We start from the raw sequence: 72,089 nt of genomic DNA, 5'->3' as shown, positions 1-72,089 counted from the left end.
GTCATGATCCAACCATGGATTAGTATTAGTGTCAAAGTAGCTGGAATAGTGAAGATAAAAGCTCCTTGTAGGAAAGTCTTCATGACATACTGAACATCTTCGTTTAGACATGACAACCTTAAAAAATCAAAATATTGTACTGTCACATTACAAAAAAAAAATCCTGAACACTGGTTGGGTAAACGTTTTAATGACTTTTTTCTGTTGTGTTGTCTTCTTTGCCAAATAACTGTTGGTGAACTTTTTTTTTATAATCACTTATACATGTTTTTGATGTGTAATTGAAATGTGATTTCTATAAGCTTGCCAAAAAAAAAATCAAAAGCTTCTTCGATCAGTTTATTTTATACTCTATGGATTCTGTATGGATTGTTGTTTTATACTTAGGTGACTGTTAAGCCCTTGTTAAAGCTTATTTAGTCCAGTGGTTTCCACATCTAAAAAAAAAATAAATATATACAAGGTGAATCTTTGAAAGCACTGGAATCCAGGTTCTCTGACAGGTGGAGGGATGCTTTCTTTATCTGTTGATTGAATTAAAAGAACATCCTGTATTATAGGGAGTCTCCTCCCTGATCTCAACAGCTCCTGTTTTTATGCCCCTGGATCAAAAGATCCCGGGGATACATTGTTTTTGTCCTGTCTGTCTGTCGTCAAATTTAACCTAGCCCATACGCTGTCAAGGGTAAGGCTTTCATATTTGACATGAGTGTTCATTATGACAAGACCTATCCATTGGTACAGAAATATTTAATCATGTGACCTCAACTGTGACGTTTGACCTACATTTGAAAAACTTTAACTTTGGCCATAACTATTGCACCGTAGTCTACGTCCCATTCCAGAATTAAGTTACCATCGGGGGCATAGTGTTTCACAAACACATCTTGTTTGAAGTATTCCATAAGAAATAAACCATCAGTAGTATTATAAAATTTTAGAAATGCTAATAATATAAACTCTATATTTAAATGAAAGAGTTACTTTTTTGGATTTCTTGATTAGTCTCTTTCTTTGCAATTTCAATTATGTTGCGGCGGTCCTTTGCCTTAGTCTTGTGTAATCTCTCATCTTTGCGAGTTTGTCTGTATTGTGACCTGACCAGATGAAAGTCCAAGATGACGGTTATCCTGTGTAAAGAATCACAAAAATCTAAAAATATCATTACTCATTTTTTTTTAAATGAATACCATTAATATTTAAATCTAAATTTTATTATTTCAATTTTTTCTTCTTTTTAATAAATTGTGCCTATAAATTAGTACCTTTATCATATCTATTATGATGGTTAAGAAATCTTACATTAACCAGATATTTGTTCCCTCCATTTTCTGGGCTACACAAGCAGCTACACGATATGCGAGATTCCCAGAAGCACTAAAATGATTTTTTTAGCCTTTGTTGCAACCATCCGACTGAAGCTCTAATTTGCTTGAGTACTTTTGAGGAGGGCAACCTTGTTGCTGTGTTCTTGATAGGTTGAGAAGACTCTTTGTAAAGATTCCCGAAGTCTGGGATTATTCAAGCATTTTCCCCGAAGAAATGGCATATAAATGCATATAAATGTATATAAATGACATAAAAATGCACAAGAGTTGGCAAGAGACTTACACTATTTTACTATATTATGACACAATAATCAATCACTTACGCAGTCATCCCCATTGAGGTAAACTGTCTTCAAGGTTGATCCTGCCTTTAACCCATTTCTAAGAAAGGAATCGCAATTGTAGTTTGTGTTGTCAATTTGCACGAAATGAACTATCGTAAATGTTAGATCAAGTATCGATCCCCTTTGAAATCTCCGGAAATGAACTTCAGTGATTTCATCATTACATCCTCCGTAATGACCATCTCCGCGCCAGTAACAAATGTTTTCGTAAGTTTCACACACTTGTGATAAAAGGAAAATTTCACTGGAACCAAAACTCACAAATACCGCCAATATTATTCATAGAATTGTTCGCACCATCTTTGTTTACTTTCTCAAGAAACCGCGGGAAAATTTGTTAAAGTGCCAAGATTAGTCGAGATTTGTGAAGTCATACCAAAGAAATTCGCATAATGTGCACAAATATTGACTGTTACTATATTCTTCTGTAACCAGATATTAAAAAAGAAATAAATAAAAACAATCATACGTTAAAACATTTAATTTACAAGCAATAAACTTTTTTTCTATTTCAAACAATTTGAAAGCATTTCGTTATCTTATCTTTAAATTGAAAACTTCTTGTTTAGCATATTGTATAATAGTAACTCAGTGATATGAAGAATTGTACACAATATGTAAGATAATTTTCATCATGTACTTTATAAGTTGTAAACAACATTAATTTTTGCTTCTATTGTATGCATTAAAAAAATATTTCTTTGATAATTTTTTTATCCCCCCCAAAAAAATCTGAAAAAATAGATGAATCACCACTGTTTACAAAATCATCAGCTTTTTCCTATATCAAGATTACTTCTTTTGTAGACATGAATGAATAGTGAATGTATTATTTGAAATGAATGAATCAGATTCATTTTATTTATTTTTTGCCCAGTCATTCATCCATTTTCTCATTTCGTTTTACTCATTCAGTATAGTATAAAGGAAAGTTACATCACAATTTGTTTTGTGAGAAAAAAACCATATCGTGGGAAACAGAATATATATACATTTAAATATTATTTAAAAAAAAAAGGGAGGAAAATCAAAGATTTTAACGTTGATATTAACTATAATTAAAATTTAATAACAGATAAAAACATTTATAAAAAATATTTTAGTTGATTTATAAAAAAGTAAAAATATATTGATAATCAAATAATAATTATAAATTGTTATAGCATATGTCTTCTGTAAATTGTTCACCCATTAGGTACTAATTATCTATTTTAATTCTCTCTTCAGATTGTACCAGTGTTCAATAGTTACTTCTTTATTCATAAACCAACAATCATCAACCTTCAAAAATTCTCGAAGCAGCACACTCATCATGGATGTAACTGATACGTATGAGACTCGCCTTGTAAAAGGCGAGACAACTGCGAGTGGCCTTTTTATTATTAAAAGGAAATAAAAGCGTAACAGTCAACCAATTCATTGGAGACTTCTTTTTTCACATACAAGGTAATTAATTTAAATAATTGATTTATTTTTCATTTTTTAAAAAAAAACATTTCACTTTTTTAAACCTTTCTGTAAAAACTTAGACAAATTCAAAAATGAACCATTCTTTCGGACGCTGAATAAATTTGTCATTTATATATTTTGTTTTTGCAGACAATCGCAAGGGAAAGTCTGTCTCCTTGTCGAAAAAAAGAATTTTTTTTATTCTTACGTCGCCACCGGCAGTTAAGGCCTTATCACGCCTGGTACGGGAAGTGGATGACTTCAACAACTCGATGCGCCCCTAACCCCTCCACCCCCAGCAATTCTGGTAAGAACATATCTAAAATGTATCATTTTAATAGCTTTTATCGTGAAATAATTCATTAATAAAATTTTCCTAAAATGATCTTTTCAGAAAAAATGTATTATAATCGAATGTTAATTATGAATTCTTTTGTTTTTCTCTTTTAGCCGGCAAAGGTGAGAGGAAAGAAAAGAGCAGTGGAGAGCCGGGAGAGCAGTGGAAGTAAGATTACATGTACCACTGAGGATGATGACATAGTCATCAATACCAGCGATGATGACGAGGAGGGATTTCCACCTCTCAAAAAAATCGCCCAAGCGAATGGAGCGCGCACACATATATATATATATATATGGTTTACGATTAGAGGAAATTGGTAGTTATGGTGGCATTTTGGGATGGAATTATTTTCTTTCGGAATTAAGGAGGCTGGGGGGTCAACAAATTAGCCATCAGTTATAACTTAATTTTTTAGATATGATATCTTAAGCTGTCAACTTTCATTTGGCAAAGAAAAATTTCATACATTTTAGTTTTAAAATTTGATCATTTTTGTATATCTTTATATGGAGCTCTTCTTCTAAAGGAGATCAATATAGTCTGAAAATGGCCACAACGCCCCAGCCTTCTTAATGTTATTCGTAGATTTATGTGTAATTGAAAAAAATTAACAGTTTGAAAATTTATAAACGTCATCCCAAAGTGCTTCCTTGATTTGATGTATACCTCAATATAACTATATATAATTATTATAAATGCATACTGTCTGGAAACAAAAAGAGTGAGGAAAGAGAATTCGGGAGAGCAGAGGAAGTAAGATTACCACTGAGGATGATGACACTGACATAGTCAACAACACGAGTGATGATGACGAGGAGGAATTACCACCTCTCAAGAAAAAGTCCACCGCCTAATTACATTGGGTGGAAAAGAGGAACTCAAAACTTAATATCCAACCCCAACCCCCCACCCCCACCCCCACAAACTTGCCATAAAGTATCCTTAGGTGAAGGGGATTCAGGTTTGTTCAAATGAAGGGCCATGCCCTCTTTCAAGGGGAGATAATTTAGGAATTAGTGAAAAAGTAATGGCGTCTTTTTAAAAATCTTCTTCTCAAGAACCACTTGGCCAGGAAAGATGAAACTCATAGTGAAGTATGCTCAGGTGGTGTAGATTCAAGTTTGTTCAAATCATGACCCCCAGGGGTAGAGTGGGGCCACAATGGGGGAACAAATTTTAACATAGAAATACATAGGAAAAATCTTTAAAAATCTTCTTCTCTATAACAGCGAGGCAAGTATTGGTCATAGTTATTTGGGAGCATCCTCAGGTAGTGTAGATTCAAGATTGTTCAAATCATGACCCCTGGGGCAAGGGTGGGGCCATAATGGGTGAGTAAAGCTTTACATAGGAGTACATCAGAAAACCTTTAAAAATCTTCTTCAGATCCCATAAGCAACAGAGCTGTGATAAGTTATATTAATATGCAAGCAGCTTATGTAGTGCGCATTCAATTTTGTCTAGTTTGTGGCCGTAAGAAATAATATCAACAGAGTAACTGAACCTTTGTTTAATTTTTTTTTTCTCGATTGGGCGCGGTGTACCAAGTTAATGAAAACGAGGCTCAGCCATTTTTGATGTGGACGGTGAAGAAGTTTACACGGATCTGAAACAAAAATATTATTCATTGCTGATTGTTGGTTTCATTCTTTAAGGTTTGAAGAGTAAAGGGTTTATCTGAATAATTACAACCTTGCGTATATTTGTTCATGCAGCATTAATTTGTTATTATGCAGTGATTAGGCACAGCAATCATACTGCGCAGTTGAAGTCTCTCGGAGAAAAGTCACACGGAGAAGAACAAGTCCATTTAGATACTGCTACATTTTACTAATGTTAAAGAAGATTGATAAGATGATCTATTTTTAAAATTTACTTAGTGGAAGGAAACGTAATAGTTTGACATTACCTAATATAAATTAGACGAATTTCACATTCCTAAGAGTTATCTCTCGTTGTCGGCGTAACGCTCATTTTCCCACTGTCTTTGTCCTATGTAAGTTACCTGTTAATATTTTTAATCTTCAAGCTTTATCGGACAATTTCGATCTGTACCTGTATTGCCAGAGTATGGGGTAACATGTAAATTATGAACATATTCATACAGATTTTATTACTAAGATACTGACCTATAAAGTTGGTGAGGTTATAGAGAAACAGTGCCTTACGTCGGTTGATCCCAGATAGACCCCGCTAAGGGGAATAACTTTTGTAAATGTGAAAGTCATCTATAGGGACAACTCCTGCATATAGTTACACCTGTCGTCAGGACATGTTAATAAAGGATAACTCTTATAGATAGTTTTCGATAGGCCAGAATTTAGCAAGAGTTATTTCCCGTTGGTCGCCATACTGAACTCATTTCAGCTTCTACCTAACAAGTTGCTCAGGTGAGCGATGTGGCCCCTGGGCCTCTTGTTCAGAGAAAGCAATTTGCTTAAACATTTAGAGTGAAATTTAATTACTCAATATATTTTTTAATGAATGAAACTAAGGTGCAGCCTAATAAAATATCAATACTAATAATTACAGTGTTTTTATTACATTGAAAAAATAGTTTGCAATATCTGGCATCTTTGTGAGACATGACACTCTGCAAATTGATTGTTGAAAAAAAAAACATAATTAATTATACAAAATCAAATTGATCTTAATATCATTTTAAAAATAAAAGCCTGGTTCCAGTAACTATGTATTTTGACAGACATAAATTACAATTAAGAGACTTAGACAACAGAGATCTTTATTTCTTTCTGCCCAATTCCCAGGAGATGTAGATAAGACCTGCTTGATCAGAGATGCCCTAACAGCTTCCCACACTGAACTCATTAATTAATCTTTAACTGGATGCATGTCCACTCATTACTCTGAAGGGACAAATGGATTTACACTATCTGCTGAGTAATGTGAAAACTGTTTTTAATACGTTGTGATTTTTTTTAGTTCTAATGAGAAGATTTAAGCTGTAGTTCACATTTTTGTACAGATGTTCTAGATTCTATGTCTCAAATCTTAGACATGAACCCGAAATGACTAAGTCAATAAAAATAAAAAAAAAACACCTGTAAAATGCAGAAAAATTATCAGATAATGTTGAAAATACCAGGTGCACATCTTCATATGGTAAATAATGTGTGCAAATTTATATACAAATCTATGCAATAGTCTCTGGGAACAGATACGGATAAAACCATATAATAAAAATGAAAAAAAAAACACCTATAAAATGCAAAAAAAAATTATCCAATCATGATGAAAATGCAAGGTGCACACTTTCGTATGGCGAACAATAAAAATACAAATTTTCAGACAAATCCTTGCAACAGTTTCCAAGAAATGATCCGGACAAAATCTCGTCTACAGACAGACGGACATGCTGATTCCAATATATCCCACTAAACTTCGTTTGCGGGGGTATAAAAATAGGTCTGCTAACACTATTACCTGCTATTCATCTTCCGTTTGTAAGCATCTGTTAAAAAAAAAAAAAAACACATATTAATTGTACACTGTGCACATGAAGTAACAGATTACATCTGAGTATGATAGATATTGGTATATAAATATAACTTACAGAAAGATATATATATATATATATATATATATATATATATATATATATATATATATATATATATATATATATATATACAACTTTGCATCATTTCCCAAGTAATTCTGTAACAATTTTTGCACACATTTTGACAGAATCTTACCAAATTCTCCCACTTTACTTGACAAACATTATTTAGGTTATCTACTCAGTATTTGAACATAAATCTATGATAAATATTATTGATTTCTGTAAAAAAAAAAGTTTGTATAATTTATCCTTTATTTAACTTTTTCTGGTTTTCCCCTGCATTTTCAGTCTTTCTTTGTACCTCTTCTGGCGGATCCTTTGAAGCTCTTTATTTCTTTGTTTCACTTCTTCACTTTAATGTTTAATTCGTAACGTTTCTGCTGGTTTGTGTTATTTGTAGAGTTCAGGATTGGATTTAAGTCTTTCTCTGTATTCCCTTCAATAATCCTTTACTTTTTTCGCCGTCATTTTTTGACTCTGACATATCTTTTTCCAATAGACTCCTATATTTAAAACATATCACATGACATATTTAAAGATGTAATTTAGCCTTGTGATAATGTACAAGTCAAGTAAGCTGGTCATGTAAGGGCCACCTTATAGACCCTCTTTGGGTCCTGGGCTGGGATTCAATTTCAGAATCATTTCTTTATTTAAGAAATAATGTATCATTGTAAAAGTTTTATCGGGATGTAAATACGGGTTGGTCATGTGATCAAAGGGATTTATGGTAGATTTGATCACATGCCAACCCGTATTTACATCCCGATAAAACTATTAAAATGATACCTTATTACTTCTATTTACATTTGTGACTGATTTATTACAAATAGTAGGGTACTAAAGTTTGAAACCCATAAATGGTTTATTTTTTTCAAAACTCAACAGTATAAATTGAATGTGTTGAACACGTCGATTATTTATGATTATTTATGATTATTTATGAAATATCGTAGATCGTTTATGACTAAACAATTATTTAAAGGTGCTTAGACACAGATTTGAACTTAATATGTTCTCAAATTTTCTGTATAATATCACGGCTTATATATTGCAATAGCATTTCACACGAAAATATAATTAAAAAAATATTTTATCTGGAAAGTATTGGAACAACGAATTCCGGGACGAGTTTGATTAACACTTCTTTGTACTTGCACAAATTTTAACTTTATCCTTAATTTTAAAGAAAAAAGCGATTTTGTTATGTATTAATGAAAAAAATTACATCTATAATCCAGAAAATTCAGAGTAGAAATGTTCGAAAGCTACCAACTCACCAGTATTGTCAGTCCGTGCTCTATGATGTGTACAGAGTTTAAGAAATTGAACAGACTCGTGAAACGTAAACTGTTTTTGTAAACAGGGCACGAGCTCTGTTATTGTTAATGTTTACGATTGACCGGGTGTGTTCAATTGTTAAACTCTGCACACACCACTGAGCACGGACTTACAATACTGTGAGTGGGTTTTGCTTTCGAACATTTCTACTCTGAATTTTTCTGGGTTATAGTTTTAATATTTTTCATTAATACACAACAAAAGTGCAACTTTTCTAAATTATTAAGAATAAAATATGTGAAAACGCAAGGATGTGTCAATCCAACGCGTCCAGAAATTCGAAGTTTTAATAACTTCGAGATGAAATAAGATTTTTATTATATTTTAGTATGAAATGCTATAGCAACATATAAGTCGTAAAATTATACAGAAAATCTGAGAAAATATTAACTTCAAATCTGTGTCCAAGCACCTTTAATGGTTACATGACTAAATTATTTTACACAGGTGTAAAAACGCCCTGTTCATATAGTGTTATATAAGGGAAAACATTTTCAAATGTAAATATTTCAAATTAGAGATATATTAATAGGTCCTTCAAAAACATTGTAATCAGGCCTGTTTTTCGCAAGTACACAACAAAATAATTGGATAAATGTGTGAGTCATATAAATGGAAAAGTAGGTCACGGTGACCTACTTTTCAGTCGACTTACTCCGAAGACCCAAGATGCATCAACTGACAAAATTTGATGATTCTAAGCCAATTAGTACCCGAAATATTTAATTATAGTCGTATAAATTGAAAAGTAGGTCAAGGCGACCTACTTTCGGTTGACGTTTTTCAAAGACCAAAGATGCATCAACTTACAAAGTTTTATGATGATATGCCTTAAAATGTCCAAATTATCCCTCTTTAACGCTTTGAAATCAAATGCCTGCAAAGTTCAAAAAGTAGGTCACTGTGACCTACTTTTTAATAAATATGTTTTACGGCCCAAAGATGCATCGTCATACAAGATTTAATGATTCTAAACCTCTCAGTATTCGAATTGATGACCTTAATTGTTTTGAAAAAGATTAGCCATAAAATTTAAGAAGTAGGTCAAGGTGACCTACTTTTTAGTCGACGTACTTCGAGGACCCAAGATACATCAACTGACAAAGTTTGATAATCGTAGGCCTTAAATTTTCCAAAATATGCCTCTAAATCATTTTGAAAAAGAATGGCCGCAAAATTTAAAAAGTACGTCACCGTGACCTACTTTTGAGTCAACATGATATGACGTCCTTAGATGCATCAACTGACAAGAATTGATGATCCTTGTCCTTATAGGAAGCAAAATATCAACATTTTGATAAAGTGTAATTTTTGGTCAACTTTGAAGTGACCTTGAGACCACGCTCTTCGCCCCAGGGTAAATCCCCGTGCAAATTTTAATCTACAACATATCCTCAACCATTTACATAAGTTTGGTGATAATCTGCCCAGTGGTTCCTGATTAGAAGATTTTTTAGCAACCAGTACTTTTGGTTTTATTTATCTAATTATCTCCATTGTTCAAGGGTCACTACCCTAGTTTTAGTACAAACGGGAGCCCTTGGGCCAAGGATACTCTGTGACAAATTTAAAAATTGGCCAAGGGGTTCTTGAGTTATGGCCCATATTCTAAAAAGTTTACGCACACCGCACAAATGGCCATAGCATTAGCTCTTTGAGCCTTTGGCTCAGAAGAGCTAACTATCCGGACAAAAATGGGCATGGATCGATGCAAAATTAGAAAAGACCAAAAACATCGTAAAACACTTGTTCCTATCAGATTTTTGGATTCAAGTTAGCGAAATTCCGCTAAATATCGGAACAGAATCATCACTGCCGGATACTGTTTTCAGCGAGTACCTTTCGGGATAACGTCAGCCTCTGATATTTCAGCGCAGGGTTGGCCGGGAAATCCCAGTGGTAAATAAAGGTATTCCCGTCCCTGGAAATACTACAAATTTTCTCAAAACTTGAAAATACAAAGTTAAAGTTTTTTTTATCTCTTTAATTCAATCAATCTTGTACAAAATTCAAAAATAAACTAAACATAGAAACAAAAGATGAATAATATGGGATATGTCTCAAATTGCGACTTAATATATTCAGAAAGTATCACTACTCCAGGTCCCATACCCATAAGCATTCTGAAACATTTCCTTAACTGTATAAAACTGAAGTTTTCCAATTCAAGTTTCTTTTCAGTTTTGTAAAAGTATTAAGTTTATCAATTACAAATACAAGAACAAAAAAGCTTGTTTTAATCCTTCTATAAACACTGTAGTTATTAAAACAATCATGTTGTTTTAACAAATGGCTCCGGACAGTTTTGTGCTCCTGTTTTGAGAGATAATTACCTTGAGTAGAACTGAAAGGCTTCTTTTTAGGTTTGATATTTATACCATACTCTATATTTAAGAATTGTTTCTTGTTTAACGTCCCTCTGAAGAATTTTCACTCATAAGGAGACGCCACCACTTGCCGGTGGAGAGCTGCAAATTTTGACCTATACTCGGCACTCAGGGCCATTGAGCAGTGAGGGGTCTTTTCCGTGCCAGCATCTACTGCGACACGGGACGTCGGTTTATAGTCTCATCCGAAGGACCGGTCTCCACGTCCCAAAGTGGGACTCGAACCCGCGACGTAAGGACCCACTACATACTCGGCGACTCTAGAGCAGACGCTCTAACCACTGCGCCACGTGGGCGACTGGTTTTGAGGTGACAAATTTTTCAATACGTTTCCTGACAAACTGTACACATGCTAAAAAGCTTTCCACTATGATCATCTTGGGAAAGTTGATTATATCAAGTTCAAAAGTCACTAGATTGGTCATTTAGTAATTGACATGAGCCATAGTACTAATCAATATATAAGCAAAATAACAGATCCATTCTTTAACTGTTCTTGAGATATAAGGTGTGACAGACGGACAGACAAACACCGGGAAGAGGGATCTCTAAGTGTCAGCAGGTAACACAAAAAAAAAAGAAAATGACAATAAAAAGAGGCCCATGGGCCTTATAGGTCACCTGAGTATCATGCACCAACTTTCAAACAACTGAATTTGGTTCGTAATTGTAAATTAACTTGTCTTGAAGATGAATCTTGATTTAGCTTGAATATTCTGCAAAACATTCAGTTTCTTAATCAAACATGGTGTTTTGATTAGGTCGAAAGCATTCCCACTTCGCCAGAACCACCCTCAACCTTTGAAGGCACTACTGCAGCAAAAGGAACACACGCCAAAAAGGCTTGGCAAGTTGGATCACATATAGAGGTGACACATGGGAAAGAAATTTTGAAAGCTGTTGCAGGTACATTTGAACACTTTTTCTTTAAGTTGTTCTAATTTTCACATAAATGTACTTAATTTCTATTTTTATTAATCATGATAATTATTTGTTCTAATGTATTTATTTAATACAGGTCTCAACATGCTCAAAGTGAAATACATTTAACAATTTGTTTTGATTTTTACCATGCTAAGGATATTTTTTTTTTCCTTTCAGATTGTTCGTCTGTCTACAAACCCAATGGGTTATTTGGATCTTTTTTTCGTAAGGCTTCAAAGGGGGTTTATGGACTTGAGGGGAAAGAATTCTTCATTGTGCAAGAAGACATTTCTAACAGTATTCATGACCCTACTCTAGAGGTCTTACGGTCACGACTATTTTATAAGTTTTAGTAGAGTTAAAGTTTTCATAGTTTATCTTGTTTTTTTTTTCATCTGTATGTATATACACAAACATGCATGTTGATAAACATAATAATAGCTTTTCTTTAGGTAAACAATATATTTTCATTGATTTTCAGCTGTACTGGTCAGAGACCAGAAGAGCTTATGCAAAAGTAAGATTCAGTCGTCCGTATGTCTAGCTGTTTATTTGCCTTTGCCTTTAAACAATTTCTCAAAATACTACTCGAAATACTACTCGTCGCCCGTGTGGCACAGTGGTCAGAGCGTCTGCTCTAGAGTCGCGAAGCAAGGAGTTGATCCTTGCGTCGCGGGTTCGAATCCCACTGCCGGACGTGGAGACAGGTCCTTCGGATGAGACCGTATAAACCGAGGTCCCGTGTCGCAGTAGGTGCTGGCACGAAAAAGATCCCTCACTGCTCAATGGCCCTAAGTGCCGAGTATAGGTCAAAATTTGAAGCCCCCCGACGGCAAGTGGTGGCGTCTCCATATGAGTGAAAAATTCTCGAGAGGGACGTTAAACAACAAACAAACAAAATACTACTCTTCCTACAGTTTTGCACTGGTTTCGTTATATCTTGACAAACAAGTAAACTACACTAAAATACATAATTCTGTATCTCTGTTTTTGAATTCCATGAGCAGTTTTGGTCTGATTTCTATATAACTTGGCACACAAGTGATACTTTTCTCATCCTTTTGTTAAAAGTACAAACCAATAGAGCTAGAGTCTCTTCAGAGAATTCTGGTAAATATTTTTACAGATGTAGATCTATACTTCTGTGTATCCATCATGTCCATTTTCACTTGTTTTAACTGTAACAATAACCATGATAAAAATAGAGGGATACCATTATCATGATTATGTTCCATGCATAATAATTAACACAGAACTTCTTTTAGTTTGAATGTTCATAACAAATGACTGGGTGAAACTGAAATTCATCATTTTTAAAAATAATTGATTTTAGTAATGACTAAAATTCATCATTTTCTAGAATAATGATGAAAAACATTCGTAAAAATTTGGAGTTTAGAGTTACTTCTGAAAATAAATATGACCATATTTCATCATTTTTTTTTTTTATCAAATAAGTAGGTCTGGGTATACTGCATTATCTAATTTGTTTTACAGGGGGTGCACTTTTCACTGTCATGATTTTTCTCTGCACATGGTTCTATGGCAGGATAATGTACTATATCTTATAATTGTAGTAAATAGATGGAAGAAATAACTTTGGAATGGAAATATGATGAAAACAAGTCATATTACCAAAAATAATAAAAATATGTGCCTTATATAGTTAGTAGAAATGACAATAACCAATTATTTTTTAATATGGTGGATTTCAGTCTCACCCCTGACATGAAGTTATGATGATTTTTTATATGTTATGATGATGTTATGACATGTTAACATTGTGAACATTACGAGATTCTCAATATGAGACATGATTCACAATTGACCATATTGACCAATCATACATCATTTATTTTAGTTATACAGCTGTTAAAACCTGATAAAGGTTTGCATTCATTCATGTAAGCATGAACAACACATTTGTTTTTAATATTAAAGGTATTGTTTTAAACTTAGTTTGTATTTATTCTTGTCAAACATTAAAAAAAATCATTTTGTGTTGAGAAACACTATAATCATGGCCGTAGGAACTGGGATATATAGAATACTAATCTGTAGAAAACTTAGCTACTAGATGCTTGTGCCCAATTTTTTTTCTTGTCAAGGAATTTTGGTAGTTGAACTTCCCCTCCCCCAAACTGAAATTGCTTCCTACGGTCCTGATAATGATTATCAATATTATATATAATCAGCAAATGATCATCAGTATTTATGGTAGTCTCTTACTTTGGGTGATAAATAATTTGGTAAGGATGAAACTTGATAAAGAGAGACAACTCTTATAAACTCTGAATTTTTATGACTGTTTCATTTTCTCTTTGTTTCTTTAAAAATGATGGATTTTAGTCATAATAAAACTTTAAATAAAACTTTTCAAATTTGACTGAAACTCATCATTTTCAAAAATGACTGATTTCAGTACCACCCCTGACTGTATATTATTACAGGTCGAGACCCTGAGTAGCCCATTTCATGCCAAACGTCTCACGAGTAAGTTAATGGATGACTTTACTTGAACGAGATGAGTACGTTTTGATAAACTGCTTACATTTTACTCGGACAACTAATTGGACAATAGTCTAATTCACATGTCTCAAAAACTGTATCCCTGAGAGATCATAGTCGAAAGAAAAGACTTTTCTCCACTTTATGATATTATGCTTTTAAACATTTTGGCGGGTTCCGGTAAACCACTGAATTTAGTTGTGTTTTTTCTCAATGTATGGTATCGCCCTGTCTACCTATTCGTAGAGACTATAGTGTTTCTCTATAAATTACATTGTAAAGCTGTGATGGCGGTCAATATGGTATATTCCGCACTTTATTAGCTTACCGTCGCCTATATATATATAACAATCTCAAGACTTAAAGTTACAGCGTGTCTGGTCTGGACAACAGCCAAACTAGAAAAGAGAGAAGGAATGCGGATACACGTCACACAATGTGTGCAGTGCACCACGTGACGAGGCAGCAGGGCAATTCGTGCCCGGTACCTACAAGTCCACTACATTCCTCCCCGTTTTGAACAAAGGGCGTCCTAGCCCGTATATGTAGTACAATGGGAGAATCTACAATGTACAAATAATCAAGTAAATTAACTCCTAGCAGGGCCTAGAACACATGCATACATACAAGCACAATAGGAATATCAATTAAGTAGGAGGAGTAGCGTTTTAGAGAAATTTCACAGAAATTTCTATTTTTAATAACCATGGCAACACCGTTCATCGAAATCAAAATCCTATGCACTTAGTTATGTATCTTAGTGTAATCTGCTTGTGTGCCAAGTTATATTGAAATCAGACCAAAACTGTAGGAGGAGTAGCGTTTTGAAAAATTGTTTACTGACAGACAGACGGACATCTTACTATCGCATAAGCTCTTCTGGTCTCTGACCAGTAGAGCTAAAAATGATATTAGCCGTTAAGGTTGAATGCTCCTGTTTGTTTTGGGTGTGTAGCATGTTTCCATTAGTCCTCATGCTCTCCAATTGATAGTTAGGTACCGGAGCACGCCAAAAGTTTTAGAAGCATAAAGTCGAGAAATGTCATTTCTTTCCAATTATGACCTTTCAGGTTAACCCCACAAAAGGGATACAGCTTTTGCGAAGTGTGGAGACGACTATTGAAGTCCAATTAGTTATTCGAATAAAATGAATATGTTCTGATAAACTGCTTATATCTCGTTTAAATCAACTCGTTCTTTCACTGACTCGTGAGACGTTTGGTGGAAAATGCTGGTTTATGCTCTCCATCGGCTTGAACGGGGTAATACACTGTACGGAGATTTTGAAGCGTATAAACCGTATTTTTATGTTGCAGTAGGTGTTGGCACGAAAAAGACCCCCCCCCACTGCTCAATGACCCTAAGTACCGAACAGAGGTCAAAATTTACAGCTCTCCACCGGCAAGTGGTGGCCTCTCCATATATAAGTGAAAAATGTTCTCTCGAGGGACGTTAAATAACAAACATACAAACAAACAAGCAAAACAAATAAGTTACATGAACTTTCTTTATAACACGTTATGTAGATTGTTATTATTAAATGAGATGTTTTCATATTCTTTGTTAAATCTATTTCTTATACTGAATTTTATTCGACTCAAATGAAATATTTTGATAACGAAGAATTCAAGCTCTATGTCCAATTAAACAATACAGATCGGGAGCAGATCAAACACTGACCTTCAAAAACATCAGAGGAGGGATCAGGTGCCAAGGAGGAGCGAGCATTCCCAACAATATTCCCCCGAGTCCATAGGATTACTTCAAAATGACGTACATCATAACAACTTATCCTTTTTAATGTTGCCTATCTCTCGCTAGATCTATTATTTGTTTCTGTAACATATCCACATAATTATTATCAAGACTATGACATTGCCTTTTTAAGCCTAGTTAAATTATGTAAAAATAATAATGGACTGAGAAGAATCATTAAAAAAGGTCAATCACACAAAAACAATAGCTGTATCAAATATGTCAAATGAAATTGCCTTATTAAGCCTAGTGACACCAAAAAGAGTTAAATAATGTAAAAATAATAATTCACTAATAAGAATCATTAAGAAAGGACAATCACACAAAAACAATAGCCATAGCATGAAATATGTCAAATTATTGCTCTTTTATAACGCAATAAATGGGGTTTTTTTGCAATATTTGTAGCTACACGGGAAATGAAAGGCGTGAGCATTTTATAACGTTAATTATTTATAACCTGCCTTGAAAATACTTTGACCTTAAAAAATAATCATTGTTATAAACTGGAGGTTGAAAACAGAGGTTAAATACATTTTGCTCGTAGAATATGAAATATGGAGATAACGAACATTATTCGAGCTCAAAGTCCATTTAAACAATACTAATCGGGAGCAGAGCAAACACGGACCTCCAAAAACATCAGCGATATGACATGATATGAGATGAAATTAAAATTGTCATAGCCCTTTTTATACTCTAAGCATGACATTTTTTTTTCTAATTTTCTTCTCCTTATTTTCCTTCTTTCTCTCCTATCTCTTTCACTTTCTTTTTATTGATAATCACGCATGTGACCTATTACCTACCCAGGGTTCCAGTAGCAGGCCCTCAAGGAAAAAAGTCATCATTTATAGAAAACTATGGATAACGTTCATACAACAAAGTGCCAACTGGTTGTGTAAGAGACGTAGAGGGACAAGTTTCTTCCCTTGGTTAACTAGTAAATGACGTCTTTTCCCTCAATACATTATTGTAAGAGTGTAAAAAGTAAGTGATATTGTAAATAAAATCATACAAAATTAACAAGATATTAATTGCAAAAAAGTGTTATTTTAAAATAAATCCCATTTTTTATGCTTAAAATATTAACAGATGTAAATAAGCATTTCCCAATCCAGTAAGAGTCATTAGGGGATCCAACACCAATTTGTTATCCACCTACAATTTGTCAAAACTCACGAATCCACTCACCCGTTTCTGGATTGTCTGCAAGAAAAATAATCAAAGTCTGACGATCTTCTGTTTATCTTTCTGTTTTGCTTTAATTGTAATTTCAATAAATAGAGAGATAATGGTTTGCAATGTTCTATTATTTAGAAGTTCTTAAATTTCTGCTCAGTTTCTTGAATCTTGTTTTCCAAATTCATTGCAATCTTTTTGTTTTCTCTATTCTGTTCCCGACTCAAAGAATTAACCTATGTTTTCAATGTTTCTACACTTTGCTGTAAAGCGTTATCCTTAATTATTTAAGGACAGACGATACGTTCCTCAATAATATATAATTTTTCTAAGATTTTGTCATTGAAGTATTGCTACTTTAACATGTTTACTCGCAAAAAATTGAGGTACCTTACCAGGCATTTGTGCAAGATACCGAAGGATGTTGTTTCCTATAAAATCCTTTTGGAAAAAACTTAATTTGCCAATATCACATTTGTTAGTGTTTCAATTTTTTTAAAGACAATTAGAAACCAGCTTAGAAATAAGAAAGTATTTAACATTTTGAATATTTTTCATACAATACGAAGATATACAAAACAGATGTTTGAGGAACGTATCATCTGACCTTAAACCCATTTTTATAAATTTTCTATCCCCTGTCCTGATTTATCTGAATATCTCCCCGTCTTTATAATGATTCCACCGTCTGTGCTAAAGTATTGTCACGCCAGAGAGAATCAACCTGTCTTTTCAATGTATTTTATAGCGCTTGCTGTAGAGAGGAGACCACTGTTTCTATAGACGCTATGCTTTGCTTCACAGAACAAAAATGACAACATACAATTACCATCAAAGTACAGAGTGTTTTAGCAAACATGTCCCGAATTTTTGGTTTGCAAACAATTTAAAGAAGGTCATTATATGTACATAATTTCTTGTTTGTTAAGTTTCTCTGTCAACAGCCGCATTTTGTTTTTTGAAGTTCGATGTTCCTTAAATTTGAACACACTTCAAAATATCTGTTTTGTAGATTTTTTTCCTCTGGGTATTTCTTTTTCAAAAACATATTCACTAGAAATGTCAGTATCGAGTATCGTTATTTAAAAAAACAGCTGGTTACTTGTCTTTAGATTATGTTACCATTACCCTCCCCCCCCCCCCTCCCAAAAAAGAGAAAATAAATTTGGCGTTACAGGATAAAGCTGATGGTTTGTAAATATTTTATCAATGTGCAAAATATAGGCTACCAAATCTGTACGGAAGAAGGCTGCATCTGATGAGGGGGAAATATTCTTTTCTCAAAGAGAGTTAACTCTACAAATCCTCAGATATCTACGCATCTCTGATATACTGGAAACAACTTCACCTACGAGTTCACTGATTTTGTCACTGTCTCTGACTTATGACAGGGGATTCGAGATGAAAGAAACAAATGCAGCAAAACGAGATTAAAGCTGAAGACGATTCATTAAAGCAATTTGACCGCCATATTCTTTCATTCAGTCTCTATTTCTGTCGTTCATGTAATCACTGTTCAGTAGAATGAGTTGTCCCCTTTGTAGACGGACGTATTCTACATAACTAGTGTAAAAAAAAACTCCTTAGCTATATAAGTAATTGTTTACTTCTTCCACAGCAGGAAAGAAAGATATCAAAGAAACTAACGACAATTGAACGAGTTAGTGTAGTACACAAACACAAATGCACGTAAACTGCAATAAGAGATGTTAGTGAAACACTTATGCCCCCCCCTTTCCCCAAAAACAAATAACTGAAATTTTTCTAAGTCCAAGGGGCAAGAACAAGGGCATTATTCTGTAAATAGTTGCTCGAGCGTACCCAATACAGAAATTGACCTAGATATTCCTGTGATAAATCTGTATATCAAATTTTATTCAGTATGTACAGCCTCTGCGAATAAATTGAACGGAAACTGTCGGTCGACCGACCGACCGACAGCAGCAAAGCACCCCCCCCCCCGCGTCTTCGAAATGATGTGATTAAAAGAAACAACGGGTGTAACGAATGCGAGGGGAATACCCCACTGCTGATATAAGCATAATAACATGTTGAAGCAAAAAACTTATATGGAATGTAGAAAATGTTCGCTAGCTTACTTGCTGCCTGCATGCTTGATTTCGAAATAAGCCAATCCCTCCTTTTCACATTACAAAGTGCTGCATCTTGTCTTTGGGGACGAGGAACAGCAGAGGATGTCGAGGAGTGTCAGTCATTTTCCTTAAAGCTACTCACTTCTTCAGATTCCTCAAGTGGTACTTCATCCTGGACCATAATGGATTAAAGAATATAGCTATGTAAATGTTTGATTTGGTCATAGAGAGCATTAATTTACAACACGCAGAAAAATTCATAAACCTTTAACGTTAGAATACTTTAATTACCTTGCTAAGCCACGTGACTTGCAACTCTGAACCTGAGACAAGACCAAAATCCCTCAAACACACGTAATGTAAATGAGAATACAAAGGCTTTTCCATTTAAGGAATAGTTATTTAAAATATTGTAAGGAAGATGGCATACTGCCAACGAAATTCATCAAAATCTGCATTAAAAGAAGAAAATTTAATATTATAATGTTACATCTCGCCAATTAGTTTTACCATGTGACCCGAAGAGATCTGGTTATTCGAAAATATTTTTTTGAACTTTTAAAACATCTTTTGTTCATATGATAAAAAAAAAATTCAAATTTGTTTCATTCCAATGCTATTTTTTCCCAACTGATTCGGTATTGGAACCATCTATATATTTATTGCACTTAATCTTATTTGCAGGGGTAGAATAAAGTTATCTTACCTCGGTAAGTATTGTCTGTAAAAATCTTGTTACAGTCCAGTGCTGACTTCTAATTGTGAAGGATATACCCTCTTCTGGTTCAGTTGGTATTTTTGATCTTCTTTCATCCCTCAGTTAAAAAAAAGCTTATTTATTTACCAAGGGTAACATACATACGTAATGCTATACTATGAGGTTATTTATCTTAATGAACATAAATGATTGTTATAGTAGAATGTAACTTCATTAGATATTGAGTAAACTGCTCATTATTCAATCATAATATTAATATAAGGGTTTTTTTTTTAATTTTTTTTTTTACACAAGATGTTTCTAAAAAGTGTTCACTTTCTGCAATTCAATATCTCTCCGTTCTTACCCTTTGATATGTTGATCCTAAAAAATCTGTAAATAAAACTCAACATTTTGTAAGTCTTACATTTAAGGAACTTTGGGATGATGATTTTGACTTTTCCTTGGCACTTAGGGCCATTGAGCAGTGAGGGATGTTTATCTTGCCAACGCCTGCCGTGACTCGGGGCCTCGGTTTTTTAGGTCTCATCTGAAGGACACGCAACTTCCGCTTTCAAGTGCCGAGCGCATGGCGAAGGAACAGTTGCTACCCATTTTTCATCGACTTGGTTCAGTCGCGGCCGAGATTCGAACCCACGACCTCCCGATCACGAAGTGAGCGCTCCACCGACTGAGCTACCTTGAATGGTTTTCTAGTTATGAGCCGGACAGAATTTTTCCATATTTGACCATAGCATCTTAATGAAAGGTCAGAGCGACCTACTTTTAATGCGCGACACACCTTCTACCCAACAAGTATCAGCTGACAAAGTTTGATTATCCTTGTAGTATTAAAGTTATGAGCCGGACACGAAAAAAGCTAACAGACAGACAGACTGGCAGACTTGAACGTCATAATATAATACGTCCCGTCTAAAGACGGGCATACAAAAATGGAAAAAAGTATGAAAGTTCGAAATATTAGTGTGTGCAATTTCCTGATTTCTGTATTGTAAAAGATTTAAGTAGCTTTCTTTGCGAGTACAAGATTTTCGTCGGTTTGGGGTGGGGGTCGGGGGTTAACTTATCAGTAACTTTGATTAAAATCCTTGTTGCACAAACCATTTATTGATTTCTGCATTATAGTTTATATATTCATTTATTTATTATATGTACATACATTAATGTGTCTAGATTTTTAGATACGGTACTTGGTAGAAGACATCACATTACAAATCTACTGATGGTTTTTAAGACTTAGAGATATCTAATTCGAATTTACACACAAAGTAAAATATTACGGATTACAATATGTAAAAGTTATGATTGTCACACACAATTTATACAGTTTCACATGAAAAATATTAGACACATCTCGTCTGTAGTCGTTTCAATATTTCTGGTGTTTGAAGGGATTACACATCGCACATCCCTAGCTTATTTTGATGATCGTCTTGCAGGAAACGTGGTGCGGTGTTTTTGGGAACCTTTTTTTCAATGCTACTCGTATGTGATTTTAGATTTAAGTATTCCAGAGAAATCCCCTTCTTGTAAGGTACGAGTTTTTCTTCATTCTCTGGTTTTTATACGCCCGTCTTTAGACGGGACGTATTATGTTATGGCGTTCATGTCCGTCCGTCTGTCTGTTAGCTTTTCTCGTGTCCGGCTCATATTTTTAATACTATTAGGCCTAGGATTATCAAACTTTGTCAGCTGATACTTGTTGGGTAGAAGGTGTGTCGCGCACTAAAAGTAGGTCGCTCTGACCTTTAATTAAGATGCTATGGTCAAATATGGAAAAATCCTGTCCGGCTCATAACTAGAAAACTATTGGACTCAGAATCATCAAACTTGGCCAATTTATGCACCTTAGGTAGAAGGTGTGTCGTGACCAATTTCAAGGTCACTGTGACCTTTAATTTAAGTGAAATTTAAAATAACTGTCTTTTTACTATTAGATTACACAATCCCGAAAAATGCAAGAGTGTTGCAGTATCCTTATTTAAAAAATGTTAAATCAAGAAAATACTTATTTTTTTCATTATATACTTTACGGCAATCTATAACAAATGTAATGTTACAAGAGAAATTCCACCTCTCCCAGGGGTGTAATTATCAAGCACTGGTCAGGGAGAATTTGATAACAGAAAATTGCATGTCAAATTAGAGAGAAATTAATGAGTTTCATGTGAGGAGCTAACTGGTAGAGCATCTCTGATCAAGTAGGTGTTATCTATATCTCCTGGGAACTGGGCAAAAAGAATCAGCCGTGTTGGATTAAATAGTTGTCTAGCCTAACTTTTGAAATGATTTTGGTGAAAAGTAATTAAAACTTATTTGATATTGTATAATAAATTAATTTGATATTGTATAATAAACTAATTTGATATTGTATAGTGTAATTAAAACTAATTATACTTGGAGGGGGGATATTGGAATCAGCATGCCTGTAGTCTGTATGAATTGCAGCTAAAAACCAGTCTGACATTAAATCTAAAAAAATAAAGTATTTAAAATAAATGTTTTAATTATGGTAGATAGTCCCTACAAATCTAAGAGTAATGCAGGAACCTTAATAAAATGTTGCATCAAGATTGCACAATTTTTTTTCTTTTTATAAATCTGTGTAGCAAATTAAAAAAAAAATCTTTGTTTTCAAATTTAATTTCAGAATGACATAAATATGTATTTTTATTGCACTACAAAGCAGATAGTATGTATAGATCCATTCATCCATTGGGAGTAATGAGTGGACATGCACCCAGTTAAAGATTAATAAATGAGTTCAGTGTAGGAAGGCTAGCTGTCTCAATCATTTCTGTTAGAGGATCTCTGATCAGGCAGCTCTTATCTTTATCCTTTGGGAATTAGACAGAAGAACTGCTCGTCAGTTAATAGCATATGTCATTTGATGGCCAGCCTTTTATTTTTAATATCAATTTGATATAGATTAAGTTGTTTAGACTAAATTGATATTGTTTAATATGATATTTTTATTTAAGTTTTGGAAAATATCAACTAATTCAGAGCATCATGTCTCACAAATCTGAAAGCTGGGGGGGGGGGGGGGGGCTGCAGATGGGCATTTGTCAAGCTCTAACACAACCAGTTGGGGATCTATAATGTGATACTTGTTATAATTAATGCCTACACCACAGGAGATGTATAAACACATATTATAAGGAATGGAAAAATCATTGAAATCCTTGTATCAAGGTTGTCATGATTTTCTTGCACTCTAAACTGTTTATGACATTTGAACAATATTTGACGGGCGTATTATGCTGTGGCGGGGCACTTTTTTAGTATTTCTTGCCATCACTACTGAGAGAAAAAAGAAGCCTGTAGTAAATTTATCTTTAAAAAGTGTGATGCCTACTGTCTAAATATTGACAGCTCTAATAGTTTAATTTTTTTTTAATTGGGCAACTTGACTAGAAAAGTGCTAAACATAAACTACTTTATATATAAATTAGTTGTTACAAAGTCTATAACAATAACAAAAAAAAAAACCCCAAATAAAAACAATACTGTAATGAAACAAAGAAGTATTTATGTATGTTCGCTGTTTTAATGTTCGTATTTGAGGTCCTTGTGTTAAGGTTAAGGGGGGCCTATGAGGCTTTTATTAGCCTGTATACAACATGACAATGGCGTCGGTTCCATGCCTGTTTTATTGTGTGTTCTTCCACATTAATTGATGACATCATACACAGGAATATAAAGAGGTCGTTTCAAAACATATAAATGATACATCTTCCCTCTTTTAAAATTGAGTCAAATGAGCTACAATAGCTTTCATATGATAGTGAAACCTGGCATTAACTATTCTTAGGTAAAGACAATAAATTCTGTTGTAAATTATGATTTGGTATGTTACGATGTTATGGAGCATGGTACGTCAACAGTTTTGTTTTTCCAACATAAACAAATTACAACACTGAAACTATAATACAATAATGAAACTATAAACTGCTTGTGCAATGTAACTAGAAAGAACGTTCTATCGTAAAAATGATATTGTCCTACGGACCCAGTTTTACGACAGAATTCGTTCGGTGTATTGGCAATGTTGCAAAATAAACACGGGCGATAACTCGAACTCTGTGCATTTTCTACGAACAATCCAGAGAGTTCCGAATGTCAACATGGCGTTAAATTTGAAGCGAGGAAAAAACGTTGAGAAAATGAGTTGAATTTTCCTATGTATATGGATTATTTTTTAGGTTAAAAGGCATATACAATCTCAAAAAGGTTTGTTATGATTAATTTGGTAGTTATTTACAGTGCAACTCCTTTTGTATACTTCAAAATCATTTCGGAGTGGATCCACTCCGATTTGCTACATTGCAAATATATGGGACGTATTCTAACTGTGGTGAGGGCTTGTCCCGAAACACAGTTAGATCATTCTAACTACAATGTAACAACTAGCATTTCAAAAAAAGAATTAAAAAAACAGTACAACTTATCCAATATTTACAACAAATGACATATGTTCATGTTATTCCTCTCATACACCATTTTCATGGTACTGATCTTACCCACAAATTAAATCTTTTCAATAAATCTTTGTGGTTTCTTAACTGACGTACCAGACCTAAAATGCTTTTTGGATTTGAGGAATATTTCCTCTTTATTTGTTTCACATTGATAAATTTTTTGATCATGTTTATGAGACATTTTCTGATTTTATAGTTTGTTTCCAGCAAATCCTGTGCTGAGAAAGTCACATCTAACAGAAAAAAAAGCAAAAAAAAATTGACATTGAAAGTTTAGTCTTTCAAACTTCATTTCTTTGCATGACATAAACAAAGTACAATTCATTTTAGATTGACCTAAAATACTTTGCACGGATGTCATTCCAGTAACTTTAAGTATAAGGCATTGTTCCTTTTCAAAGATACGAGCAAATGGTAATTTAAATTGAGCAAGCACATGAACTGAATGAATGAAAAATACAAGTTTATAAAACACATACCCGGGAGCTTGCACTGGCATGTCATATTATGAAACTAATTCTAATAGTAATGGAGACCGATACATATGATCCCCAATACTACCCTTACTCCTTATTAGTGCTCTATTCCCTTTAAGTTCATTTGACAATTTTTTTGTATTATAGACATTAGTATTTTTGTTTCAGCCAATCAGAGTGTAGGGTAAATGCATGCACACGAGGTAATGCTAACATTTGATTATTATGTCATCTTATTCAGACAACAAAATATCTTTATATTCCTTTATCAAGTATATCAATCATTTAATTAACTCATTGCAAGCAGACACACAAGTGCATGCATTTACAAACAAAATCACCTTCATTCCACACATCTACACCGCTTGCCTATTAACCCTGAAAAGGGTTCGTCTAAATCAGATGACTAGTTAAATGAGAACATTCTGGCACAAAAAAGTTCTAATTAAAAAATAAGAAGAAAAAACAGTAAAAACATTATGTTCCTATAAGTCTTTTGGGGGACATAATTTAACATGGAATTCTTTTTTCTCAATTTTTAAATATCTTCTTCAGTTTATCTACTATGTAGTCTGGAAAGATTTTGTCATGAATGCACTTAAAACTACATGCCACCCTATTTCTAGGGATGCTATCTGGAGCACACTCTTCAAAGTCTGGATTTGGTATCCAATTGGTGGTGTAATCCCCTTCAGCCATGATACTTTGATTCTGGCTTTGGACACGTCATTGGTTATGGCCAGCCTTGGCTCTCCATCAACAACATCCCTTTGACGGATTGGTGTGATGGCCACAACCATGCCTATTTCTACGTCCTCCGGCCCCTCCTTGAAATTCCAGTTATCAGTGGTTGCTTTTTTCGTCACTGGAATGTTTACTTCTGTGGCATCCACTGTTGTTGTTTTTTTTAAATACAGTTTAGTTTCGGTTATTCCAACCTCTTTACTTATTACTCCGTGTTTTAAAGAATAAACAACATTTTTTATTATTGTTTTCCATATTGATAATAACAAGGTTAGGCCAATGCGTATACATTCGGTAATGGATTTAATTTCAATAAAGAACAAAATTCACCAACCCCAAAATATGGCCCTAAAATTTTGCAAAAATTAAAGTAAGTATTTCCAAGGAATATTATAGTCAAAAATGAACATCAGAATCCCGGGTTTACGAAAACAAGTTAGATTTTAAAAATAGACACACGTTCAGAGCTGTATAGGTGTTAGAACCGGTCATGGTCTCGTAAATTCTTGATATTTTTGCCAAAAGCCTATAATTTTAAAGAATTTTCTCATAGTGCATACTTCTCGCCCCAAATTATTCAAGTTGATCTGAAATCTATATATTTTCAATCACTCAAAAAAGCTGAAATATTTTGGGGCGAGGTGTGTGCACTATTTTAATTTTTAAAAAGTATAATATTCCGGATTGCTATTATGTACGTAATTAACCATGTTAATACTGATTGATGATGCGTTGGTGGCAAAGAAAATGAAAAATACATTGTAGTTTGTGTTGAAACTAGAAATTAATTGAACTAAATAAAAAATATGCGTCCAGGAATTCTTTTTTAAAGCGGGGGGAAGTCCCTTTGTCTAATAATAGTTTCAGTGTACATGGTTTCGCCCCCCCCCTCCCTTACACTTTCAGTCGACTGGTGTATCGGTCTTTCAAAGTGGGTTCTAGACTCCCTTTCTTCTTCGTTTCGTTTAATTTTGTTTTTATGATCGCTGTGTTTATATTAATTTCAATTCTCGTATAAAGTAAAAAAAAAAATAAAAAATAAAAAAGGTATACGAGACTATGATAACCGAAAGTATTTGGGAACGAATTGTGCAAGGAAGACGTCTGCTTTCACTTTCGATCTGGTAGGAACAGGCATTGTCAAGCTTTCAAGTGAGTATCTTGATTTCAGATGAACTAGTTTGTGTTTCATTTATATATAACAATTGATTGATGCGCAGTTACTTTGCTGCTTTATTATTTCGATTCTGGACATATGCCCGGGATTTATATATGCATTTCTACGGGTTTCCATCTGACTTGCACTGTACATGCACAGGAGGAGTCGTAGTTTTTATCCATAAAGCAACGTAAGCTTCTCGAGCGTAGCTCACTGGTTCTTGTTTACGTTGCTTTATGGATAAAACTGCCGACTCCTGTGGTACATGTAATGTAAACAAAAAAAAAAATCAACTAAAAAAAAATTGTAAATGGATAAAAATTCAAAGTAAACTAATGAACTTTTTTTCGATTAACTTTAAAACCTTCCAGAGTTTCAAGAGAGAAAAAATGAGTGAGAGGAAGATTTCAGTAATCCTTTTAAATCAAATCAGAAAATGTAAAAATTAGCTGGCATGTATTCTTTATAGGCTACAGCCTTTTTAACTGCAATGGTTTCAAAATCAAGTTGAGATACAACACATTTGGTAAAAATATGACCACCGATGCTTTGCGCTTGATATACATCGCTTCAAGGCAAATTTAATTGGTTATACTGATAAAAAAATAATTACATGTATAGTAAATAAGATATTTGACAGATTGGATGAGAATAATACCCTTAAACACACTGAAAAGAAAATATTCCTCCTCTTTTTCATGTTTTTTTGTCTTTGGAAAAAATGATCATGATGATTATCATTAACTGATCTCAACAGCACAACCAAGAAATTAATTTATTGATACTTTTCACATTAACATTTTAGGTTTTTTACCAAAACAATATGTCACAAATTGATGTTTTTGAAATCTTTCATGAATTGGTTAAATCTACATTATGTCTTTCACACTACACTTATAAAATCATATTTGATATAAAACTATACTTTTTCAACTATATTTGACTAAGAATTTTAGTACAAAATTGATGATATCTATAAAATTCATCTCATTTTCTCCCGGCTAGTGCAAAATCAACATAAACGTTACTAAAATTATTTTGAAGTATTTATATAAATTCTATTCATATAATTATGAAGCATGCAACAATTCAACATGAATTGATAATTTTAAATCAAGAGTATTTTCATTGCATTTTTAATTCATGTATAATTAACATTTGATTACAGGGTGCCCTAGTGTGAGAGAAAAAATTAGGTTCAGGGTTCAGGTCCTAGGCTGGGGCTACAAATGTAACTTTGTCATATATTGAAAATGTAATTAAAAAAAAGTCTTATGTTTCTAAATTGTGATCCGAAAGCAGTTAAATGTTGGCATGGATATAATAGCCCTCAACACTGTGGAATGTATGACCCCTCGGTTTTGGGTCCAGGCCCCAGGGTGGGGCTAAGTTAAATTGCACAATTAGGAATATACATGTATATATTCAATTTGAAGAAGCATTTTCGTCACAATGTAGAATGAAATTATATGTAACAAATGTTTATGTGATGTTTGATGTTTTCAAACAATATCTTTTATTCATTCACGCAAGGAAGAAATTTTATTACGATGCTTAATCAACCCGGTATTTAGGTATTTAGGCCTACCATTAGAACATCCGCGCATGCGCAGAAACGATCGTCTGGAAGAAGATAGGTCTCCTCGAGCGTCCTGAGTATTTCTAAATATTTACGTTTTTTCAGGTTTAAGGTTTTACGAACGGTGAGTTTGAGTGTTACGATTTCTAAGGTTACACAGCATGGAATATTACGTGCATTTGCGAATACATCGCATTGTTTTTGGTAATCATTAGATATTCCTTTTAGCTTCGTTATGGCGTGATGGAGGAGCTACGAAGAACGTTGGTTCGAACGGTGTTGTTTGCATTTTATATGTTATTCTTTGTCCTTTTTTATTGTATATGTCGAATTTATGCTGACAACTTTAATGTCATGAAATAATCAGTTTGAATCATCTCGACATCCTTGAATTACGTCCATATAGCATGGAGGAAAATTTCTTTACATTAATTTTGGATTAAGGTACTGTTTCAACTTATTAAATATTTTTGTATTCAGTACAGATTGTTAATGATATTTCTTTGATTTAATTTAATTCAAAGATTTTTTGGCAACGAGAAGTTTCTCTCCTGTTGACGATTCGTACTGAGACTAATCACACAATAAAACGTTTTGTGCGATATTTAATGTATATGGTACATGTTTATATTTGTGTGTATACTTATAATTTACATATTCAGTATATTTGATTTGATTAAAGTACTCAAAAAATGTGTTAGTTTCTTTCATCTTATTCTTTTAGTTTGGGATACTTGTATTTATCAAATCATTTATTCATGCGATTGGCGACTAGCAAATACATGTATGTAGATATGTTTATTCAGGAATCTGAATTTTATTTGAAAATACTTGAATAATTTAAAGACTCTTAAAGCAATTAGGCAAATAACAGGTTTGCCAATAATTATTCAGAAGTGCAGGGCTAGAAACTCTCCAAACACACAACTCACAATTAATTGCTAGTATCAAAAAATTAACCCATAATTTCCAAAGAGTATCTGCAATTTTATAAGGTTTTTATCATTAAAACATAACATTACTTAACTAAAATTACTACTGTTTAATGCATAATGACAATATGTACATAAGTAACTTCACTGTTTATCAGCATTTTGAAAAGAAAATTCATGAGGACATGAACTAAAATATTTTTATATTAGGCCAAAGTAAAAAATACCTTTGTTTCCCCTAATGCGACCGACCACATTAATCGCGCCGACTGAAAAGTTTTTTCAATAAGATTATTCAGATTTTTTTTTTCATTGTTTATCAACTTTATAAAACACAATTTCATCAAAATTCGTTTTTATCAGAACGGCGGCTTTTGTTGTACTCTGATTTGGCGCCCACAACATGTGGACACAAAGGGTTAGTTCGTTATATAAAACAACGGCGACATATAAATCTTATTATTTATCTTTAACTTATTAGAATCCTACACTCTTGAAATATTTCGTGAATTGAATATACCATGACGAAAGAGTGTTTCGATGTTATTTACAAATGTGTCTTCTAAAATTAACGTACATGTTCATACAGGCATGGCAAATCCTGCCTCATTAGCACATGAGGGACTCACCTTGTGTATGCATATCAGTAAATTTCACTGGATTTCATTCGTTTCGATCTAATAAACAGTTCATCATGTATGATATTATTTTTACTATATGGAACCATAGGAGTTGTAGATATGTCTTTGTATAATTATTTCATCTTGATAGATATAATTCAGACGTCGTTTCTTCATTCCTTTTATTGTTGAGTTAAATTTAGAAACATTTAACAGTAGACATACGGCATTTTAATCATTTTTAGATATGATCTGGTTGAATCAGTAAATTTCACTGGATTTCATTCGTTTCAATCTAATAAACAGTTCATCGTGTATGATCCTATTTCTACTATATGAACCATAGGAGTTGTAGATATGTCTTAGTGTAATTATTTCATCTTGATAGATATAATTCAGACGTCGTTTCTTCATTTCTTTTATTGTTGAGTTAAGCTTAGAAACATTTAACATTAGATTGATTGTATGTTGTTTAACGTCTCATTCGAGAATTTTTCACTCATATAGAGACGTCACCATATACCGGTGAAGGGCTTCAAATTTTGACCTTTACTCGGCACTCAGGGCCATTGAGCAGTGAGGGATCTTTATCGTGCCGAGCAGTGAGGGATCTTTATCGTGCCAACGCCTGCCGTGACACGGGGCCTCGGTTTTTAAGGTCTCATCCGAAGGACCCGCAACTTTCACTTCTAAGTGCCGAGCGCATGGCGAAGGAACAGTTGCTACCAATTTTTTATCGACGTAGGTCAGTCGCGGCCGAGATTCGAACTCACGACCTCCCGATCAAGTTTAGCATTAGACATATGGCATTGTAATCATTTTTAGATATGATTTGGTTGAATTAAATATTGTATTTACATGTACACTCTTTCCAAATAGTGTAGAAATCTTTAAATTTTGCTCATGGTACATCCTCCTGAGAGGTCCAACCCATTTTTCGTTAGCTAGGCCCTTGAAAATAGGTTGATTCTTTGCTTTAAAATTCCTTTCAAAATTGTTTGGCCGACAACATTTGAACATCTGCCTGGTGGAGAGCTCCACATTTAGACTTTTTCTCGGCACTTATGGCAATTGATCATTAAGCATCAGTAAGGGATCTTTTTGATGCCATCATCTATACTGCAACACTGGACGTTTTTTACAGTCTCATTCGACTGCCCAGCCTCCATGTCCCACATCGGGACCCTTGACTTGGAATAAGCTCCTAAATTACGTCCTAACTCTAAAACGAAACACTTTATAATCACTGCGTCACGCGAAGCCCTTGACATTTTGGCTGTGTAAGCACTGGTTTGAAAAATACATACTCGTATGTCCGATGGTTGAGTATTTGCGAATCTTGTCTTTTTTGTAAATATTCGATTTCAATGAAATTACACTGGCCTGAGATATTTTACAAGTTCAAATGAATAATATTTGTGAATTAATTTACCATGCATGTTGCTTTTCAATTTCATTTGTATGATATTCAGTTTAAAAATCGGTTTCTTTTGGGGTTTTTTCTTTTTTATAAAGATATTATTCAATTTTCAGAATGTATTTTTCATAACTGCTGGGAGAAAAAACAAATAATTACCTACCTACCTACCTACCCACCTTGAGATTCTAGGGTCGGGTTAGGGGAAACAAAGATATTTTTAATGATGGCCTTAGACCCCTGGTGTCATTGAAGCATGTCTGACTTCCATTTTATGAAAAACATTGAAGATCAGTAGATAACATGTAATTAATATGGAGTCCAATGCCTGCATGTTTTCTTGCCCTTTATTGGCTATTCTCAATTATCAATGAAAGAAGATTTATAATGTAGGTTTATGTTAAGTGTCCATAAAGTGAGGTTTCTAAATTGAAAACAAGTCTGGATACAAGATAGAAAATGTAGATAAAAAAGATAACGTCACATTAATTTTCTAACGTCACGTAATCTACCGTCGTTTTGACGTTACCGAAATTGACACCAACATCGTGCGCGACGTCATCGCGATGCTAATAACTGGCGTATATATAGAGAGACGACATTTCCAATATCAAGATTATAAGCTCCACAAAGGGAAGTTTCTCGGGAAGTTTCTCTGGGGCTTGGAGTTTTGGGGGGGTTTCACTCTTAAAAATGCCACGTCTATATTAGGGAAATGCCCAAAACTAATTAGCATCGCGATGCTTATAACAGAAGTATATATAGAGAGACGAGACAGATTAAAATACCTCAAAACTTATTAGCATCGCGATGCCATTAACAGGAGTATTTGGAGAATTTTACAAAATAAACATATGATGAAGAAAAATTTTCTGTGTGTCTTGTAATGGATTGTATATTCTTTAAAACATACATATAGTAGAGCATCATGATTTCCGACTCATTAAATTGCATGTCTTCTGTAAAAGATACAGTGTTCGAGACAGTGCCATGCCACTAACAAGGCCTTTTCTTTCTAACCTGTTCTGGAATACATTTAAATACGTGCAGAAATCAAATACTTGAAAACACGACCATTGTTCGTGAACAGAATAAACGAGTACTACTAAAAACTATAAAAGTACATTTTTCCTCGATTGTGTAATAAATTGTTAATTTTATTATCTTCAAAAACACTTCCCCTATAAGTACACTTGTTCCGTTTCTAAACAACAGCAACCTCTGCAAAAGACACCCCCTTTCCATTAGAAGAAAATTAATGCAAATTTGCATTTCAGGAATGGATTTAATAGCTACCCAAGTTATACTGGTATAACCTGGGTTGGGGCAGTATATGCTTTATAAACGGCGAAGCGGATTAAATGGTTTACTCTTTCAATACAAATAAAGCTATAATTATAAAGACAATCAGTCCCCTTTTTCAAAATGTTTTGTCATATTTGTAACGGAATGAAGTACATCTTTCAAATTCACACCACTTCTCATCAATACATTTATTCCGTTAAAAATTAACCTCGGACAGAGAGAGGAAATTATACAATAATTAGTGAGTAAATGGAACATTCAAGGAATTAATAGCACCCCCCCCCTTTTTTTATCTTAAATTCTTTAACGGAATAAAGTGCATCTTTTGAATTTAAACCATTTGTCATAAATAAATTTATTCCGTTATACATTTTCCGTGGAGAGAACAAATTTTTTGCATTGTTACATTCCAGCAATTATAAGGAAAATCACACACCCTCCTTTTATTTTTTTTTCTTAAAATTTATAACGGAATAAAGTACATCTTTTGAATTCATACCATTTATCATCAATACTTTTATTCCGTGTATAAAATTAATGTCAGAAAAAATAATTTATACAATAATCACGGAATAAATGGTACATTATATCAAATATTAGCATAATCAAGACCCCCCCCCCATCCCCCCTGATTTATAACGGATCAATATTTTGTTATTTTTCAATTAATACATTTATTCCGTTATAAATTTATATCAGAGAAAAACAAATGATTTATAATTTATTATTATATTCCGTCAATTACCACAATTACACCCCCCTTTTCATGATGTCCCCCAATTTATGTATAACGTAATAAATTCTAACCATTCTTAAATCAATACATTAATTCCGTTTTAATTTACCTCGGATATAAATTAAAAATATAATTTTTACTTAATTACGAAATTGCACATTTTAGGAATTATAAGGACATTCAACCCCCCCCCCCCACACACACACTTTTTCTTAATTGTTGCAATTCTCTTATCTTTCACAAAGAAACACCATACAATGTTTCCTTAGCATCTTCCTTTTTTAATTTAACTTTTACTCTCGCATTATAAGTTCAAAATAATCTGTTTCCTGTCCGACATTCATTGCAACCCCCGTTCTTATTTTAATAAAGTTTAGAACATTTAAAAGAAATGGTGTTTTTTTTTAGCGCATACAAGTTACATAAAATAATATTAAGTAAATGAAACAAAGATAATTTATTTTTTTTTTAAATACCAATGCATCAATACAATAATAAAAGCTTACACAGTAGTACACACACACACACTACACGCTCTTCACAAAATAAAATGGCATCCAGAAACAGAGCAATTCCTGAGAAATGGATGTCGACATCGTAGGACCAGCAAAGGATTGGCCATTGTCCACTAGACGATTGTTTTGGACTCCATGTTTGAAGCACTTTCAAAGAATTACTATTAGTGCTTTCGTTTGTATCAACGGTTTAAATCCATGTATTTTTATGGAATGGGTTGCGTTAACGAGATTGGCCAGAGATTCCTCGGCCTTTAACCACTTTAATGCACTTTTCAGGTAAGGCTAATTAAAAAAAAAGCAATTAAAAAAAACATTTCGACGTTACTTCCAAACCATGATTTAGACATTTTAGAACGCAATTGTAGATTATTCTCCAATGGGAGAAATTACAACCTATACGCATGGAATGTCGGTGCTAGGCGATATAAGTATATAGACGGACGGGTTAGAAGATACGTTCCCAGACATTTACGTTAAAATATGTACATTTCAAGAATTATAATATTTGTAAACTTTAAACATGCTTTATTTATTTTTCTTTTTCTATCTTGTTTGCTAAGAATTTCAGATTAGCTGTTCTGGTGTGACTTCAATACCCCGCCCCAAACTATTCATATTCGATTATTTTAATTACATTGTAACTGGCCATCCCCCTTCACGCTATAAAATGACCCTTCCCAAAAATAGTTCTGTGAGCTCCAGGTCTGTCCGTGCAGTATGTCAGAAACAAGGAAAAGTGGCGGGAGCTTTTTTCAAGGTCTAACAATGAGGTTTACCAATGGTGTAGGCAAAATAATCTGCTGGCCACATCTTTTGCTTGCCCTGTTGAGAACTGTGCTGGGGACATGACATTGGCAACTTTATCACGTGCTCCCGGTGGGTCATTTTTCGCCGTTCCTTAAACAGACTTCACACCAAGTCAAGGACTTACTCATTTTTTGACAGAAGCAATTTGGTATTGAAGGACATTGTATTGTTTATTAAGTGTTATTTAGAGAGAAATAGTTTGCTCAGTGTTCCCGCTTTTCGGGAATGTCGTACACTACTACAGCGGTAAACTAGGCATCTTTTATAAGAGAGGTGTTTAAGGAATATTTTCACACCACCATCCGCCACCGCAAATTTCAGGGCACAGTTGAATTTGATGAATCCCTCTTTGGCAGGCGGGTTAAATTCCACAAAGGCAACCCAAATCGTGGTTTGAAGGTAAGTTGCCTCTATTTTACATATTAATTTCCAGCACTTTCTTTTCAATTTTCGGTGGGTACAAATTTGATTAATGTATACATCGTGATTTGTAGGCGTCTTTGCTAAAGCAGGATTTTTTGTTTTATTTTAGATATGGATATTTGGCATGGTAGAGCGGGAATCGAACAGCATCATTTTTTATCCAGTGTCTGACAGAAGTGAAGAAACCCTGCTACCCATCATCAAGAGACACTTAGAAGAAGGTTCAACAATATACAGCGATGGTTGGTCTGCGTACGGCCCTCTGAATGATCTCAGCTATCAGCACTTCACCGTTTTACACAAGAACGTTTTCAAGAAGTCATATATCAATAAAAAAACAAATGAAGAGGTCCATGTCCATACAAACAGGATAGAGGGAGCTTGGAAGCACGCGAAAGACCATTATAGACGGATGGCAGGGACCAAGATAACAAAATTTGAGGGCCATCTTGCCGAGATCACGTGGAGGGCAGATGTAAAGTCCAATATTTACAACGGATTCTTCGACCACCTATTTACACCTTAAATGCGCCACCCAAGTACCACTACACAACACCACTCTTTGATACATGGGCAGGGTTGGCAGAGGCATCGGTGTCTCAAGTAAATTCTTGGGAAATTAAACCTGGTATGTTTCTTAATGTTTTCAATAGGCATACTTCTTTATTTGTAAAACGCAGTTGAATTCCTTCTCCATAGTTCCTTACAGTGTTTTCCTTTATTTTAAGTGAATTCAGATGCAGAGACGGACTTCCGTATATCAGTTGGAAGTTCTTCCTCCTCTGACTTCATACCAGCTAACGGGGAGTTGTCCTCGTTTGAATGAAGGGAGAGACGTGCTAGGCAATCCGACAGCTTTGATGTTCTCATGCATGAACTATTTTCTGCGACAAATGAGTCCAGAGACGAAGGGGAAAAACATTCTTATAGAAGGTGAAGGTGGTAATTACTCTGAAAGAAGAAAATACAGCATTTCAATACTTGTCCCAAAACATAATACAGTTTTACATTTACATTTCTTATTGGTTATCAAATTATATTGATTTTTAGCTCACCTGAGCCGAAGGCTCAAGTGAGCTTTTCTGATCGAAATTTGTCCGTTGTCTGTCGTCGTTGGCGTTGTTGTTGTCGTCGTTGTCGTAAACTTTTCACATTTTCATCTTCTTCTCTAGAACTACGTGGCCAATTTCAACAAAACTTGACACAAAGTATCCTTGGGGTAAGGGGATTCAAGTTTGTTCAAATGAAGGGCCACGCCCTCTTTCAAGGGTAGATAATAAAGAATTAGTGAAAAATTAACAGCATCTTTTAAAAATCTTCTTCTCAAGAACCACAGGGCCAGGAAAGATGAAACTAATGTGGAAGCATCCTCAGGTAGTGTCGATTCAAGTGTATTCAAATCATGACCACCGGGGGTAGGGCGGGGCCAGAATGGAGGATCAAAGTTTTACATAGAAATATATAAGAAAAACCTTTAAAAATCTTTTTCTCATGAAAAGCATAGCCATGATGAGTCATATTTATATTGAAGTTTTACGTACAAATATAAAGGAAAAATCTTTAAAAATCTTCTTCTCAAGAACAGCAGAGCCATGATGAGTCATATTTATATGGAAGCATCTTCAGGTAGTGTAGATTCAATTTTGTTCAAATCATGACCCCCGGGGTAGGGTGGGGCCACAATGGAGGATCAAAGTTTTACATAGATTTATTGGAAAAACCTTTAAAAATCTTTTTCTCAAGAAAAGCAAAGCCATGATGAGTTATATTTATGTGGAAGCATCCTCAGGTAGTGTAGATTGTTCAAATCATGACCCCCGGGGGTAGGTCGGGGCCACAATGGAGGATCAAAGTTTTACATAGAAATATATAGGAAAAATCTTTGAAAATCTTCTTCTCAAGAAAAGCAAAGCCATGGTGAGTCATATTTATATGGAAGCATCCTCAGGTAGTGTAGATTCAAATTTATTCAAATCATGAACCCCGGGAGCAGGGTGGGACCACTATGGAGGATCAAAGTTTTTAATAGAAATATATAGGAAAACATCAACCTCTGAAGAACTGCAAAGCCATTATTAGTCATTTTGATATGGAAGCATCCTCAGGTAGTGTAGAATCAAATTTGTTAAAATGATGACCCCCGGGGATAAGGTAGGGCCACAATGGGGGATCGAAAATTTTACATTGGAACATATAGGAAAATATCTTCTTCTCCAGAACTGAAAATTGTGTTTAGTCATTTTGATATGATAACATCCTCAGGTAGTGTAAATTCAATTTTGTTCAAATAATGACCCCCAGGGGTACGGTGGGGCCCATGGGGGAGGGGCTAGAAAGTTTTACATAAGAACATATAGAAAAAATATTTCTTCTCAAGAACAGAAAAGCTATGTTTAGTCATATTGATATGGAAGCATCTTTCAAATCATGACCCCTGGGGTAGGGAGGAGCCACAATGGGGGATCAAATTTTTACAAAATAATATATGGGAAAATTTTTTAAAATCTCCTCAAGTACAACAAAGCCATTTGTTATATTGACATGGAAGCAACATCAGGTAGTTTAAAATTTAAGCCCCCCCCCCCCCGTAATCTTTTCAATACTGAACTGATTTGTGCTTTTGCCTAGCTTATGTACTCAGGTGAGTGCCCATGGGCCTCTTGTTTGTTAAATTAAATAATACGACTTCCAAAATAAATTACTTCACACCTTTTTTCAAGTGGACACGACTTCTCCCTCTTCTGTGGCAAGAAAGAATATTTCTAGTGCTACGAAACAGCAAGGTATATACAACTATATTTAAAAGAAAGAAAAAATTACAACCTGTGTTGTCGTTTTTTCTTGTTTTAAATATTTATTGTCGAGCAATGTGATAATTATATAAATTATTATACATTTTGGATATATACGTATATATATATTAAAATAAAAGTTAATTTGTAAAAAAATATATTACTATACATCATTACACATAGAAGAAATACAACACATTATGAAAGGTTAATATGCTTTTATACCTTTGCTTTACTCTTAATGGTTGTGAAATTGGTAACGGGGCAAGTCATGGGAGCACGCCAGTCTGAAAGAATAAGAAGTATGCATTTTAAGTATTCAGTAGTTTAAGATATAAAAGCAATGCAGTGAATAAAGAATTAATGTATGAACAAAACCTCTTCATTATATTTTCTGCCTATAACAGGTTTTTCTTTCCTTACAGCTCGCAGTACAGCTGATGTCCAATCACGTCTAAGTACATCAGTAGAGGAAAGAGGTGAGGATTATAGAAAATCCATGATGAAATAAATTATAATTTAATTATCTCAATACTTTTATGAGAGATCTTTTAATATAACTGATAAAATATTTCATAATACATGTAATTACTTGACAATTCAGTCCAACTTTCATCTGGGAGGAGACGGTACAGCTTCATCATGCCTGATGATGAAGATGCTACATCAACTGTTCAGGACCCCTGTATTTTTGCTGCTCCATCCACCTCTGCTCCACGAAATCGTACACCTCATACGGAACCCTCCACATCAACCGCCACTTCATCTGTGTGCGAGAGGATAGAAAAAAAAGGTAATTGTAACATATCAGTAAATAAAGCCCGCATTTTTAAAAAAATAAAAAATAATTATGCATTTAAAGTATTATGCAAAGGATCTGCTAATAAACATGTTACTTATTCTATAAAAATCCCAATTTTGAATACAAAATAAATATATTTACCTCTTACACTTCCTCAGGGAACACCCCCGTGGGGACCCAGGGTGACAAGAATAGGTCCCTGGCACCCCCTTGCATGTCGTATGAGGCGACTAAATGGGGCAACCTGTTGGCCGTGGGTTGTGACCCGTGTTGGTGGAGAAGGGGATCCTGGTGGCTGAGGCCTGCAGGTGCTGGGTATAAGGCACCTGATAGACCAACACTCCACTTTGGCCCCATATTCATCTAGACGGGAGGTCAAGTATGGCCCGACTTGATCAATCAGCTGATCATGCCGAGCTGATAATATCTACATGCCTTAGTATTGATGTTTTGCAATTTATTTTTTTAATTATCTGTCTCTGTTTTGCAATTTCCAATACACCTACGTTTCCATGTTGATATTTATATATTAAGCGGTGGCTGAGGGTCAATCAGGCATATCGCGTACGAGTATAGTTTCTTTGTATCCTCTTGGTATCAGTATTACCGGATGTCCGTTTGACTAGATATCGCCCTTGTTGGCGCTCCGAGGCGGGCGGGGAGCAAGGATTCTGAAACTCTTTTCCTCTTATCATGGCTCTCTCAAAAAAACGTTGTTACCCAGCGGGTTTCGATATATCTTTTAACGATGAACAACTTAATTCTGTTGTGGAACATTGGCCCCGCTTCATCACACTTGAAGCACAAATATCAGACCAACATACGAAGCCTTTAACAAAGGTATCGCCATTTGTCATTCAAAAAGGTATTCAAGGCATCATCGGTACTCCCAAAAATGTCAAAAAGTTGAAATCTGGTGCTCTACTTATTGAAGTTACCAAAAAACAACAATCAACTTCCTTGTTAGGTTTAAAAATGCTTGCCGATATTCCTGTAGTGGGTCAAATCCACAGTGGACTAAACCAAAGCAAAGGCATACTGTTCGACAGAGATCATGACCTGGATGACATTCCTGAACAGGAGATCCAATCTGAATTGGAATCCCAGGGAGTGATCTCTGTTAAACGATTTACCAAAAAACGGAATGATATTATCGAACCAACAAATACATACCTTTTGACTTTTGGCATGCCAACACTTCCTACAAACATAAAGGTTGGCCTCTACCAAATGAAAATCGAGATGTTCGTTCTAAATCTGCTGCGTTGTTTCAAATGTCAGCGGTTTGGACATGGACAATCCAATTGTAAAGCCTCTGAAGCATGCTTCAAGTGTGGTGAAGAGGGACATGATGGTAAAAGTTGTCAAAAAGACCCAAATGCAGAAACTGTAAGGGCGGGCACATGGCTTCCTCTAAACATTGTCCAATTTGGAAAAAAGAGAAAGAGATACAAAAGGTAAAGGTTGAAAAAAGAATACCTTACTCAGAAGCCAAAAAATTGGTAAATATGTACAGTGTCCCGAAACCAAATTTGACAACATATGCAACTGTTGTAAAATCGTCCTCTTTGAAGGACATGTCCACACAGGTCTCTGAAAAAGACTTATTTCAGCAGGCCTCATCATGTAAAATACCTTTGTCATCTAATGACAAAGGTAAACCCACTTCACTACCCGCTTCTGCAGGTCCTGCAGTTGCGGCTGCACCACAAACCGTAGCTGTGGCTACATCAGAGCCATCGGCTGCGAATAAATCAACATCAACAGGGAGACAAAACAAGTCTCCCTCAAAAAACATCCCCAAGCATTCGAGTGATCGGTTGCCCAAAGGGGCACGAGATGCCGTCATTCTCCACAATAAATTTGGGGTCTTCGAGGAGATGGACATTACACCCTGCCATTCCTCCTCGGAAGTTCGAAGTACGACACCCAAGAAAAATAAAGGGAGGATATTCCCCATTTCTCATAATAAATAAAAATGAATCATCCTATGTTTATACAATGGAATTGTCGAGGTTTTAAAGTCAACTTTAACGAATTATCTTTACTTATTCAGGACCATTGCCCGGTAGCTATATGTTTACAAGAAACACATTTAAAAGAAACAGATAAAATTAATATTAAAAACTATAGTATGTTTAACCACTATGCTCAAACTGAAAGAGCATATGGTGGTACTTCAATAGCAATTAACAATAAATACATTCACAGCCAAGTAGCTTTGAAAACTAATCTACAAGCAGTAGCTATACGTCTTTCTCTTGAAAAAACAATTACACTTTGTTTTGTATATGTACCTCCAATCTATAATTTACAAACTTTAGAGATTACAAAATTAATACAACAACTCTCTGCTCCATTTATGATTGTGGGTGACTTTCATTCCCATAATCCATTATGGGGTAGAGACAAAATAACAGATAAAGGAAAAAAACTTGAAGATGCAATATCACATCATAATCTTTGTATACTTAACGACGACTCTAGTACTTACCCGCATCCGGGTAATGGTTCATATTCTTCAATAGATATCACTTTAGTAGATCCTTCTTTACTCTTAGATTTTAACTGGTCAGTACATGACGATTTATGTGGTAGTGATCATTTCCCAATTATAATTAAAGTAAATAAACCCGAAGAAAATAGTTCTACTCCAAACTGGAAACTAAACAAGGCCGATTGGAAGCAATTTGAAAGCTTATGCTTACAAAATATTTCGGCTGAAAAGTTCGAAAACAATCCTGATCCAATTCAAGATAGAAAATCCCGGAAAGGGTGATGGTGTTGGATTGATTGCTTAGTTCTCATCGCCGATTCGGAATTATTTCAGCCATTTCGGTGGAAAATAAAGTTTATATGACCAGTTGGACAGTTTTTTGGTTTTTCTGACGGTCCTAAGTGAGCCTACCCTTTTCCGATGGGGTTTGGATACTCGATCCTATTCTTTCTTCATATATATGCACGTGTGTGTTACACCATAATGATCTTAGTATGTTACAGATTTAATTACCGAGTTGGAATATTATGTTTCTGAAATGAGCGTTTCCTTGTCATATTTATATTTTTCTATTTTATATGATCTACATTCCCCCTCCCAAAAAAAATTCTAAATGATGAAAGACCCCAGTAGAAAACATTTGATCAGTGTCCTATTGGGAATGCCGAACAATGAAGAAGTAATCCTTGATTTTCCAAAAAATTCTTCTGTCTACCAAATGTACCATAAAAGCTAATGGGTATCTGTTAAAGAACATATATAGTGTTTAAATGGGAAAAAAAATTCTTAACATTTTTGGAGACTTCAGATAAATATTTCTGGTCAAAGCAATGTTTCAAATCAAATCAAATCAAATCCTAACCTGTTCTTGTTCTCCCTGGCGCAGTTGTCCATTTGAAGGTAGAAGACTTCAGGAAGGGATCAAGGAAAAGACACTGAGTAAGACAGATCATGTTAGATTGGTTGAGTGGCTGTATTCAAATAAATTGAAAAAGCTTAAAAACCCAACCCCATGTACTTTACCTTTACCAGCTGTACACACAATCTCCACTTGCAGGAGTTCATTCGGGGTGAATTTACTGGCATGCACAAAGTGTGGCATCTGAGTCTTATTCTGGTCCATTCCGTCTGTTATGAAGGACGGGTATCTGTTAGGATGGAATTTTGCCTTTTGCTGGTGTATAAGATTTTTGACGCTCGAGACTTAAAAAATGATAACATTGATTACACAAGTAAAATTGATGAAATTCAAATTTAAAAAATAACCTTTACAGAAAAGCGTAAAATATATCAATTGAAAGTAGTGTATAAATCAACATTTTTCTGATTTAACTAGGTTATAAACTTTGTTATTTTTTAAATTGAAAGTAGCTTGTAAATCAATATTTCCTCTGTTTTTGAACTAGATTATATGCTTGTTTTTTCCACTTCTCCAAGTTCTTAGTTTTTTTTTATCTGTTTTAAAAAGTTTCTTGATTAAATTCATCAACAAATCGCTGAAAGTGATTTAAACGATTGACCATCAATTTAAAACAAAACAGCAACGATACCAGAAAATCTTTCATATCGGCCATATTCAACCTCAGCAATGAACACAGACAAAAAAAAAAACATAAAAAGACCCGAATACTCATTGAGCGTTGTTTCATGTTTTAGCCTACTTCAAAATCAGGAAAACCCAGAACAATTTGGAAGTTCACTAGAGGATATATTATTACTTCATTTATGAAGTAATTAACTCCATCCTTATTTACCGGGTGTGCAATCGTTTTAATCACTTTTCTCTGGTTTCATGAGTCAGATAAGACCTTTAGACCTGTAGAATTTTGCTGTGAAGAGATCACTGAGGATGCCTCAATAATATTTCCATTTCCAATGCCATATGCATGTTGTGTGATCAACTTACAAGCCTCTACTTCTAGATCTGTAATGAAGCGTGCATCTCTCCATTTGTGATTGAATATCTGCTGATGGCTGTAATCCACGGCAACAACTGCTACTTGGCATCCTGTAACTCCTCCTCCACTATTTAAGGCCATCTTCATGTCAGGTGGGAACTTGATGTCATTTCCATCTGCAACATGCATTCTCATTTTCTTCATAAGATGGGCAATTTTGGCATCACAGTAGGATTTTCCTGATTGCGCCTCACTGAAGTTGTATCTCTTAATCTGAATTTATGCAAAGAAAAAAAAAATCATTATAATCATAATGCAAAGGAATTGATATGGCTAGAAAAATGTGACACCAAAATAATTTTTTCTTTCTATATATGTACATGTATCTGAAGTACATATGTTTTCATTTTACTGAAATGCACATTCAAATTGAAAGTTGTTCTAAAATAAGTTTATTCTCTGACTGATATAGTGATTAAATTTTCGTTCATAACAATGATAATAAGAAGAATTTAATTTTTTTTTTATATGGGGTCTTAATGAAGAAAAATGAAGGTCATAATTATTTGTGTAAAGTAAGTATATAGCTAGTATATAACTATTTAGGTTATAACTCAAATTTTGATACATGTATTATGTCAGGATGTTTTCTAAATGAATCTTGCTTGGGATGGAAGTGTCATTGCTTCGCTTTAATTTAAATTATGATGAAGATTGGAATATACATTTTCTTGTGATCTCTGTTTTGCAAAACACATCGTCGCTGACTAAGGTTTCTAAAAAGTTTTTGTGAAGCTCTTTTGAATATCTTCCACAATGGGTAAGTGCGTTTTTACAATTCTTAAAGTACCAGGATCAAAATAAAGCCGAATACCATTTTGTTCAAGCCAATCTCTTCCAAAAATAAATGAACAATTTATGTTTTGAATGAATGAGGGCCATACTTCCGGTCCAAACGCTCTTATTGTACTTTTCCTTTTCAAATAACAACCTGTAATTAAATATATGGAGATAACGAACAGTATTCAAGCTCAAAAGTCCATTAAACAATACGAAATAGGAGCAGAGAAAAAACGGACCTCCAAACATCAGAGGTGGAATCAGGTGTCATGGAGGAGTGAGCATCCCCTTCCGACCGGTCACACCCGCCATGTGCTCCTTGTCATGATCAGGAAATAACGGAAAATCCGTCGACAATCAGTGTGTAAATAATGGCCTAACAATTAGTATGAAAAACGTCAGTAAGCATTTGACTCAATGATAAATTGTATTTGCTGACAAGGTCATTGTATCGACCATAGAACTTACGAAATAATGACTTTAAACGAGACAGCTGATATTCTTGTTTCATCAACTTATTTATCAATAATTTACCTCGTTTTAGAAATTCTACATACGTAGAGCATGCTCTTGCGTATCGAATCAACTGGGAGATGTATACCCCGTATGCTGGTGATGAAGGTATATTGCTGCATAAGTAAGGGAAGTTGATGATTGAAAAGTTAAAGTCATCACGTTTATCATAAAGCTTGGTTGTTAGATTACCATTAAAGTCTTTTTCAAGTAAAATATCCAAATATGAAACAGATTTGTCAGACTCTGTGATATCTTTTATCTCAAGTTCACCAGGATATATCGTATCGACATAAGAATGGAAATAGCCATTATTAATTGACAATACGTCGTCGATATATCTAAATGTCGAGTTGAAGGCCACAGCAAGTGTTTTCTTCTTTTCACGTACAAGATTTTGGACAAATTCTGCTTCATATGAATACAAAAAAGGTCTGCTAATAACGGGGCGCAATTGGTACCCATGGGAATTCCAATAGATTGTTGGAAGACCTGGTCTCCAAAAACCACATTGAAATTGTCAATCAGAAACTCAAGCATCTTTTAATGTCAACTTCAGAGTACTTGTGTGTACAATCAGAATGTTTTTTAACAAAATAATTTTGCAAATGACCAATGACGAGGTAAGTATATTTACGAGTTCCAGTTTTATTGAAAAAGCATCTGTCAATGATATCTAAAAGCCTGGACTTTAATTTATCGTGGGGAATGGTTGTGTATAAAGTTGAAAAGTCGTAAGTTTTTAAGCTGTTGATTTTGGTAAAATCTTGTGATTTCAAATTTTCCAAAAGTTCCTTTGAATTTTTAAGTATCCACATCTGATTCACACCATTTCTCGAATATATTGCTGCACAATACTCTTGAAGTTTCTCCTTCACCACTGTTAATATCTTAGTGAGGAGTAAAGATAGAGGCTTGGTTGAACATTTACTGGAACCCGCTATGTATCTTTGTTTGTAAGGATTTTTATGAAGTTTCGGAATCCAATATAAATATGGTAATTCAAATTCATTTTGGTTGTTTGGAATATTATTAAATATATTATTAAATATTATTAATAAAGAAATAAAAATAGCATGTTCTAAAGGTAATGCATAACAGGCAAATTTTTTTCTTTTGTTGTACATTAATATTTTATTCTTAAACACAACTCTCTTCATGTATTATGTTCGAAAAATTCACCAAAGGATGTTTTACCCTCATACTTTGAAATACAGTGTTTAAAAATTCTCAGTAAGAAGATGGTAATATTAGACAATCGAAATTAGAAATTGCATTGATTGAAAATTATTATTTGAAATAATATGTCTGTAATGCTGTGTATCAAGGCAACATAAATTGTCATATCTTTAACACGAAGGAATCATAAATTACATTTTATTTTATAAAAGGCGATCAAATCACAGGTAGATTACATAAACAAATGTTAGATATAGGTTTCGAAATTTTCATTATATGGCATATCTTCAATTCTTTTTCTGACAGTTTACTGTAAGTACATGTAAACTTTCATGAAGATACTGATTTTTTTAAAATGATGTGTTTTTTGTAAAAGACACGAGTTAAAGGTGCTTGGACACAGATTTGAAGTTAACATTTTCTCAAATTTTCTGTGTACTTTCATGACTTATATGTTGCTATATCAATTCATATAAAAATATAATAAAAATCTTATTTTATCTCGAAGTTATTAAAACTTCGAATTTCTGGAGGCGTTGGATTGACACATCCTTGCGCTTTCACATATTTTAATTTAATTCCTAATACTTAAGAAAAGTGGCAATTTTGTTGTGTACTAATGAAAAATATTAAAACTATAACCCAGAAAATTCAGAGTAGAAATATTCGAAAGCAAAACCCACTCACAGTATTGTCAGCAGTTCACACCCAGTGAATCGTAAACATTTACAATAGCAGAGCTCGTGCCCTGTTTACAAAAACAGTTTACATTTCACGGATGTGTTCAATTTGTTAAAACCTGTCACATTACAGATCACGGACTGACAATACTGGTGAGTTGGGTTTGCTTTCAGACATTTCTACTCTGAATTTTCTGGATTATAGATGTTTGTTTGTATGTTGTTTAACGTCCCTCTCGAGAATTTTCAATCTTATGGAGACGCCACCACTTGCCGGTGGAGAGCTGCAAATTTTGTCCTATACTCGGCACTTACAGCCATTGAGCAGTGAGGAATCTTTTTCGTGCCAGCACCTACTGCAACACGGGACCTCGGTTTATACGATCTCATCCGAAGGACCGGTCTCCACGTCCCACAGTGGGATTCGAACCCGCGACGTATGGGATCAACTCCTTACTTCGCGACTCTATAGCAGACGCTCTAACCACTGCGCCACGCGGGCGACGGATTACAGATGTAAAATTTTTCATTAATACATAACAAAATCGCTTAATTTCTTAAATATAAAGGATAACGTTAAGATTTGTGTAAGTGCAAAGATGTGTTTATCAATCGCGTCCCGGAATTCGTAGTTCCAATAATTTCCAGATAAAATAAGTTTCCAATTATATTTTCGTGTGAAATGCTATTGCAATATATAAGTCGTGATATCATACAGAAAATTTTAGAAAATATCAAGTTCAAAACTGTGTCTAAGCACCTTTAACACTTGTTTCAAGGGTAACCAGCGGATAAATGACTATGGATCAAAAGTTAATTGAATAACAAATGAATTATTGAGGGAATGGCGTCCGCTGTATCAGAAATTTCCAATTCTTGTTCTTCATCAGTGGTCAATGGCTCTTGTCTTTTTTCCCCCAATAATCTGTAGAAGATTTCTTCATCCGTTTCGTAATTCTCAGTGTCTTAAATTCGAACATATATCAATATCTTTTCATTTTTAATATTTTTTTTATATATCTACTCGTAAGCATTTAGAAACATCAATAATACCGATTACAATTTCAGACTGAGTTAACAAATTCTGGTAATGCAAACTTAAAAGTTCACAAAACCCACTTGTTAACAGTAACATTTAACCCAAACCTATATACGAAAAAATCTTAAGTTAATAGAATAAGAGAATTGTGCAAGAAATTTTATAGTATAATACAAAAACTACTTTCATAATTTTAATGATCAGATAGACTTGTAAATAATAGAATAATAAAACTGAGACAAAAATAACTTATTAAAATGTTTTTCAAAAACCAAGAGAGGTCAATGTGAGACATTACAAGTTGGGGTTAAAAATAGTACAGAATTACCAATAGTTTAACAGTCTGCATGGTGATAGTGATAAATTGGGGACAGATTAGAATTTAATTTTAATATGAATTGTTACTTAATATTAGACTAATTAATTCATTGATCCTGATCATCCTATTTCTCTTGCTTTTGCGCAATAAAGCTTCATCTACCAGTTTATTTTATATTCTATGGATCCTCTAAGTTGTTGTATTGTACTCAGGTGACCGTTAAGGCCCTTGGGCCTCTTGTATTCATATGACGCAGAATTTGTTCAAATTCCTATATGTGATGTGGCCTTCAACACGACGTTCTGTCAATTAACAATGGTTAATTCCACTCTTAAATTGACACGATATACCCTGGTGAGCTTGAAATAAAAGGTACCACAGAGTCTGACACACGTGTTTCATAGTTGGATATTATGCTAGAAAAAGACGTTAATGGTAATCTAACAACAAGGCTTTATGATAAACGTGATGACTTTAACTTTTCAATCGTCAACGTCCCTTACTCATGCAGCAATATACCCTTATCACCACAGGCACCAAACTCGCTTGAATTTTTGACCCCCTAGTATATTATAAAGAGGAGGTTATGAACTCTGCCATTTATTTTTGACACCCCTTCGCTTCAGAAGCTTTTAAATTTAACAAAACGGCAAGAATTCCGCTTTTGCAGTGAATAAAATAAACTCTCTTATTTCATACCAATTTTCACCGCTGGATCCTACGTAGTTCTTGAGATGTACCCCCGTCTGTTATTTCTAAGTAGGTCGTACATATACTGGCAGACCGATTTCTACTTTCGCTTCAAGAGTGAACAAACTTATTGCACGATGTCAACAAGGAGAGTCGTCAAAGAATATGACTTACTCAATCTATGTGTTATTTAATCCATTATAAAGCCGCAAATGCAATTAAATTATTCGTTGTATACTGGCTGTCCGTAACATCCGGCCATTTTGTTTTTCCCGAATACCCAAATGCAAGATGCACACTGATTGGACAATCGTTTGGCGGACTTTTTCGGAAGAACTCCATACTCATCGCTTATTTTCAACGTAAACACCTATGGTGGAAAAGATGCACCTTACTGATGGACAGCAACGTGCGCTTAAAATCGCATTTGAGGGCCACAATTTGTATATTGCAGGCCAAGCAGGTATTTGGAAATCAGTACTTCTTTCGCAAATTTTTGAGAGTCTTCAAAACAAACAAGAGACCCACGGGCCTTATAGGTCACCGGAGTAACATGTATCAACTTTGCCCTGAGCCCTCCCCTATAACCAGAACCTTGACACAGGGCACTTAAAATTCACAATTTTGGAAGAGGCACCCTTACTCATCCTAACTATACTCTTAGTTCATCGGCTTAATACCCAGGAGAAAAGGAGAAGATTTTCAAATAATTATTGCATTTTTTACTATGTAATCAGTAGAGTCCCGCCCTAACACCAGAACCCATGACCCTGGGGCCATGAAATTCACAATTTTGGAAGATGCACCCTTACTCATCATAACTATGCATTCAGTTTGTTTGCGCTGGATAAGAGAAGAAGATTTTTAAAGAAATAATGCATTTTCAGTAAATATTCAACAGAGCCCCCGCCCTAACACCAGAATCCATGACCATGGGGCCATGAATTTCAATTTTAGAAGAGGCACCTTTCCTCATCATAACTATGCATATTTTTTGCTTCCTTAATACCCTGGGGAAGAGGAGAACATTTTTCAAGAATTAATGCATTTTTACTTTATAATAATTAGAGCATAATCCTAACACCAGAACCCCTGACCCTGGGGTCATGAAATTCACAATTTTGGAAGAGGCACTCTTTCTCATCATAACTATGTACTTAGTTCATTGGCGTAATACCCAGGAGCAGAGGAGAAGATTTTTTAAGAATTAATGCATTTTCACTATGTCATGATTAGAGCCTTACCCTAACACCAGAACCCCTGACCCAGGGGCCATGAAATTTTAACAATTTTGGAAGAGGCACCTTTCCTCATCATAACTATGTACTTACTTAGTCTATCAAATATCCAGGAGCAGAGAAGAAGATTTTTAAAGAAATAATGCATTTTCACTATATATTCAACAGAGCCCCGCCCTAACACCAGAACCCCTGACCCTGGGGACATAAATTTCACAATTTTGGTAGACTGCTTCATGTCCAGGAGTAAAGAAGATTTTTAAAGATTGCATTAATTTTGATGGTTTTAGCCCCAACCCCTCAAGCCCCAGGGGAGTAAGGGTAATGAATTTCACAATTGTTATTCCCCTTCACCCATAGATGCTATATGCCTGAAAATGTTCAAATGTTAACGCGCGACAGACGACCGACGACGCACGCCGATAGACGATTAACAGATAGCAATAGGTCACCTGAGTAAACTCATGTGACCTAATAAAGTATTGCACTAACATGCACTACAGGAATAGCTTGCTCTTAAAAGTGTCTGTGTGGATTTCAAAGAGTATGGTTTACATAGTTTGAGAAGTTGGGGAGCAACTGCAGCAGCTAATAACAATATTCCAGACAGACATTTTAAAGCTTACGGCAGATGGCGTTCGGAGAACGCAGAAGACGGATATGTTTTAGATAGCTTAAACAATAAACTTGCTGTTACTTTGAATCTTGGATTATGATGTCTTTAATTTCTTTTGCAGGTTAGTATATTCAAAACCTTTGTTGTCGAACTGGTTGATAGGCGCTCAACACATTCTATATCTGTGTTCTATTGTTTATTCTCTAAGATACTTAGAATAGAAATATTTTATGTTCGGATGAGTGAAACGAAGGAGAACATAAATCAATTTCTGTTAGTTGTATTTGTTTGAAGTATTTTATTACGCGCAAGTACATTGAAGGGTGGTTGTTAGGTCATAGTATATATAGTGTTGGTCAGGCGTGAAGTGGTCATCGACAAACATTTAATCAACCAGTTTCGAACAAGTTTATTTGAATTATTGATAAAATGATGTATAATTACGACATGTTGCATTGTAATTTGTAGATTGAAATTGGACATACTTGGGGTCTACATCCAGTGCATCGCGAATTAAATTCGCGTGTTTATGTACATATATGGCAAATAAACTGGTTGATAGGCGCTCAACACATTCTATATCTGTGTTCTGTTGTCTATTCTCCAAGAGACTTGGAAATATTTTATGTTCGGAAAAGTGAAACGAAGGAGAACATAATCTTGTTTCCGGTCGCCCGACCGGCCCTACATTTGACCTCAGACACTGAATTTTTTTTCCCGTTTTATCGGTTATTTTCCGGAAATATTAAAATCGCCCGACAAAATTTTAAGTTTAAGCAAATGAGTCTCGTAAACGTTTGAAAACAGGACTCGTCAGACCTGTCAAATAAGCACATGATAAACGTTGACCATGTAACATGGCGAGATATGCAAGCGAGCTGACCATGATGTAGTGTTTAATCTAAAGCAAACTAGCATGGCGCTGCCTTTTTTTTCCAGCGCCCTTTTTCATCACCAAAATTAGATAATTATGCCCAACATACCGGTAGGCAAGATTGACAAACTGCTCTGTTTATTCTGTGCATGCTGATATTTAACGCATACAATTTTGGGTGTGAACCCATGCAGGGATCGACATTAACGGTTGTCCGATTGCCCGGGACAAGTAAATTCTCAGTTCGGGCAACTGAAATTGTCAACGTACTTGTCCGATCGGGCAAGTGAATTTTTGTCATACAAATGTACATATTTATTTATTTTAGATTAATTTATAAATAAAATAATAAAATGAACACTTAATTTCCGCCACGAACCTGACTGACAATGTTTTTGCATTCGGAATTCCTTGGTAGCGTTTCTGGATTATACCACACTCTTTAAAAATCCGGTTCATTATTTTCTTTCGTAGTACGTCTAACAAAAGGATCCTACCAAAAATAATTTTTAAAAATATGAATTTTATTAAAAGGAAACGGGGGGTTATTGTTGCATGGCAGTATGTGTTAACAGATTAAATTTACAAGCACAGTGGTATTCATTTATGTACAAATGTAGCATGCATCGATATTTTTTCCAGATTGACAGTATGACAGTAGTGTATTTGGTTACATTTTTCGTATCAGAACGTTTACAGTAATTAATAATTTTCTTTTTGTGTTCTTTCCTTATTTTGGGCAACCAAGTTTGCATTCGGACAAGTCAAAGTTTGAGATCACTTGCCCGAAGGGCAAGTGAATCTGAAAGTTAATGTCGATCCCTGCCATGACAGGAAATCACTTCTCGCTTGAACGCACACAGCCACCTGGCCAAGTAACATGCCTCAGGCTGTTAGGGTACATGAGAAAACATCATTTGAATGCATTGATTATGCAGGAGTTAGCCCAATGTCAAACATTAACTTGCAAAATGTAAATTATTAAATAATTTATATCAGTATCGTATTTTTAGAACCGAAAACAGAAAAAAACGTAGCTGATTAATAAAAATAAAACAAGACTGTTGATTTTACCTGAATAAAGTCAACAGTCAACTTAAATTGTCCCCCCAAAAATGAATGATACATGTAACAACATATGATTCTTGTGTTGTGCCTTTGCCAATTATTGTAATTGTTTTTGCGCCAATAAATATTTGTATTTGTATATGAGGATTATTGGGCTGAGAAACCAAAAAAAGTATGAAAGTTAGTTTCATGCCCTCTACAATTATTTTCCAAGTGAACCCCCTTCCCCTCCCCTAGAAAAGTATTTTAATTTGTTGTTTACCTAATAATTAAACACAAATATTAACGCAATCCAAATAGAAAAAAAAATACCTCCAAACTATAATATTTGTTGAGCATGTGACAGTTAGATTCATACCTATTACATTTCTTTAACATATCCTTACTAATGTCTTTATTTAAACAAAAATCAATGTATTAAAATGCATATTTTTATTTTTTGTTTCAATAATTTGCCCTGTCAATTGGTTAGTAGTGTTGTTATTCCTTTGAAATTGAAATGAAACAAACACCAGATTTATGAATTTCTCTTGTAATTGCATGTACTTTTATATAAAATAAATATTACAGTATTAATTAAATAATAATTAAAGTATGTAAAGTAAATGTTTATAATCTCAAAGACTGGTGACAACTGATTACACTGAACAGTGACCAAGTCAGCGGCTTATATATATATAGCCAGTGAATAATCGAATATGGCGAACAAATTCCTTTTACGAATCGTGTTCAGCTTTAACAAACTTGCACACTGAGAATATATGGCTTTCTTTTTATGACGTGTGCATTCATCAATTTCGAAAATAATTTTTTTTCTAAAATAATTTTTTTCCCTACTTACCTACCCTATTTTTGGGTCAGGGAACTGGAAACAGGGATATATATATATGTTTTTGGCCTATCGGCAAAATTATTGGGGGGGGGGGGGCATCATATATCAACGGATATAACTGCTAATTTTCCCTGTCTATCATATTTTGTTTTCTGGAAAGGATTTCTATATAGAATATAACTTCATAGATCGGGCGTTTGAACACGGTATTTGTTGGTGGTGGTGGGGGGGGGGGGGGTGTATGGAAATGCAAAATTTCATTACCAAAGCTCAAAGGGTTCTCGGTTATTCGGATGAGAACGTATAAACCGAGGTCTCGTGTCGCAGTAGGTGCAGGCACAAAAAAGATCCCTCACTGCTCAATGGCCCTGAGTGCCGAGTATGGGTCAAAATTTGTAGCTCTCTACCGGCAAGTGGTGGCGTCTCCATACTATTGAAAAATTTTCGAGAGGGACGTTAAACAATAAACAAACAAAGGGTTCTCGAGATATCGCGCGGAAACGAAAGTGTTAGAGAGAGATAGAAATACGGACGGACAGACCCAAATTAAAATCCCCACTTCCAGTGAAAGCGGGGGACAAACATCTTTGAAACCAATTTGATTTTCACTAATTAGTGATGCATCATTGATAAAATTTAGCAACATGAAATGAATAATCCTATTAAAAAGTTTGCTTAAGTTTGATGTGATGGAAATACCTCTGTAATTACAAGGATCAAGTTTGCAAGAGTACCAGAGTACTATAGGACATCAATCAATTCAAAAATGTATAATGAAATCAAATGTTCATGTCCACAAGTGAAGCCATGAATGATAAGGTTTTACATTAATTGCAGCTGGGACACTGAAATTTTAGCTTTCACATTTTGATGCAAAATATCTGTTTAAAGTTTGAACGTATTTTTAAAGATTTTGTAACACGTGGACCTTTTTTCACAATTTCAGAAAGGAGATGGTATATTCCATCTCTGTTATATGCAAGTTGTAAAAATTTAAAACCAAGTCCACTCCCTGCAATCCTGTTTGCAATGTGTCTACTGACTTCCTTCTCTTAAATCAAATGCTCTAATGAAGGCAAATTCTTACGCACTTCAGAACTATAAAAGTAGCTTTCAACTGCAAAGGAAAATGTGAAAGAAGAAAAATGCTTTGGATCATCTAAATCCACACCTACAGAGGTAACTAGTTTTTGTAATACTAAAGCATTCTCTAGTGCATCATGAGCCTTATACGTTTCACAAATATAATACTTGTACAAATTTTGTACGGAAAATGATCCCACATTGGGATCAAAAACTTTGAACAGCTGTTTTGTGTCAACAAACCCTGCAACACAGTTACCAATTTCCTGTGTTTTACAACAATTCTGCGGAAAATTTAAAAAATATGGCAGTCAAAGGACTTTAGATTATGTCTTTTGACTGGAATTTCGTGAAAATAAAGTTCCCCGCCATAGCGTGACGCGCTCGTCAAATGTTGTTCAATTGTCATAAACAGTTTAGAGTGCAAAAAAAATCGTGTCAACCTTGATACAAGGATTTTTCCATTCCTTTAATATAATATTTGTTTATACATCCCCTGTGGTGTAGGCATTAATTATGACAAATATTACATCATACATCCTCAACTGGTTGTGTTAGAGCTTGACAAATGCCCATCTGCAGCCCCCACCCCCAAGCTTTCAGATTTGTGAGACATGATGCTCTGAATTAGTTGATATATTCAAACAAGAGGCCCAAGGGCCTTAACGGTCACCTGAGTATGATAAAACAATTTCAAGGATGCATAGAGTATAAAATGAATTGAAAGGTGAAGCTTTGTTGCCCAAAAGCAAGAAAAATAGGGTGATCATGATCAACAAAATAATTGGTCTTAATATTCATTAACAGTTCATAAATTAGGTTCTAATCTGTTCCCCATTTATCACTATCACTATACAGTATATTAACAAATTATCAATGCTTCTGTACTATTTTAATCCTTTGTTGAAATCTCTTACATTACCATCTCTTGGTCTTTGATGAATATTTAATAAGACAAGTTATTTTTGTCTCATTTTTATTTATCTACTACTTACAAGTCTATCTGATCATTAAAACTATGAAAGTACTTTTTGTATTATACAATAAAAGTTTTTGCATAATTCTCTATTTACCTTTCAAGTACATTATTTACAGTGATAAATTATCAAAAGTAAATGGCAAAGGGGAATAACTCCTCTCAGTAAAATACAAACTAATAGAGCCCTGGCGAGGACCAGAACACTTGACCAAATGGTCCAGATGTTCAAAAATCTGGTAAAAATTCCCTTCCTTATAAAAACTTTTACTCTGTTTGCCTCAGATATGCCCAGGTGCGGAGAAGATTTTTAAATAAATAATGCATTTTTACTACAGATTCACTATATTATCAATAGAGCCCCCCACCCCCAAAACACCAGAGCTTCTGACCCTGGGACCATATGTTTGCTCATCATCACTTTGTTTATCTGCTTAACACTAAGGAGCAAACAGGATTATTTAATAGAATTAATGCATTTTCACTAAATTATCAAGAGCCCCACCCTCACACCAGCACATCTGACCCAGGGGTCATGAAATTCGCTACTCTGGAAGAAGCACACTTGCTCATCATAACTATACACTTAGCTTCTTTGCTTTTTTAACCAGAAGAAGAAAAGAATATTTTCAAAGAAATTTTGCTTTTCCACTTTATAATCAATAGAAGCCCCCCCCCCCCCCTCACCAGTACCCTTAAACCTGGGGTCATAAAATTCACAATTTTGGAAGAGGCATCCTTGTGTATCATAACAATGTACTTCAGCCTGTTTAAGCAATACCCAGGGGCAGAGAAGAAGATTTTCAAAGAAATAATTCACCTTCACTATAGGATCTATATAGCCCCGCCCTAGCACCAGAACTCCTGTCCCCGGGGCCATGAATTTCCCAATTTTGGAAGAGGCATCCTTGCTTATCATAACAATGTACTTAGTTTGTTTAAATAATACCCAGGTGCAGAGAAAAAGATTTTTAAAGAATTAAAACATTTTCACTTTATAATCAATAGAGCCCCGCCCTAACACCAGAACCCCTGATCCAGGGGCCACGAATTTCACAATTTTGAAAGAGGCATCCTTGATTATCATAACTATGTATTTAATGTGTTTCAATAATACCCAGGAGTAGAGAAGAAGATTTTCAAAGGATTAATGCATTTTCACTATATAATCAATAGAGCCCCACCCTAACACCAGAACCCCTGACCCAGGGGCCATGAAATTCACAATTTTGAAAGAGGCACTCTTGCTCATCATAACTATGTACTTAGTTACTGAATCTAATACCCAGGAGCAGAGAAGAAGATTTTCAAAGGATTAATGCATTTTCACTATATAATCAATAGAGCCCCGCCCTAACACCAGAACCCCTGCCCCTGGGGCCATGAATTTCACAATTTTGAAAGAGGCACTCTTACTCATTATAACTATATACTTAGTAAGTTTATTTAATACCCAGGAGCAGAGAAGAAGATTTTAAATGAATTAATGCATTTTCACTATATAATCAATAGAGCCCCACCCTAACACCAGAACCCCTGCCCCTGGGGCCATGAATTTCACAATTTTGGTAGAAGTACTCTTACTCATTATAACTATATACTTAGTTAGTTTATTGAATACCCAGGAGCAGAGAAGAAGATTTTAAATGAATTAATGCATTTTCACTATATAATCAATAGAGCCCCACCCTAACACCAGAACCCCTGCCCCTGGGGCCATGAATTTCACAATTTTGGAAGAGTCACTCTTACTCATCATAACTATATACTTAGTTAGTTTATTTAATACCCAGGGGCAGAGAAGAAGATTTTAAAAGAAATAATGCACTTTCACTATATGATCTATATAGCCCCGCCCTAGCACCAGAACCCCTGACCCTGGGGCCATGAATTTCACAATTTTGGTAGAGGACTCAATGCTTATCACAATGATGCCAACAGTTTGACTGCTTGATGTCCAGGAGTAAAGAAGAAGATGTTTAAAGATTGCATTAATTTTGGTGGTTTTAGCCCCACCCCTCAGGGCCCAGGGGGGCAGGGACCATGAAATGCACAATTTTTGTTCCCCTTCACCCATAGATGCTATATGCCAAATTTAGTTGAAATTGGTTGAGCGGTTTCAGAGAAGAAGCTAAAAATGTTCAAATGTTAACGCACATCGCACGACGCACGCCGACGGACATAAACGGATAGCAATAGGTCACCCTGTGACTCAGGTGACCTAAAAATTAAATAAAAATATCATATTAAACAATATCAATTTAATCTTAACAACTTAATCTATATCAAATTAATATTAAAAATAAAAGGCTGGCCATCAAATGACATATGCTAAAAACTGACAAGCAGTATAATTCCCAAAGGATACAGATAAGAGCTGCTTAATCAGAGATCCTCTAAAAGAAATGATTGAGACAGCCAGCCTCCCTACATTGAACGCATTAATTAATCTTTAACTGGAAGCATGTCCATTCATTACTCTCAACGGATGAATGGATCTACACATACTATCTGCTTTGTAGTGCAATAAAAATGCATATTTATGTCAGTCTGAAATTGAATTTGAAAACCAAGATTTTTTTTAAAATTTGTTACAAAGATTTCTAAAAAGAAACAAAAAAATTGTGTAATCTTGATGCAATATTTTTAATAAGGTTCCTGCATTACTCTTAGATTTGTAGGGGCTATCTACCATAATTAAAACATTTTTTTAGATACTTGATTATTTTTAGATTTAATGTCAGACTGACTAGCCAACTATTAAATCTAACAGGGCTGATCCTTTTTGCCCAGTTCCAAAGAGATATGGATAACACCTACTTGATCAGAGATGCTCTACCAGTTAGCTCCTCACACTTAACTCATTAATTTCTCTCTAATTTGACAAGCAATTTTCTGTTATCAAATTCTCCTTGACCAGTGCTTGATAATTACAATTACTTCCTCACCACCATGAAACATTTTCCCATTTAAAATTCTTAATCCAGTAATTTCTGAGGCCTTGTCTGTTATTGGGATCTTTGGTAAAATGTACTGGGAAAATGTGTCCGACCCACATGCAGCAGCAATTTGAGCAGCTTCTGGCTGAAAGGTTAAACATAGGTTATCAGTGAGAGGGTGTCTCCACAAGGTTATAATCACCTATAGATTCACCATTGTCGTATTAAATCAAATACACCATAAAATAGATAAAATCATTTTACAGTTAAATTTATCAGCAATCCATGTTCTTTAAATTGATAATTTTCTAATGTACATGTAGTAGGGTTATCCAGGTACTCGCCTATAAGTCGGATTTTTGGGAGTTAAATTTTTACCATAAGTCTAGGTCCGACTTATACGCAAGTCCTAGTAAATTTGGAATTCTGCTGGAAGAGGAACTATAGCAATATTGTAACAATTCCAACGATAGATGTTTGTAAAGATCGGACTTCATCTAATGCAGGTAATGAAGACTTCATCTAATGCAGGTAATGAAGATCAAATATTACCATATGCACACAAGACAAGTATGATAATGACAAGGATTTTACACAGAGAAGATTACTTAATGAGAACTTTTGTCGAAAAATATGGTTCAAGCTCATAGGATACCACTACCCACAGACACTCTTTGAAGTTTGAGAGCAAGAATGGGCCAAGAGGTGACAAAAAATGCTTCTGACAAGTGATAATGGATGGACAGCTAAACTGATCACTATAAGGTACCTGCTGAGCAGGACCCTAAAGAGACAGCTGATATAAATAAAAATGATTGCGTATGCATTTGTGTGTGAGAATGTTTCATTAGAATACTAACCCAAACCTGTTGATTCAAGGTCAAAGTAAACTTGTGAATAATCACCCAAATTTTCAACTGGCTGGAAGGATGCTTTACTTATAGGTGGTGGTATTTTAGACATCAATACTGGTCATGGCTATTCCAGAGCAATAAGTTGGCCCTTCTCTTATCTCCTTTGCTGTTGTCATTTGCTTTCTAAGTAGCAGAAAAGTATTTAATGTATTAAAAATGCATTCTGTTACAATATACTATAGACTCATTATTTAAAAGTCGATGTCAAAAGGTTGGTTTGGCAGGCATCCGCAATTTTCATTTTAGACAGAAATCTAATGCATTTATGTCATCAAACTGGATATATGATAATTTAAAATGGTAAAGAATTTCATTAAAACCTCTCTGCTTTTAGGTGCAGTCTTCTTTTTGCTTCTTTGGTTATGGACAGGGCTTTCTTTCGTCTCCTTATTCTGTCCTTTAGAACAGCCAACCTCCTTGTATAGGCTCCAGGAGAAACAACAATCGTCTTGTTGACCGAGAATAACAGAGAAGTGTTGTTCAATTCATTGTAAAAATTCTAACATATACCTCAGGAAGAATTAAAAGTAATCAATACTGATTAAAAATGCCTAAACTAAATGCAAATATTGCCAACTTGCATCAGACAGCCTTGACCAATATTTTTGTGCCACACTTGCAGCTACTCTGTTGGTTATGGTTCTGCTAAAGAGACGATTCTTTGGAGCCTTGGATGCTACAGTTTTATTTAAACTTTCGTTTGGTTGTTTAAACCTACAGGGTGTAGAATGGACATTTTATCTGAACATTTTAAACTTGTACTTTATTCATAACCTAATCACTCTAGTAATTAATATTTATTAATAGTGACAGTAAAATAAAATCAAAGTTTGTTAAACGGGGATATACATTGTTTGTGTACCTCAGGCAGTGATTTTATAATTGGAAAAGCGACTTTAACATCATGAACTATAATTATCTTGTTAGAACAAATTGAATCACGCCCATCGACACTAAATAATAAAATTTGAACGGAAATGTTAACTTACTATTATTTATGTTGTTTAACGTCCCTCTCGGGAATTTTTCACTCATATGGAGAGGCCACCACTTGCGGATGGAGAGTTGCAAATTTTGTCCTATACTCGGCACTTACGGCCATTGAGCAGCGAGGGATCTTTTTCGTGCCAGCACCTACTGCGACATGGGACCTCGGTTTATACGGTCTCATCCGAAGGACCGGTCTCCATGTCCCAGAGTGGGATTCGAACCCGCGACGCAAGGATCAACTCCTTATTCCGCGACTCTAGAGCAGACGCTCTAACCACTGCGCCACGCGGGCGACTAAACTTACTATTCAGATTCTTGATAAAGAGTAATAAAATTGGGAACTTTGAAGCAGATAGGTAAAAGAGCCTAGGGCTTGAACTCTTGTGGTGCAGAGATGGGGACTGAGTCCATAAATATTAGTAATGAAGGTATACTTGTATTGGAGGGTGGTGCCATGTTGAGGTTTATAGGTCAACGGACAGACCTACGGACTAAGTGTAGGTGGTATAGCAATGTTAAGTCAGCCAATGAAATGTACTTTTATATCCGGGACCATGAATACCCTCAGAGCATAATATATCCTGTTTTGCCGGAAAACGTTTCTCTCTCTTTTCTTTAACTCTTTTGGAATACCTATTGGACTAATTATTTTGACCCCACCTTAATTATTACTTTTAGAGTTTCAGTTCAGCGCTCTTCTTAAATAGTTAGGACGGATCTTAAAAACTTTTGCTATAACCAGTGTATTGGTCTACTCTTGTAAAATTTCAGAAACAAGCATTAAAAAATCTATACGATCACGGTAGTTTAATAAACTTGTCAAAAAACTTACAAATTTTGTTATTGGCTTACAATTGCGTGCTGCCAAGGTTTGCTAATTTCTATGAATGCTTCTTTAACTTGTTAAAGATGCCTTCCAGGTCTTGCTGCAAGGTTTTATTCTCCAATGGTCGACCAAATGGGAGTGATGTGAATTATTCAGTTGGATCTCTTTTATGGTGACACCAAACTTTATCACATCCTCTGTGGTTATCAAAGGGATGAGAGGACAGTGCTGTCAATCCTTTTACAATTGCACTTGGGCTGCCCTGGTTCTGTGAAACCTTGTAATTGAAACATTCCTGGATGTATTTGATAACTTTTGTAGACAGGATTTTATGCGTTTTCTGAAGATTGTACAGGGAGTTTGCAATGTTCTTTTTCACATGGTTCTTGTCAGACTGTTTCCTAATGTTTGCATCTAATTCACTGTTGATACGAAATATTGCAGTATTATTATCATCCCCTATCACCGCCTCCATCCTTACTCCTTTACTGAGTGTCCTTCCTGCCATCTCTTCAACCGTATCTGGCTCCATGGACTTTGAGCTTCCTGTAATTACAATCTATGATAATCATTTAACACGGAATTTATCTTAACAATTATTTTATCTTCTCCCTCAGACTTTAAACTAGAAGTCTCTGATAAGACTGTAGCTTTACTGGTTTGTACTTATAACAAAGGAAGATAAAAGTAGCACTTGAGCTTGAAACTTTGCAACAGCAATAAATATAATAATAATCCTTGGTTAAGTCTCTTTTTGTGGCAAGATTTATTGCAATCCTCAAAGCTGTAAAAAGGAGTAGCCTTTTAAAAGAATCTTGCAGATATTTCGATTTTAGTAACCATGGCAACACCATTCAATAAAATCTTTAAAAAAATAAAGACAATTATGTATCTTAGTGTAGTATAACTGTGTGCCAAGTTATACCGAAATCAGATCAAAACTGTAAGAATAGTAACATTTTGAAAGTATTTCAAGGAAATTTCTAATTTGAGTAATCATGTCAACATCATTCATCAAACTCAAAAACCGACACTCAAAATTATGTAACTTAGTGTCGTATGTTTGTGTGCTAAGTAATACTGAAATCAAACCAAAACTGTAGGAGATGTAGAGTTTTAAAAGTTTTTCCCAGAAATTTCTATTTTTAATAACCATTGCAACACCGTTCATCAAATCAAACACGATACACAAGATTATGTATCTTAGTGTAGTCTACTTGTGTGCCAAGTTATATCGGAATGAGATGAAAACTGTAGGAGGAGTAGCGTTTTGAAAGTTTGTCACAAACATTTCTATTTTTAGTAACCATGGTAACACCGTTCATTGAAATCAAAAACCGATACACAAAATTATGTATTTTAGTGTAGTCTACTTGTGTGCTAAGGTATATTGAAATCAGACCAAAATTGTAGGAGGAGTAGCGTTTTGCAATTACTTCTCAGAAATCTCTATTTTTAGTAACCATGGCAACACCGTTCATTGAAATCAAAAACCGATACAGAGAATTATGTATCTTAGTGTAGTCTACTTGTGTGCCAAGTTATATTGAAATCGGACTAAAACTGTAGGAGGAGTAGCGTTTTGGAAAATTGTTTACAGACGGACGGACGACGGACAACTTACTATCGCATAAGCTCTTCTGGTCTCTGACCAGTGGAGCTAAAAAAAAGATTTCATAAAGTATTTTACATTGCCTTGATGCTCAGGTATACATGCAAATATCTACAAAAAACTTGTTGAAGTTCCCTAGGTGACATTACCTGTCCAATTTCTTGTGCAATCATGAGGAGCAGGAGAGGGGTTTTTTTTCCTTTCTGCGTTTTCGCAAATCTCGCATGATTTATTGCGAACACTGTAGTCAATGACTTTTCCTGTACAAACACCCATCATTGAGCAATGGCCTAAACATGAATTTTGAGGAAAATCAAATATTCTCAGATTTTGGATATAATAAATAGTTGTAATTCATTAAAACGCTTGACTGGGTATTAATTTTTAAGCTATAAAGCTACTACTATATCATATACAAAAGTATCCAAAATACTGTCTGTGGTGGATTTCATTACACATATTGCGCTCCATAGTTCTCAAATAGAATTATCTCCCTTCATAGTAAGTAAACACGTGGAAGCACCACGCTCGGAAATCTCAGTTTTGGAACTTGTATACCACAACAATGTATGTATTTATAATTTTACTGATATTATAATGTTGTTTAAGTAACATGAATATTATAACAGCAAGTTTTTCTTGTGAAAAATTGCATACAGATGATTTACGGTCGCTGATGTTGTCAACATGTTACTATTCACCCGAGCTGTTTTTGGTTTTATTTTTTTAGGATGTAGCTCTGTAGTTCACATTCTTCTTATCATGTCTTATATTTGTATACCATAATGTCATTTTTGTAAAAGAATTATTCATATTGAACAATTTTCAAGATTTTCTTACTATGGAACGCCGTGTGTGTCAAAACTTTTTTGCATGTATAAATTTAACTTGGTGTTTATATTGATAGAAAACAACCATTTGAATGCGACTTTCTTTATTTTGTAGCTTTTTACCTGATTTATTCAATAAATGTTGAATGAACTGGTTGAGACTTTCTGTGCCCGAGACAGAACAGTAAAAAGATTGTTACCACTACATGGACTAAGAGGTTCACATTTGATCGTCAATCAGATAGGAAACCTCGGTTGCTATAGTTTGATCTTATGTCTTTCACAAGTTCAACGATGGAGAACAAGTTGGATCTTAAAGATTCTAAATTACGGATTCGGACTCTGACTGAAATGGCAGCAGAACAATTTAACGAGCTTCGTGAGGATTATAAGACAAAGTTAGACGCTCAATGGGCAGTTGTTGAAAACCTTATTTCTTCCTTCAGTACTACCATCACAAACTTAGATTACTTGGACACATTTGAAAGTTACCTTTCAAAAGCCAATGCAGAATATTGCTCATCTTCCGCAAACTTTGTGTCACTCCTGACAAAAACTAGAACAAAAGAAAGTATTAAAGAGAATCAAGAGCACTCTTCATTCATGCGGAAATGTAAGGAATCTGTGAACTCTGTGATAGACAAAATTAACGAATCACGCCAAGCAGCACTTGAAAATGTTTCACGTCGTTCAAGAATCTCCAGATCAACACAATCAAAACACACATATACCTCGAATTCATCATCACAACTTGCTCGCATGCGTGTTAAGGCATAGGCAGCAAGAGTCCGGCTGGACTTTGTACATCAAGAAACATCATTACTGAAACAGAAAGCAGCTATCGCTGAACAGGATGAAGTCTCTCGAGCTGCATCCTTGAGGAAACTCTTAAACACTCAACAAGAAGTAGCAGCGACAAAGACAGAAGCAGAAGCACTTGAGAATGAAGATGAGAAACCAATACTGCGAGATTTGGAAAGGTTGGAGGCTTTGAGGCACATTGACCCAATGGAGAGAACCAAACGTTATACAAGTGAACAGTCAGCCATAAATTGTAAGGAGGAAACGAAACCAGCAGCCGAACTGAATGTGTACGCGCCAGCCTTTCTTCCTGGCCAACCATGTATTCCTGAACTACTGTAGAAAATCGACCTTTTCTTCGTAGTCAACCTAATATTCCAGATATTTCAACGAATGGACATGACCAGATAAATTACTTCACTAAGTTTCTCTTGAAGAAAGACTTACTCATCTCTCGTCTTACTCCACAGCCACAAACGTACATATTCTGGAAGGCGCAATTTCAAGAAATAATAAAAGAATTGGAAACAACAAAAACAGAAGAACTAGATCTTCTCACAAAATGGCTAGGACCAACTTCATCAAAATATGCCACAAGTATCAGGTCAGCAAATGTTTCAAATCCGGCGGAAGCCCTTAAGAGAATCTGGGAACGTCTAGACGAACGATATGGTAGTCCTGAACTGCTAGAATCTGTGTTGATGTCCAAATTATCTTCTTTCCCTAAACTCACTAACAGAGACAATGTGAAATTATACGACTTGCTAGACTTACTTTGTGAGATCGAGTCACTAATGTCAAGTTCGAAGTACAGAAGTCTGTTAAACCATTTCAATTCTTCTTCTGGTATAGCGCCCATACTGTGTAAGCTTCCACACAACATTCAGGAGAAATTGACTACTCATGCATACAAGTACAAAAAACAACATGCTGTCGTTTTTCCTCCATTCTCATGTTTTGTTTCATTCATGAAGGATATCAGCAAAATGAGAAACGACCCTGGATTCATGTACACCACTGAGAATGCTACAAATTCTTACATAATGAAAGAAAAGGTTGGTCAGAGAAACAATCAAGTGAAACAATGGATTGCCACGGAGAAAACTGGAGTGACACAGAATTCAGAAAATGTGAAGTCCACTACGGTGTGTCCCCTTCACAAAGCTAGTCATAGTCTGAATGATTGTCGTGGTTTCAGAGACAAGTCACTTAAGGAACGAAAACGTTTTTTGCGGGAGAACAAAATTTTTTTCAAATGCTGTAATTCTAATGAACACAAGTCTAAGGAGTGTACAGCTCAGATTCATTGTATTCGATGTGGAAGCCATTCTCATCCGTCAGCACTTCACATCGGAACACCCACAGTCTCATGGTGGGGAGAAGACTGGTGATAATTCCACAACATCAGCATGCACCCAGATATGTAGAGATGGATTCTCAGGGAAGTCATGTGCAAAAATAGTTTTGGTAAACTTGCACAAAACCAACAATCCAAGTAAATCGCTAAAGGCATACGCAATAATAGACGACCAAAGCAATAGAACACTGGTAAAGTCAGAAGACTTCGATCAGCTCAATATTGAAAGTGAAATGACGGACTATCAGTTAACTTCCTGTGCTGGAGTTACTGACATGCTAGGCAGACAAGCCCGTAATCTCACTGCTTCATCTCTAGATGGATCGTCATCAGTTGACATACCCATTGTCATAGAATGTAACCACATTCCAGATATCCGAAATGAAATACTCACACCAGACGTAGCGAAATCATATACTCACCTTCAAGACATTGCAGATGACATACCTGAAATTGATGAAAACATTCCGTTTCTCATCTTGATTGGCCGTGATAATCCAGAAGCGCACCACGTAGTAGAACAGCGAACAGGTGCCAGAAATTCACCCTTTGCACAGAAACTTACCTTGGGTTGGGTGATAGTAGGCGAATCATGTTTAAACAAGGTTCATCATCCCAAATCTGTTGTAGTGAACAAAACTTACCTGCTACCAAATGGGAGGGCATCCATGTTTCAACCATGTCCTAATGATATACACGTAGAAGTCCACAATAAAGATACTGGACACTATTCTCAAGATTTGGATTCTTCTATTTTCATGAAACAAAAGGTTGACGATACAGTTGGTCTCTCTGTAGACGATAAGAAGTTCATCAGAACCATGGATCAAGATGTTCATCTCAGTGTTGAAGGTAATTGGGAAGCTCCATTGCCATTTAGAGAAAAGCGACAACGACTACCAAACAACAGATTGTAAGCACTCAAGCGAGCACAAAATTTGGATGTCAGTCTGTGGAAAGACCCAACAAAACAAGAGCATTTCATGTCCTTCATGAAAAAGATATTTGACAACAACCATGCAGATATCGCACCTCCTCTTAAGGAAAAAGAAGAGTGTTGGTATCTACCCATATTCGGGGTATACCACCCTAAAAAGCCATCGCAAGTCAGAGCTGTATTTGACTCCTCTGCCAAGTTTCAGAACATTTCACTGAATGACGTACTTCTTTCTGGTCCAGATTTGAACAACAAACTTCTAAGTGTACTCTTGCGTTTCCGGAAAGAACCTGTAGCTGTAACAGCAGACATTGAGTCTATGTTTCACTGTTTTTTAGTTGACGAGAGACACAGGAACTTCCTCCGCTTTTTCTGTTACAAAGATAATGACATAAACAAGCAGTTGATAGAGTTCCGAATGCGAGTTCACGTTTTCGGAAATTCGCCTTCACCAGCTGTTGCTGTGTATTGCCTCCGGAAGGCTGACTGTGCCGAAGAGGATATTTTTGGACCTGATGTGACAGATTTTGTAAGTCGAAACTTTTATGTCGATGACGGGTTGATTTCTCTTCCAACGGCTGATGAAGCGATCGACTTACTTAAACGAACACAAGCTGCTCTTATGGTGGGCGGTAATCTGCGTTTACATAAGGTAGCATCAAACGACAAACATGTTATGGATGCGTTTCCACCTGAGGACAGGGCAAAGGACTTCAGTGAAATTGATTTAAGTGTTGACGAACTTCCTATGTTAAGGAGCTTAGGGTTGAAGTGGGAGCTTTAATCTGACTCATTCACTTATCCTTTATCAGTGGGAGAAAGGCCTTTCAGTAAGCGAGGACTGTTGTCAACCATTAACGGGATATTTGACCCCATTGGATTCGTTGCGCCAGTTGTAGTCTCTGGAAAAGTCTTGATGAGAGATTCGTTAAGAGGTTTGTACAATTGGGATGATCCCTTACCTCCTCATCTATTGGACAGATGGTCTAATTGGAAAGACTCTTTGAAATTCTTTGAAGATGTGCATATTCCAAGAACATACGCGCCCATCTCTCTACATGAGACCTTGTCAACAGAGCTTCATATTTTCTCGGACGCCTCGGAAACAGCCTTAGCCTCAGTGGCCTATTTACGTACAGTTGATGCGTCAAACAACATTCATGTGGGATTTGTTTTGGGAAAGTGTAAACTCGCACCAATGAAAGGACATTCTGTTCCACGCTTGGAACTCTGCGCAGCAGTGATGTCTGTCCAGATATATGATATCATCAGTGATGAACTTGACATGAGCTTCAACTCTGTGCGTTTTTACACCGACAGTCTCGTTGTTCTAGGTTATATACATAACCAAAGCAGGCGATTCTATAAGTATGTAGAAAACCGGATCGAACGAATCAGGAAGTCTACGACACCTGACCAATGGAATTATGTTCCAACCAAGTCTAATCCAGCAGATTCTGGCACGAGAAATGTGACTGCTGAAGACATTATCGACAACAGGTGGAACTTAGGCCCACCTCAACTCAGAGAACCAATTGAAGATAATCTCAATACAGAATATCATCTCTGTGATCCTGAGAATGACACTGAAATTCGCAAGACTAGAGAGGTTGAAACTCTGAAAACAACTAAAAACAACAAGAATGATCAATTTGAGACATTTCATATAAGTCAAAGGCTGGAGAGATTCTCTACTTGGAAAGTATTAGTGAGATCCATAGACCGATTGAGAACACTATCTCGGAAGTATCACTCTTCTAAGGACCTTGCAGTCTCAAACTACTCGCTTTCTTCCGAAGACCTCATCATACGTATGGTCCAGCAGGAGGTTTTGGCGCAGGAGATTATGTGCTTGCAATCGCAAAAGCCATTGCCCAGAAGAAGTAGCCTCATCTCTTTAAATCCAGTTATTGATGAAAACGGTTTGCTACGCGTGGGAGGTAGATTGAAGAGAGGATACTTGTGTATCAACGAGAGACATCCACTTATCATTCCGAAGAATCATCATGCAGCTGTCTTACTAATACGTCATTTTCATGAATTGGTTTGGTAAAGCATCAAGGGAGACATTTCACGGCTGGGACACTGCAGTCAGCAGGGTTTTGGATTATAGGAGCGAAGCGCTTAATATCTTCACTGCTACACAAGTGTGTAAAGTGCCGTCGACTACGTGGAAAATACTAGAGTCAACTGATGTCTGACTTACCAGCAGACCGAATACAACCATGCCCTCCTTTCACTTACATTGGGTTAGATACTTTTGGGCCATGGACAATTTCGACTCGCAAAACTAGAGGTGGAGTGTCGAACAGCAAGCGATGGGCCGTACTTTTCACTTGCTTATACACCAGAGCCATTCATATAGAAGTGATTGAAGAACTTTCATCCTCTTCTTTCATCAACTGCTTGCGAAGATTTATTGCTCTCAGAGGAAATGTAAAAGAAATCCGATCTGATCGTGGATCAAATTTCGTTGGAGCAATTGATGATCTAGACGTCAATGCCATAAATGTGGAAGACAAGCCTGTTCAGGAATTTCTATCAGATCAGAAGGTGACTTGGATCTTCAATCCCCCACATTCCTCCCACATGGGTGGAGTGTGGGAACGCATGATTGGGATTACCCGGAGGATACTCGACTCAATGCTCATTGACTTGCATTCAAAACATCTTACTCATGAAGTATTGACAACTCTTATGGCCGAAGTATGTGCCATCGTTAATTCAAGGACAATCGTCCCAGTGTCGTCCGATCCAGAAGCCCCTATAATTCTCAGCCCAAACATGTTGCTGACTCAGAAAACTTACAACATTCCGACCAATTTTGGACCATTCAGCATCAAGGATATGTGTAAATCACAGTGGCGCTGTGTTCAACATCTGGCTAATATTTTCTGGGAGCGCTGGAAAAAGGAATACCTAATAACACTTCAAAATGGCAAAATATCTTACCTGATCTCTGTGTTGGAGATGTGGTTCTCGTGAAAGACTCAAGCACCGCAAGATGTGAGTGGCCGATTGGAATCGTAACTAAGAATGCTGGACAACTCGTCCCCAAGACAACTCGCCCCCCAATTCAGGACAACTCGCCCCCAATTTTAAGAAAGCAACAGAAGTCAAATATATTATTTTTTATCTAAGTATATATATGTATATATTTTTTAATTTTGATATATTTTTTTAATGTTCCTGACGTCAGTTTCACTTAATAATTTGTATTTCAAAAAATATAACAAACAACCGAAAATAAATTTTCTAAATTTTCTAAACTTTATCGAAAATAAAGCATATACATGTAATATAAACACTAATATTTATTTTCAGCACTATATCTTCGTCCAATTCACAGTTATTTTCAATATGTTTATATTAAATTCATCAATATTTGCATTTATGCCTCTAAAATTGCGCTTAAAATAGAAGAGAAGACACGATTGATATAATGTTTTTAATATTATATGTTTTTTCTAACCTGAGTTATGTGTCCTATGCTGTTTTCCTTGGCAGGAAATGCAACATAAAATCTCTTGGCGCTGTCGGAGATGAAGATTGCATACAATGCACAAGTCAGTCATGATGAAACTGATGCCAAATCCTGTCATTTCTTCCTTATATAGGGACCACGTTAAATTATTTGTTTCCAAATACAAGCTTTCTTGAATTCTTCATCACTTTGAAACTGCTTCGGAGCTTGGATACGCCAATTTTTAACCAACTAAATATACGTAATTTTCGGAGCTTGCATGCCCTAATTCTTCATTACTTTAAAGCTGCTTCGGAGCTTGGATACGCCAATTTTTTTTACCAACGAAACAAACTTAATTTTCGGGGCTTGTTTGAACTAATTAATCATCACTTTGAAGTTGCAATTTTTACCAAGGAAATAAACGTAATTTTCGGGGCTTGCATGTCCTAATTAATCATCACGTTGAAGTTTCAAATTACTTGTGATTAAGGGGGGTTTCATTAAAATTTTGTCTGATGTTTTCATTTTAGTTATCATAAGTTTCCTAACGCCGTCGATGGAACGTTATTAATATGTCATTAAATAATTAAGATGTTTTAACACTTAAGAGACACTTAAGACAATGTGCTTTATTTACGTAGACATATTTTACTAATATAAATGTAAATTTAAAAAATATGATGATTCAAAATGCATTTATTCGCTCTTTGATTTCATAAGAATAAAATCTAAGAAAAAAGGAAAATTATAATAAATATTTTATGCATACACTGTGTTTGCTTAATACAAAAATATGATGTAAATGCGTGAAAAAATAAACAAACACTTAATAATCTATTACAAATACAATCGTAAATATTAAATACAATTTAAATTTTCATATATAATATACTTTATTGAATAATAGTTGTTTTTTTTTCTTGCAATTCACAAGAAAAAATAATGGGGGCGAGTTGTCCTAAACTGGGGGCGAGCTGTCTTTAATAGTGTTGGGGGCGACTTGTCTTGGGGGCGAGTTGTCCTGATTCCGTAACTAATGCAATCAAAAGTGCTGACGACAAAGTGCGTAAAGTGGAAGTGAGAATAATGAAGGACGGCAAATCCACGACTTACACAAGGCCAGTATCAGAACTTGTTCTTCTGATTCATGAGGACTGAGACTTAACCTTTCTGAACAATGAAACTGTATCACATGATATACATGTCTCAATAATTTGTTTATTACTTTATTTCAAGTAGAAATCTGTGAATTATCCATTTCATGTTTTAAATATATTAGTGATATTTTCAATATCAGGTGGGGAATGTGGTGGATTTCATTACACATATTGCGCTCCATAGTTCTCAAATAGAATTATCTCCCTTCATAGTAAGTAAACATGTGGAAGCACCACGCTCGGAAATTTCAGTGTTGGAACTTGTATACTACAACAATGTATGTATGTATAATTTTACTGATATTATAATGTTGTTTAAGTAACATGAACATTATTACTGCAAGCTACACATTCTTACCTCCATGTACTTATGAATCTACATGTGTACAACTTGTAGAATTACGCAGTATGCAAAACTGATGACATAAATCGCATTAAATAAGGGGATTTTCCTAGCTACACATACACGTAGACGTACATGGTCATCTGCTTAACCTCTCCGTTGTCAGAGATGGACTTAGAAGACATACATTACATACATACAGAATGAGAAATCTGTGAGCCAATGCTCACTTGTAATACCCCCACTCTGATGTGAATATATGCTCTCATGAATCCCACAATATGGCATGCCTAAACAAAGACGGGTAAAATTTCAAGCAATTGCGATGAGTAGTTGCTGAGAGAATTGTGTTGGAAAATTGGTACAGACAGATGCAAGGATAAACAGGAAGTTGACATTTGATTGATACAAAAATGAATACCACCATATGGCATGCCTAAACAAAGACTGTGCTAAAATTTAAAGCATCTGTGATGAGAAGTTGCTGAGAAAACTGCGACAGAAAATTGGTACTGACAGACACACGGATATATAGGAAGTTGACATCGGTTTGGTAAAAATAAAATGAGTCCCACCATATGGTAGGCCTAAACAAAATGTGCTAAAATTTCAAGCATCTACAATGAGTAGTTGCTAAGTAAAGTGCGACAAAAATTTGTCACAGACTGACATACATACAAGGGTTAAACAGTATACCGGTATTCCCTCTCCTTCGGAGCGGGGGTATAATTAAAAGTGATACATGTATATCCTTAAAGTTTCAAACAGTGTGTCTCTTATAGTCAAATTCCTCTGTGTAAAATTTGAAAATGTTACGTTGAAAACTGAG

General features: G+C 35.1%; 2 protein-coding genes and 2 pseudogenes across 2 annotated transcripts; 3 read left to right on the top strand and 1 right to left on the bottom strand.

Annotated features, from left to right (window-relative positions):
• Positions 1-34,767: 34,767 nt before the first annotated feature.
• Positions 34,768-35,978, top strand: LOC133179628 (uncharacterized; annotated as a pseudogene).
• Positions 35,979-39,439: 3,461 nt separating this feature from the next.
• LOC133179627 (uncharacterized) lies at positions 39,440-40,207 on the top strand. Its single transcript, XM_061314333.1, has one exon. It carries the CDS (start codon positions 39,440-39,442, stop codon positions 40,205-40,207), a length of 768 nt encoding a protein of 255 aa, XP_061170317.1.
• A 2,826-nt stretch (positions 40,208-43,033) lies between these two features.
• On the bottom strand, positions 43,034-62,840 carry LOC133179625 (uncharacterized; annotated as a pseudogene).
• Positions 62,841-67,210: 4,370 nt separating this feature from the next.
• LOC133179624 (uncharacterized) lies at positions 67,211-68,347 on the top strand. The gene has a single exon (XM_061314332.1). The coding sequence runs from the start codon at positions 67,211-67,213 to the stop codon at positions 68,345-68,347; it is 1,137 nt and encodes a 378-aa protein (XP_061170316.1).
• The last annotated feature ends 3,742 nt before the right edge of the window (positions 68,348-72,089 follow it).

The sequence above is a fragment of the Saccostrea echinata genome, unplaced genomic scaffold (assembly GCF_033153115.1).
Source record: "Saccostrea echinata isolate AGI-Se365-2 ecotype Australia unplaced genomic scaffold, CSIRO_AGI_Sech_v1 ptg000005l, whole genome shotgun sequence".
Lineage (NCBI taxonomy): Eukaryota > Metazoa > Mollusca > Bivalvia > Ostreida > Ostreidae > Saccostrea > Saccostrea echinata.
Note: the sequence above shows the minus strand (reverse complement) of the source record. Positions and strands in the feature narration are given on the sequence as shown.

Coding starts and splice junctions, on each gene's coding strand:
- LOC133179627 (XM_061314333.1), top strand. CDS start 39,440: ATGGCTCTCTCAAAAAAACGTTGTTACCCAGCGGGTTTCGATATATCT.
- LOC133179624 (XM_061314332.1), top strand. CDS start 67,211: ATGAGAGATTCGTTAAGAGGTTTGTACAATTGGGATGATCCCTTACCT.